This window comes from Lynx rufus, unplaced genomic scaffold (assembly GCF_022079265.1).
Source record: "Lynx rufus isolate CCGP_SWC_20201006 ecotype Redwood Valley unplaced genomic scaffold, mLynRuf1.p SCAF_18, whole genome shotgun sequence".
NCBI lineage: Eukaryota > Metazoa > Chordata > Mammalia > Carnivora > Felidae > Lynx > Lynx rufus.
Genome location: NW_025814832.1, coordinates 30,515,981 through 30,578,704, shown reverse-complemented (window position 1 = coordinate 30,578,704; position 62,724 = coordinate 30,515,981). Strand labels below are relative to the sequence as shown.

Here is a 62,724-nt window from a genome sequence, read left to right as displayed (position 1 = left end):
GGCAATGTCTGGGCACATTTTGGATTGACGTGAGTGGTTGGGGGTGCTCCTGGCATCCAGAGGGTAGACGCCAGGCATGCTTCCCAACATCCTACAGTGCACAGGACAGGCCTCACGGCAAAGAGCGGTCCGGCCCAAATGTCAATAGTGCCGGGTTTGAGAAAAAAAAAAAACCTATACAAATGAAATGCCCCAGGAGGAAGTCACAGCTCCCTGTTGCATCAATCCCCGGGCACACTGACGGACCTCTTGATGAGTGACTGGGACCATCAGCTCCAAGGGAGAACATTCTTTTGCTCTAGTAGGATTTGGGCCTTTGACGTGGGCTTGCAAAGGTCTGCTGGGACCTGCTGTGGGTACAGAGAGCGCCCCCAGGCAGGGATGGGGAGTGGGCGTGGCAGAGGGGAGGAGGGCTCCCGACATCGCTGTGGGCAAAGGGCAGTGAGAGTCCCGTGGATGTGATGCCCAGCACTGCCCGGCCTTACAGCCATGACCTTCACCTCCTCATAAACCAGCCTCCTCTGTTGTTCAGTCTCTAACAAGTGGAGCAAAACAAAACCACGAAGCATCACTGGAAAACCAGAAGCTGCTGCAAAAACCGACCCCGCCGTGGGCGCAGAATGTGAAATGTAGATAGCGGGGCCTGGGTACAGGAATACATCTGAGCAGGGTCCAAAAGTGGCAGAAGCAGCGGCTGGACCCCAGGGACCACAGGACAGGTCCCCCCTGTCAGCGCACACCTGTAGGAGAATGTCGTTCCCCCGGTTCTGTTCTGTCCAGCTGACTTGACTGATGGCTTCATCGGCCACTTGCTGATGAAACTTCAGCCTGTGGCTACAACAGCCCAGGGGGGTCACTGTCCCACATTCTCTTCTGGCTACTGTGGGGTACTGTCGGCCCCCCGGCTCTTTGTTAGAGGCCCCAGGGCCAGACCACCACCCCTTTAGCTCTGGGAGCCAGAGACCCAGGAGCCAGCACCTCTGAGTGCTAAGGGCCTGCGGGATGGAAACGGAACGATGGACAGAGGCCGTGTTTTATGGCGCTTCCGGGAAGGCGGGGCGGGCTGGGCTCTGAAGTGTGCACTCAGCTCAGGCACTTGCCCTGAGCTCAGCCCCGTGCCAGCCACTGACCACAGAGCAGTGTGCAAGCCGGACACGGACTCTGCTGTCCTGGAGCTTGCACGCTAATGGGAGAGACAAGAGCTGACAAATGCACACAGAATGACGGTTGCACAAAGTGACATCTTATGGGAAGTACAGGGGGCTCCGAGAGGGGTCCTAGCGGGAAGGGCTTCTGAAGAGGAAAATCCTCTGTGGATGTCCATGTCCTGTTTCCTAGTGGCTCATTCATTTCCACACACTGCCCCCCCCCCAAGCTGTAAGTAGCCACATCCCCTCACAAGCAGGGGCAGACTTCGGTCCCGAGGGCCCTAGAGTGTCACAGGGCTTCAGAAAGCACTCGGGGCCCATGGAAACCAGTGGATTCCACCTGCAGACGGGTTTGGAGAGAGGTGGAGAATGTCACCTATCTCTGATAGAAATTAGCATGGAAATCATGGAAACAATGGTCACTGATGACATCACTCAGGAGAGCAGCGGCGGCCTGTTTATTCTATTTATTTTTTAAATTTTTTAGTGTTTATTTTTGAGAGAGAGAGGGAGACACAGAATCCGAGGCAGGCTCCAGGCTCTGAGCTGTCAGCACAGAGCCCGACGCGGGGCTCGAACCCACGAACCGCGAGGTCATGACCTGAGCCGAAGTCGGACGCTTAACCGACTGAGCCAGCCAGGCGCCCCGGCAGCGGGGCTTTTTAAAAGGGAGCTTTTGCACACTGGAAGCTCCGAGTATGTGAATGAAGATCTCAAGAGCTCAGAAAAGCCAGAAAAGGGGGAAAGGACACGTAAGATGAGTTTTGAAGAAGCCATCTATCTGTGTGTGCTAGCCAGACAAGCGGAGGATAGACCTCCAGGACAGGCAGGCCGGAACGAAGCCAGGGACAACCGAAGGGGGCGGCCCATCCGGAACGCTGCCCGTGGTGGAGCACGGCCAGAGCAGGGGTGAGATGAGGGGACGGACCAAAGATGAGGCAGGGAAGGCTGGGACTCCGGGCTCAGGGGTGCGCTCTGTGTGGAAGACAGTGGGGATCCACGGCAGGATCTCAAGTGGGGTAACGATGCTGACCTGGCTTTTCACGGCGGAGGTGGATTGGAAGGCAGAGAGGCCAGACAGGCTGCTGTGGCCATCCAGATGGGACACGGTGAGGTCCCAGCCTGTGGGCAGTGGGGGGGGGGGTGGGAGAGTGTGATCAATTTCTGGGGTGGTACTAACGTGTGCAGGGTGTGAATTGAGCGCTCACCAGATGCCTGGTCCCTACCCTCCTGGAGCTTACTCTGAGGGGTCTTTAAGGGCACACGTCAGGGTTTTATAGAGGAGGGAAATTTGGCCGAAGCTGGAAAGGGTGCAGCGGGCAGAGGGACCTGAGTGTGCCAAGGCCTGAGAGTAGGACCCAGCACCAGCGTGCCTTTGGGAGCAAACAAGCAGCCAGCGTGGGTAGGCACCTCAGTCCGTGTCGGGGACCTGGGAGATGAAGCCGGGCAGGAGGCGGGAGGAGGTGTGGAGAGAGAGGAACCTGCATTTACTTATGCGTTAGAGCTGCGCCCCCTGAAAGCGGGGGGTGGGGGGGAACCGTGGGCAGCGGGCACAGCGAGAGGCCATGTGTCGCCCAGGTGAGAAGACGTAAAAGCTGGAGCCAGGCCTGCGGGCGAAGAGGAGAGACACTTGCAGGGTCAAAGCCCCAGGGTTTGAACAGAGAGGATGAGGGGGAAGGGGGAGTGGATGATGGCTTAGCGGTGTCCTTGACAGGAACACGGAAGGTGAGCAGAGGCCTCAGTTTGAGAACAGGGACGACTTTGGGATGAGTTTCTAAGTAAGATGAGCTGTGGCCTCCTGCTCAGAAGCTTCTCTTATCTTGAGCCCCATGGGCCATCCTGGGTGGGATTTATGCACGTGGAGGAACAGAAAAGAAAAAGAAAACCAGCTATAAGACAAATGACGGGGGGGGGGGTCCCCTGTGGCTGATCCCAATAGATCAAATTCAGGGTCTGATATGCAAGCTCGGAGGGTGTTTTCTATGGGAAACTTAACGTACCTTCAAACTTAACCTGATTCTCATTTGCAAACCAGCCAGCCTTGGTGTGCAAAAGCCTCGGGGAGGCAGCCTGGACGGGAGAACAGAACTAAACCTGGGGGCCCTCCCCCCTGCCCCCCCGCAGGAGTGTTTGGTTTCCACGAGGCTTCACTCCGTTTGTCTCTGTAGCGAATCCAAGGCCACGGGTGGCTTCCTGCCGCTGTTTATTAATAACTACACCTGGCACAAGCCCCTCGGGGGCAGCCGGGGAAGCCAGTCCCAGGGCACAGGCTGGCATCATGCTCTGCCCCTGGATGTGCGCCAGGCTGTCTGGGACAGCCCCGGGGGGATGAGCGGCTCTTCCTCACCCAGCTCCTTCCATGGGAAGAGATCCCCAGTGTGCTTCCCTCACCCCTGTCCTTGCAGGGGGTGGGCCGCCGGCCTCTGCTTCACTAGGGGGAGGAGACAGGGAAGGAGACAGGGAAGATGGACCACCAGGACCCGGAGGCGGGCGCTCCACCATCACCATCAGGAGAGTAAGGCCCAGAGCCCGGAGGGGAAACACTGGCTCCAGGTGGTTCAGCAAGTGGGATGCAGACCTGGGACCGGAGCCCTGTTTGCTTAGGGCCTCCCGAGGCCAGGAGTCTATCGGCGGTGCTCCTCCCGGCGTGTAAATTGTTCACCAACAGTGGAGACAGCAGCGTCCCCCTTACGCTTTCTTGGCCAGGATTGCGGCTCTTTCCGCGGGCCGGGAGTCAGAGGGGCACACAGACGCGACTGTCTTGACCTGGATTCTGGTTTGCCCCCAAGGCCTTGGTTGCTAGTGGGGTACACGGAGGCGGGCTCTAATGTGAAACATCCCGAGTCGTATACGGGTGCTCCCCTGCACCACTCGGGCGGGCAGCCCGGGCGGAGAGACAGCTCTGCACCCCCTCTGCCTTTGGACAGCGGGTGAGGACACGGCGCCAGAGACCCCAGCCGCAGCCACGATGCACGCTGTGCCCTTGGAAACACCAGGCAGCCAGCCGCCGCCCCGAGACGCCCAGACAGACAGACACCGGCGGCAGAGGCCGCCACGGATGTGCGCGGCTGCCAGCGGGAGCCCGCCGGGCGCCCCCTGGAGGCAGCGGGAGAGGGGCCCTGGGCGCGAGCCGGGGGCCGCAGGAGGAGCCGAGGGGCTACCAAACGGACGCGGCGGCGCCGGGAGGACGCAGGGCCGCCCTGCAGGGGCTGGAGGGACGCACGGGCGGGCGGTCGCCCGCGGAAAGCGGCGCAGGCTCGGGCGCCTCCCCGGCGGAGGCGGCCAGCTCTCGCCAGCAGCGCGGAAGGGGCGGGGGCGCAGAGGCCCTCCCCTTGCCCCGCCTCCCGGTCAGCGCCCTTGGCCGCGGGCGCGTTGTTGGTTTCGGGTTGTCAGGCAGCGGCAGCGGCAGCGGCGCAGGGAGCCTGCGAGGGACCCGGCGGCGGTGGGGGTGCGGCTCGGCCATGCCCGCTGTCGCGGCCTGAGCCCCTCCACCCGCCGCAAGCATGAAGGACAGCAGGGACTCCAAGGACCAGCAACTCATGGTGAGACCCCGACACCCTCCTCCTCCTCGCCCCCGACACCCAGACCCTGACTCGGCGTCACCACCTGTACCCTCACCACCACTAAGAGGACACTGAGGACAAGGGATGGGACTGTCCAGGGCAACTTTCCCCAAGTCCTGGACGGCAGAAGGAAGGCACCGTGGCCATCCCGCCGGGGCCTGAAAAGTCAGCCTAGCTTCAACCCCACCCTCCCTTTACACCGTCCCGCCAGGGGACCCACCCCATCCCCAAAGCTTGTGCATATGTCTCTGGGGCAACACTGCTCTCTGATCTAGAAAAGTCAACTCTTGAATCCACCTGCCCAGAGAAGGGAAAGTGGGGGTTTCCTCGGGAACCAGAGCTGTCCCCTGACCTCGTGGGGTTGGGAGTTTAAAGGGATTGGGAGTCACAGGTAGACAAAGAGCCCCCACATACGTGAGGAGCTGGCATGGGGTTGAGAGTGGCTGGTCACTGGCTTGCCACACAGATACCGTCCAGTATTTCCTAAAAGTGCTGGAAGCAGCCAGCCCTCTTCCCTGAGCCCTGGGGTCTGGGGCAGATGAAGAGCAGGCATCCCGGAGGCAGGTAGAGACCGAAGACAGACCCCTGGTTATCAACGATGCCGTGTTGACACGATGAGGGGGAGGCTCAGTGACCCCAAGGCCACCACCCCTCCCACCTCTCTCCCCATCCCCTAACTTCTGAGGCCTGGGAAGGGAGGCTTTCGTCGCCAGCAGGTGGGTGGTTATGGAACCGGAGGATAATGTCACCCCCAGACACCCCGCCTCTGCAGAGTGAGCTTGTGGCTCCAAAGAGGAGCTGGACCCCAGCCCCAAGAAAGCCCCAGGCTCTGGAATATTCTCTCTGGCGGTTCAGAATGTGTCTCTTTGAAAATGGCTGCCTTGGCCCACATGGGTGACGTGCCCCCAGGGCAGCGATGGAGAGCCTCCTGCTTCCCCCCTCCCCACAGAGGCTGAGGGGGCCGGTAGAGATGATCTGACAGACAGCAGAGGTCCCTCGGAGGGTCTTATTAGCAATATGTACGCATTCAGCAAGAGATTTCCCCTTGGTCAGAAGAAATGCACCCCCTTGTACTTTGGGGGAGACCCATGCACAGGATGAAGACCCATCGTCTCTCCCTGGCTGTGCTCTCTCGGTGCCCTGTGCTCTCTCACTCTCACGGCGCTGTGCTCAGTGGGAATGTGGCCGCGGTTGTCGGGATGTCACGGTGAAGTTCCCTGGGCCCAGCCCCAACCTGCCCACCAGCCAGCCCCGCGAGGCTCCAAGTTCAAAGCCTTGGGGAGCTGCAGGTGCCTAATTTGGGCGTGGGACTGATGCAGGCTGGAGAAGCAGACTGCTGTCTCCCCTGGGGCTCTCCCTGAGGCCCGGGCTCCCCGGGGAAATTCGCAGACTCAGATGCAACCTGCATGCTGTGGTCCTTCTCCCCTCCATGCAGGTGGTGGCCTTGAACCCCTGAGTTTTCCTTAAGACCAAGGAGGCCTGGGATGCCTGCAGAGAGGAGAACCCAGGGGGCTCGCCCAGGGGAGCCCTGGGGTCCTTTCATCTTCCTGTCTGTCCAGCCAGCTCCCTCCATCTAATCTCAGGCGTCTGGCCTTCCCTCCTAGGTGGCGCTCCGGGTCCGGCCCATCAGCGTGGCAGAGCTGGAGGAAGGAGCCACCCTCATCGCCCATAAAGTGGATGAGCAGGTACCCGGGGCTGTGGCCAGGAGCTGCAGGGCAGGGCAGGGCAGGGGTCTGCTGATACCTGGTGGGACAGGTACCTGCTCACCGGAGGGGAGGCGGGGGAGGAAGGGTCCGCGTGGCTTGAGGCATCATCCTTCCCCCATCCACTGAACTCTCAGTGGTTCATGGGTGACATCGTCAAGCAAACCAGGGTTCTTCTTCCAAGAAGCCTTTTCAGATTGATCCAAACGCAGCTGAAAGCTTCCCTAGCCTGGATGGGCCCTGAACTCCTCAGTCCGGCCATAAAATTTTCACACACTTTTCCATGTGCCCATGACGTGACTTCCCCACCTCGACATGCCTGCTACCCACAGAGCACATATTTACGTGATCTAGGGCTAAAGCCTACCTCTGGTTCATGTTTTGCAAAGTCCTTGGATGCCTGCTTGTTCTCCTGGTCCTCATGTTATTGTGATGAGGTGAGCGGGGCAGGCCCCACGTCGTCTGCACAGGAGGCAGTAAATATTTATCATGTACCCACGACACATGGGGGGCAGTGCTCGGAGCTGGAAACCCTGCCCTCACTCCGTTACTTTACAGTCCGGTACAGGGAGACAAAATCAAAGAATCAACCCCAACAGGGGCTTCAAGGAAACGCATAGTGCTGTGAGGGGGACTTGACCCAGCACAGGGGTCGGGGAGGGCTCCCGTAGGAGACGGTGCTTGAGGTGGAAAAGGGAACTTAGGTTGTGCATGAAGGGAGACATTTCAATCAGAGGGCCTTGCCTGTGCAAAGGCCCTGTGGTGGGAGGGATTGTGATGCCCTTGGGTAGCAGGAGAAGCCCGTGTGGCTCAAGCAGGAGAGAGAGGGCGAGAGGTGTGAGGTGAGGCAGAGGATGTGGCAGGGGCCAGACCACACTCTCTTAGACCATGGCCCAGGATGTCTGTTTGGGGAGGCAGGGGAGGGCTCGGGAAGCCCGAGGGCCATGAGAAGTGAGCTGGAGGCAGACCGTAGGGCCTCTGGCTCCCCTGGGGACAGGCACCCACTCCAGCCTCTTCCTTCAGCTCTGATGGGCACAGCAGGGGGTGACTGGAAGGACCCCATCCGTCTGGGGAGGCCCGGTGGGAGTAGGATGAATACACCCAACAGTCATGCTGAGTAGGCTCTGCCGTTTGCTGACTGTGTGGCCTCGGGCGGGTTGCTTCTAGAAGCCTCAGTTGTCTCATCTGTAAGTGGGGGGCAGCAACCATGATGTCCTCTCTAGAGGGTCGTTGTGGGTTCAAGTATGCTCAGTGCTTCCCGGGTGCCTGGTAGGGGCACACAGTAGGGGCTTAATAGCTGTAAGCTAACATCATCGATCAGTGACTGACAATTCCCCAGAGCTGTCGGACCGGCCGAGTGAGAGGGGCCATCCTGATGAGCCAGAAGCCTCCTTCCAGGCAGGGGCCACTCCCTGTTTGTCCAACTTGTCCCCAAGAATATCAGGTCCTCGGGGCTGGGACAATGATGGCTCTCTTTCTCTGCGGCTCCTGGCTCCTGGCCGGAGTGGAGGCTGACAGATATTAACTGTTGCTGATGGAAAGGCTCTGGTCTAGGGAACAGCCCATTGTGTGCCCACACACGGCAAACACTGGCTCCTTTCTGTCCCTGCAAGTGGAGAGGGAGGGTCCGGCCCGATCTGGCCAAACCGTGTCTCTGAGAAGGTTCTGGGCCTGGGCCATCCTAACAGGGCTGCCCCTTTGTCAGCTTACAGATGCAGGGAGGGTCGTCTGAGTGGCGTGGGCTCGGGGCTGTCCACATAGACACTGGGTCCTGCAGGGAGAGCGCTGGGCCTCTGGCCTCGAGTTCCTTCTATCCGCACTGGGTTCAAAGGTGGCTCGCCTGGCCTGCGGTTTGGGTATAGCCACAGCAATCGGCAGGCCGGGGACATCCTAAAACCCAGCCATCCCTCCGCTGACAGCGAAGGCCCTCGCAAGTAGGAGGTGAAGCCACGGGGTCCAAGAGACAAAACGGACAGCCCTCTTCCCTTGCCTCCTACTCTGACCTGTCTCCCATCTCCAGACCTTTGTCCCTGTCCAGTGACCCCCACGATCTGTCTGCCAGGCCCCGAGGGAGGTTCGGGGACGCAGCTCCAGCGGCTTCACTGATGGGCCAGCGGGTGGGTTTAACGCTGTCCATTTCTCCTGAGTTCTGAAGCCTGGCGGGCCAGTGGGGTGACTTTGGGAGCGCCCCCAGGCCACCATGGTGGGGAGCAAAGATGCACGCGGGTCCAGGCGGCCTCCCAGTGTCCTGCCTCCTCGAAAGCAGATGTGTAGTTGGGATGCAGAGTCTCCCTGTACCCACTGCTTTCCGTCGCTCCCCTGCTTGTGGCCGTCATGACCTGGGTGGCCTGACCCCACAGAAGGGCTCCCCAGCTCAGCTTCCTCTGGCCTGGGGTTCCGGGCTCTGCCTTTTCTCTGTGTCGGGTGGGCGGCTTTTCCCCTGCTGGTGCGGTCACAGGCTTGGGGGTGGGGAGCCCAGAGGTCACTGTTGAGGGCCCAGCCTCCTGAGCCTCAGCAAGGAGGCCGTGCGGCAGGGAGGTCCTGAGTTGGGAGAGGTGGTCTGAGAACTCCGTCACCCATGGGCTTGGGCCACTGTGAGGGGTCCGAGGACAGCCTCCCTTAGAGCTAGGCATTGTCCTCCTGGAGACGCGGGAAGTTATAGCAACAAGAATCTGCAAGGGGGACCCTCCCACAGGCAAAGTGTCCTTGGGGATCAGAGGCCCGTGTGCCCGGATTCTGGGGAAGCTAGGCTGAGGGTGTAGATTTGTAAAGGGGACGGTCTGGGTACCCTGGCAGGTTTGTGGTCTTAAGGCCCCCTTTTTAGTCCAGGACCCAAATCGTAACACCTTCTTTGAAGGATTTTGTGGGCTGATGGACGCACGGCGCTTCCCCAGCGCCTGGCACACAGTAGGGGTTTAACACGTGTTAGTCTGTGTAAGGGCTGAAATGCAGGATGGTTTCCAGCCTAGAGGTGACTCCTGGCCCACTTCCTGCGTCCCTGCCTCCGGTGCCAGACAGAGTCTCAGCCCAGGGGTCTCCAGATGGTCACCTCCCCACATATGTGTTCCTGGAAGGCTTTTTGGAGGAGCTTGGTCTCCTAGTAGCACGGGGGTGGGACCGGACCCTGACACCAGACCCCTTGGGGATGCTATGGATGAACACAGACGGAGAGCAGGTGCAGGCTGAGAGGCTGCGGGTGTGTGTGTGGGGGGGGGAAGGGCAGAAGCTCCACCTCCTCCCTCCCACTCCCCACCCCCAACCAAGCCCACAGCCTGCTGACCCTCCTCCAAGCCTTCCAGGCTGTTTACCTACAGGATTTAAGTCACCTGACGATATGTGTAATCCCATAATTAGCCTTTATCCGCTCCAAGCCGCGTGTCACCCCTGCCCTCCCAGGGTCCTGTCTGAGGGGCCACGCCCGGGGCCCTCAGGTCCTGGTGGGGGGCCTCTGTCCTCATCAGAAGACAGGGAATTAAGAACCTGCCCCACCCCGCCTCAGAGCTGTTGAGATGCTTGTAGGAGATGGAGTAAGGGAGAGCCCCAGCCACACACACAGCTGCTGTGCCGGAGAAAGTCCAGGGTGACAGGTGCCAAGGGCCACTGAGTGCTGTGGGGGCAGCTGGCCTTCCACCCACTTCCCTACACACACACCTTCCAGATGCTTCTCGGCCCCGTTGCCCCAAAGAGCTGAGCCTGGTGGGGGGTGACTGGGAGGGGGTCTGAGGGCTCCCCAACCCCCCCCACCCCGCCCTGTGCCAAGCTATCTCCCCGCCCATCTTTCCACGCCCTCCCTGCCCCAGCCACCTACCAATCTACTTTCCATCTCTATGGATCCACCTGTTCTGGACATTTCATATACATGGAATCTTGTACTCTGTGGTCCTTCGCGTCTGGCTTCTGTCGCTGAGCACTGTGTTTTCAAGGGTGGTCCCCACGGCAGCAGGCGTCGGCACCTCCTTCGTTTCTGTGGCCGAGTCCTCGTCCGTGGGATAGATGCGGCACATTTTGTTGGCCCCACATCAGTTGATGGGCGTTTGGGTCGTTTCCCACCTCTTGGCGAATGGGGACAAGGCTGCCCTCACGTAAGGGTGCCCACACTTAGCGGCTGTGTGGGTGCCGGGCAGGTGTGCTAGTTCAAAAGGCACAGACGTTGGGGCGCCTGGGTGGCGCAGTCGGTTAAGCGTCCGACTTCAGCCAGGTCACGATCTCGCGGTCCGTGAGTTCGAGCCCCGCGTCAGGCTCTGGGCTGATGGCTCAGAGCCTGGAGCCTGTTTCCGATTCTGTGTCTCCCTCTCTCTCTGCCCCTCCCCTGTTCATGCTCTGTCTCTCTCTGTCCCAAAAATAAAAATAAACGTTGAAAAAAAAAAATTTAAAAAAAAAAAAAAAAAAACAAAAGGCACAGACGTGGGCCCCATCTCCCCAGAGATGCTGCTTCAGCGAACCGGGGGCGTGCCTGGGAATCCACCTCCCGCACGGCCCCTGAGGGACTCTGCGGAGGGTGTTTGCAGACCCGTGAGAGGTGCAGCCCTATCTGCGCCCTGTGGGTCATGGTTCCCTTCATCCTTGCCCTCAGGGCCCCCAGAGGCCCGTAGGCAGGTGGCGGCCTGGCCTAAGCAGCCAGCTGAGCCTTGGTGGATTTCTGAGCTCCTCAGGCTCCTTTCTGGTCTTTTCTGTCTAGCCTGAACGGGACACCCTTCTTGGGAGCAAAGTCTCCCTTCTTGGGCCCTCACAGGATGGTACATTTACCACTAGAAATATGACCAGCAACAAATCCTCCTTCTTAAAGGAAAAGCAAACACAAATCCAGAAACAGCCTGACAGGGGTGATACCCACCTGGCATCAGGCTTCTGTTTTGCTCTGCCTTGTTTGTGCCCCGAGAATAAAGGGGCTGCACGCCGGGATCTGGGGGCCTTCCCAGATTCTGCTTCTCTGCGGGGCCTTCCCGAAGAGGCTGGCAGTTATTGGTATGGTTTCCTCTTTCAAGGCGATGGCCCTGTTGGCCCTCCCCGACTTCCAACTAGGAGGAACTTGAGGCCCAGAGAGGTGATGCAGCTTCCTCAACGTCACACAGCAGGGTCACCCCTAAACCCGATTTGTGGCACCCCTTCCCTTGGAGGTCTTCATTGCCAGCCTTGGAGGCTTGAGAAGGAATGGTCTGGGTCAGAGGTTTTCAACTGGGGGCGATTTTGCCCTCCAGGGGACAAACCGGCAATGTCACAACCGGGAGAAGGTCATGTTACTGGCATCTAATGGCCAGTGATACTGCTAAGCAGCCTGCAGGGCACAGGACAGGTCCTGTCATCGCAATCCAGCCGAGAGTGTCAATAGTGCCGAGACTGAGGAGCTCTGGTCTGGGGTGCGCCATTTAAAGGCCAGAAAGGAGCCAGTTAAAACTGCAAAGCTGGGCACCTGGGGGGGCTCAGTCGGTTAAGCAGCTGACTTCGGCTCAGGACGTGATTTCAGGGTTCGTGAGTTCGAGTCCCGCATTAAGTAAACTTGAGCCCCACTTCGGGTAAGCCCCACTTCTCTGTCTCTCTCAAAAAAAATAATAATAGTAATAAAATAAAAAATAAAACTGCAAAGCGGATCCGAGCAGCTTAGTGGTTTGTAGCAGCAGGAATTTCTGTTATGCTTTGTTCGAGGTATTTCTCACCTAGGAGATGCTGGGGAGGAGCCTGGTTCTTCATGGGACATAGTTTACAGATTAGACAACCCTCCGCCCAGCCTGAGGCCCCCTACGTCCCCATGGGTCTTGGGTTTCTGGGCTCACGGTCTGGGACAATGGAAAGGTCAAAATCTGCACTGAATTAAGAGTACGTCTGGGAGGGAGGCAGTGGGGGCCTCTGATGAGTTAGTGGGGGAACTTCCCCCAGGCCACTTCCCCCACTCCTGGCCTGGCCTCCTGCCTCCCCCCAGCGTTGGGAGGCCCCCATGTGCACTGTATGATCAATGTCGCCGTTGATGCCTCCCAGAGGCAGGTGCCCAGCGTGCCGTAGGTGTGAACATTTATGACCCGGGGATTATGAAGGGGAGTGCCCGTGCCGAGCCCGCCACTTTGGGGCTGCGGGAGGGGTTGGCTGAGGTCCCAAGTGGGTTCTAGAAACCCGCACCACCACCACCACCACCACCACCACCACCCCCCCACCACCACCACCCCCCCCCCACCACCACCACCCCCCCCACCACCACCACCACCACCCCACCCCCACCCCCGCCTGCACCAGGTGAGGCCGGTTGGCTGGTCTATGGTTCGCAAGGCTGCTGTAATGAAGTTCCACAGACCGGGAGAATTTAACCACAGAAATGGATCTTTCCACAGCCCTGGAGGCCAGAAGTCCAAAGGGTTGGCTCCTACTGAGGCCCCGAGGGAGGGATCCGTCCAGGCCTCTCTCCCCGGCTTGCAGATGGCCGTCTTGTCCCTGTGTCTCTTCACGTCGTCTGTTTCCATGTGTGTCTGTGTCCAAACCTCCCCTTTTCAGGACACCAGTCCCCCTGGATGTAGGGCCCACCCTACTCCAGAGGCACCTCGTCTGAACCAATGACATCTGCAATGAGCCTATTTCCAAATAAAGCCACAATCGGAGTCTCGGGGGAGTTAGGACTTCAGCATTTGAATTTGGGGAGGACACAGTTCAACCCGTACGAGGCGGGCATTCGCTCAGCCAGGCTGCTTCTGGCCGGCCCATTCCCCGGGAGGCAGCGCTAGGCGGCCTGGTGGTTGGGACCCTGGATTCTGACACCCAGCAGCCCTCCGTCAAACCAGCTCTGTCCTTGTCAGGTGCAGCTTTGGCACCTTACCTATCTGATTCCTCATTACGACGAAAGGATCACGGGCACCTGATCCTTGCACACGGGCAATGTGTGCAAGGCACTCGGCACTGAGCCTGGAACACACGGGGGTCCTCGGAAAGGCAGCTTTATTCAGCAAACGTTCCTTGGGCGGATGCTGGGTGCCGGCCAGGATGACATTTAGGGGGCACGTTGGAGGCCGCACAGGGGCCTCTCACAGCCGGGGACAGACAGCGTGTGCTCACGGAGGGGGCCCAGATGGCTCGCCTTGTGGCCATCTCGGGCCTGTGCTCTGGAGATTCCAGGAGGTGAAGACAGGAGGGAAAATTCTTGAGCTCTCTTCCCAACCCTGCCATTCTCACAAGAACCCCCCACCCCCAGGGCTTCTGAGCTGAGAACCACTACCCACAGCTCGCCTCTCACCCCACATAGCCTTGTTCACGCTTTTCTCTAGAATGTTCGCCTCACCTCCCATCTCTCTGCCAACTCCTACTCGTCCCTTCTCTCTTTTTTTTTTAAGTTTGTTGGTCTATTTTGAGAGAGACAGAGAGAGTGAACGGGGGAGGGGCAGAGAGAGAGAATCCCAAGCAGCCTCCGCCCTGTCAGCGCAGAGCCCAACGTGGGGCTGGAACTCACGAACCAGGAAATCGTGACCTGAGCTGAAACCGAGAGCCCGACGCTTAACAGACTGAGCCACTCAGGCGCCCCGCCTGCTCGTCCTTTAAAACTCGATTCCGGCACCACCTCTTCCAGGAAGCCTTCCGGTAGTGGCAAGGCTGGATCAGTGCCCCTCCTTGTGCTCCGACTGCCTCCTGTAAAGTCAGACATGGGGAAACCACATGTCACTTTCTCTCTCCCCAGTTTACTGCCTGGTACATAGAAGCTTCCCTTGACCTGCACTCCCCGTGCTGCTCTCTGGGGCGGCAGCCACGAGGGCCCGTCCCCAGCCCTCCCCGTGGCTCAGCTCACCTGGCCGAGGGGCACAAGGGCTCCATTGTGTGCCAGAGCGGAGAGGGATAGGGGGCGATGCTCGGGAGCGTGGGGCGTGGGCCGGGGCCCGGGCAGATGGAGACCCAGACAAAGGCCTCTTTAAGAGGGGTCACGGCAGCTGTGCTGACAATGTACTGATTCAGGAGCCTGGATATCAAAGGAACCAAATGTCCAGGGTGCCGTGAACTTGTGGTGCCCGGAGATTGTTTGAAGGTGATCGGTGGGCGATGAGCCTCGGTGCGTGCGGCCCGCTGCGGGGGGGGGGGGGGGGGGGCGCCCCTCAGGCAGCCGGCCCTGCCCGCATCAGCAGGAGGGCTGGCGCCCGAGGGGGGAGACCTCCTTCAGGTTCCTGTCGCATCCCCCTGGGACCCGTGCCAGGGGACTCAGAGGCAGCTTTATCTTCATTTGGATCTGCAACTTGATCAGGGCTCATGCCGCTGGCTTTAGGGCCTCACACAGGAACTGGATCCTGGAGGAGGCTGATAGCCCCGAGGGGGTGGCTGGGGACAGGTGGGCACCCCAGTAACAGCGCAGGCCCAGGCACCCCGCACTCAGCTTGCTGTGCCCACCTCGGCTTTGGCAAGCTATGAGGGGGCCGAGTCAGCGACCCCATTCCTACCCCGCACTAAGCCCCCCGCCCAGCCTGTCTGGAGCTGTTCCAGCCTCCGTCCCCGCCCCCCACCCCCCACTGGCTTACCTGAAATTACCTGGTTGGATGAGACTCCCGGGTGAGACTCCTGCAGCCTGGCCTCCTCCCGGGGACCTGCGCTATCTTCCCTGTTCTCTCTCTTCCGTGAGACTCCCAGGAGAGGGCCCTGCTGGGACCCCAAGGGTCTTAGACCAGTCTGCACGCAGTGAGCACGGGTGTGGACCTACCGCAGGGGTCCAGGCGATGAAGCATCATACACCTAAGTGATGACAGGAGTGTGGCAGGAGTCCCAGGCTGTGGCCTTCCCAGGACTGGGCCTCCTAAATCCTGGTGTTCAAAGGGGGTGCACCCAGAGGGACCCACTGTGGATCTCCCAAATCCACGGAGCTGGGCTGGGCTCCGGGGTGTGCCCCTGCTGCCTTGCCCTCAGCTCCCTCTGTCCCTCAGAGTGACCGCCCTCCCCCCTTCCCGGCCCCCCCCTCCCCCCCCCCACCGCCGCCTTGTCTGTTCTCCAGCCCTTTTCAGGGCTGGCGGTGGCCCTGGCTCTCCCGCTGACCCAGGAAGGGAACGCAGTCACTGTACAACCTGGGATGGTCCTAGGACAGCCCGTCCTCCTCAGTGCCTTGTCCTGTGTTAGGCCTCAGTTTACCTCCTCGGTGAGCATCTCATCTCCAGAGTCTGGTTAGGTAGGGCTGGTGTGCGCAGTGGGGGTGCTGGGGCCTCACTGGTGGGGAGAGGCCCTCCCACTGCCACACCCCACCCGGCACGGCCCCCGAACGAGCAGGTAGCGTGTGTCAGAGCAGGTTCACAAAGGTGCCCAGGAGCACAGACCACCAGGGCCCCACCGTTCCTTAGCTACACGACTTTGGGCCTCGATGTCCCCATCTGGGAGCAATAATTATGAATTCATGGGAAAGGGCTCAGTGGAGATGAGCCGATGTTACTACATACCGGGAGGAGGGGCTGGGTGTAAAGGCGCCCACGCCGTCCCTCATTACCACCTGCCCTCCCCCTGTAAGTAAAAGTTGCCGTGGGACTGTCATGCTGGCTCTAACCACAGTCCGGCCCTGGAGCGCAGCTGAGACTCGTTTTCCCCTGGATGTCCCTCCCAAGCCGAGGCGCTCCCCAACACAGAGTCGCCTCGCAGGGGGCACCTCGATGGAGCGGCCGGGGCGGGGGACAGGGACCTGACCTGGAGGCTCCGCTCCTGGGGGGACTCAGGCAGGCGCAGAGTCGGTGGCACCCTGGTGGCCCCCTCCATGGTGAGGGTGGGGTGGCCCATTACCTGCGTCACCCACGCTGTCCCTTGAGCACTTAGTCTGTGTCTGGTGCGGTGCCCGTACCCGCCACACACATTATCGCCTGGGCTCTTCACAGTCCTGCAGGCGGGTGATATACCTGTCCCATCTGGTGGAGGAGGTGACCGAGGCCCAGGCGGGTTAAAGTGTTCACACAAGGCCATGCTGCTAACAAGACGTAGGATGGGCATCCAGACCTTGCCCTGCCTCGTCCTAAATCCACCCCCGACTCCAGCCCTCCCACACAGCTTTGAATGTCTTCTGGTATTTCCGTGAGTCTGGGAACCGTCTCTTCCCGCTCCTACCCTAGGCCAAGAGCCTCTGGCCAAGACCCAGTTTTCTTCCTCTGCACCTGTCCTCAGAGTCCGGGACCAGGCTTAGCACACCCAGGACACTTGGGCCGAGGGAGGGGCAGAGTGGTGCTGGGTGTGGAGTGGGCTTGGAGATTGTTCTGGAAAATGGGCCCCTTGATCACCCTTGGAGCAGAGGAAGAACCTGGTGAGGTCCTTGTGTATCCCCCAGCCACCCCACCTTCCCCCACACACAGAGCACAGATGCCCCTACCCTGCAGGGAGGGAGCCCAGAATGGCCAACCTGTACCCTCATCCTCGCCTCCAACCCTGGGTCCCTCCATCCACCCCCAGCTCAGGGTCAAGGCTGCAGGCACCACTGATAAGTCACCCCAAACCCCCCCTCTCTGACACACGTGGGCAGTCCCCAAGCCTAGCCCACTTCCCTCACCTCTGTCACCCAGCAGCCAGCGGCCCTGTGCTCCACCCCTGGGTGTCCCCACTGCCTGGGGGCAGGGCGCAGAGGGGTGAGGCAGGCAGGGTCTCAGGTACCACGCAGAGGCAGTGAGGGGGCTGCAGGCTTTGAACCCAGATCCCAGGTTTTGAGTCCAGGGATCCCCCTCCTGCTTCTGGTAGCTGAGCTTGGACAAGTTACTCCTCTGGGCCTCGGTTTCCTCGTCTGTAGAGTGGAAATAATTATGGGCCTTACCGCCCGGCCTTGGAGTGGGGGTTAAGCAAGTCCCTGCACCTAAAGGGCATAAAGTAGGTCCTGACCCAGAATAAATGTACAGCAAATGTACCAGTTGTTACTGGTCCTACTTCTCTGGTAGAGGGGCCTGGGGCACCCAAGTCTGGGGCCTGGCTGGCTTGGGGCACCATGACGCCATCAGCTCCTTTGACACATTGTCAGTTGTTAGGGAGGCTTCCCCTTTGGGCATCCAGAGCCCAGCGCCCAGATCGGACGCCCGAGGGGCTGAGCCTGGGGTTCAGGAGCCTGGGGCTGCGCAGCTCCAGGACCTCCAGCAGGACCCCTCCCACTGCTCAGCCCGTGTGCTGGGCCAGGAGAGCTGAGGTCAGTGTTGCCATTGGTGTGGGCCTGGGGCTCCCGGGTGACTGCCAGAGCCCCCTCGGGGACCTTTGCAGATGGTGGTTCTCATGGACCCAATGGAGGACCCCGATGATATCCTTCGAGCACACCGTTCCCGGGAGAAGTCCTACCTGTTTGACGTGGCCTTTGACTTCACCGCCACCCAGGTGAGGGAGGGCCCGGGCCTAGGGACATGCAGGAGCCCCTCTCCAACCTTTGCCCCACCCGGGAGGGAGCCCTCAGGCGACCCGGCCGTGGACCCTCAGCCCTCCCTCCACCACTTCCTCCCTGGCCTCCATGGTACCCGCGTCCCCGTGCGTGCAAATGTGTGTGCGCCTTCGTGGCTTGTGCCCAGCCTCAACGCATAGACAGACCTGAGTCAGTGCACGGACGCCACCCTCCGCAGGCACCCACACGGCACACCCCCAGGCTGGCCCCGCCCCCAGGAGCTGGCGGAAGGTGCTTGGAGCCCATCTGGCGCCGGGAGGAGAGTCTCGGGGAAGCCGACACCCTCCCAGATACCCCTCTTCTTGTCCATCTGGGGGATGCTCCCAGGAGCAGATGTAATGCGTCCTCGGGGCGGGGGGCCAGGAGCCAGCAGTGGGGGCAGGTGTCTCAGGTGTCCCGAGCTCTGTTTCAGGCTGGTGAAAGCAGAGACACCCACCCCCCACTCCCCGCCCTTACTTCTCGGGCTGAGAGCCCCAGAAACAGAACCTGCTCCTGCCCCCGGGGCCAGGACATGCCTGTGGCTGTGTGAGCTCTGTCCTGCCTGTACACCAGGCCCCTGACAATCTCCTCTTCCCTGCAGGAGATGGTGTATCAGGCCACCACCAAGAGCCTCATCGAAGGCGTCATCTCGGGCTACAACGCCACTGTCTTTGCTTACGGCCCCACAGGTGAGGCGAGACCCTGGGACAGGACCGTATGCCCCTTCTGACCCCCTGGCCTCAGCTGAAGCAGGAGTCAAGGATGTGGCTTGATCCAAATGCCCGCAGGGCCCTCTGGCCGCAGAGGCCCCATCCCCAGCCGAGAATGCCATCCTCCTCGCCCCCCCCCCCACCTCCCTGGCCATTTGCGGGGTCCGGCCTTGGGGACAGACTCAGGTGTGGCAGGGAGAGCCCTGGTCCGGCTGAGCCGTGCTTCCGGCCCCCAACCAGCTTAACCACCACCTTGTTCTGCCCCAGGCTGTGGGAAAACCTACACTATGCTAGGCACGGACCGTGAGCCTGGCATCTACGTTCGGACCCTCAACGACCTCTTCCGTGCCATTGAGGAGACCAGCAATGACATGGAATATGAGGTGTCCATGTCCTACCTGGAGGTGAGCCCTCCCCTGGCCCCAGCTTCAGCGAGAGGCCCGTAGGGCAGCCACACACATTCCGTTGGCCCCATTTTGCCAAAACCCCGAGGTTCAGAGAGGTTACACAACCAGGCCAACACCACACAGTAAGTGAGGGAGCAGGGAGTCAAACTCAGGATCCTAGAGCTTTAAAACCAAGCCCTGCCCCTTTTGCCACAATCCAAAGTAGCCTTGTCCCTGAGCAAAGACCTCAGCCACCCTCCCAGACGATGCCACACCTCAGCACCTCGCCATCATCAAGGGCCCCTGCCTTAAAGCGGTATCTGCCCTGCCAGGCCACCTCCAGGAACCCTGTGTGCGTGGGTACAGGTAAGACCCGAGTACCTGGACAGGCTTGAGCCCACTGGCCTGGGTTCCCCGGCCACAGCCCCTCCCGTGCCCACCCCGCGGGAGTGCGACTGCCAGGCACCGATGGGACAGCAGTGGTGGGAGCGTGCAGAGGCCAGAAAAGCCAGCGGGCCGCACTCCACCCGGCTCCGGGCCACCCTGGCTCCCTCCAGGAGCTGCTAATCTCCTGGGTGACAGCTCAGGAAGGGCAGTGATTGCTCCCAGCCACTGCTCCAGGGGCATGGTGTTGACTCAGCCAGCAAGATGCACTCGGGGGGGAGGGGAGGTTGCAGGGAGAAGTAGCATAAGGGTCGCCTAGCAACAGGCAGGGCTGGCCATCGGTCAGGTCCCTATCTTCTGCCCGGTGCCCAGCCCACCTGCACAGGGGATCCCACTTGTTTCTGAGGGTTTCTCTATCCGAGGTTCTGGCAGCCGGATGTTTCCCTGTGGACGCTGAAGTTGCCTTATCCCCACCCCATAGAAAGGAAGGGGTCTTTCTCCTTTTTAAAAAAAAAAATATTTATTTTGAGAGAGAGAGAGTGAGCATAAGCAAGGGAGGGGCAGAGAGGGAGAGAGAGAGAGAGAGAGAGAGAGAGAGAATCCCAAGCAAGCTCCCCACTCAGCACAGAGCCTGACGCGGGGCTCCAACTCAGAGCCAGGAGATCATGATCTGAGCCGAAATCAGGAGTCAGATGCTCAACTGACTGAGCCACCCAGGCGCCCTAGGGGTCTTTCTCCTTAACCAGTTTCCCTGAAAGGAGCCTGGGGCTCCCAGGCTGGGGCTAAGAATGTGCGAGCTCCTCTCCCTTTCTTGCTCAGGAGGGATGGGGAACCTGGTCCTTGCCTGGACCACCTGCGGTTAGTCTCCATTAACACCCCCCCCCACATCAGATCTACAATGAGATGATCCGGGACCTGCTGAACCCCGCCCTGGGGTACCTAGAGCTGAGGGAGGACTCCAAAGGGGTGATCCAGGTGGCTGGAATCACTGAGGTCTCCACCATCAATGCCAAAGAGGCGAGTCTCGTGCAACCCTTGGGGCAGTGGAGAGGGACATTCACCCGTGTGGGCAGGAGGGCACGGGGGACTGCAGCCAGGGAGCCACTGGGGGCTCAGCTGGGGCCGGGGCCAGGACAGACGCAGAGAATCCTGTATGACTGCCAAGCAGGGGGCGCTTGCCCCTGACTTCATGCCCTTCCTGGCTGCGCTGCCCCTGGGGACTAACCAGATAAGCAACCTCCCAGCCCGCCCACCCGCCCTGGGCCCCTTCGCATCCCCACCCTGGGCCGCTTTGCAACCTCTAAGAGGAAGGACGTCCTTCCCAGATCCCCAGGAGTGGCGTCCTTCCCACCTCTCCACGCAGATCATGCAGCTGCTGATGAAGGGGAACCGGCAGAGGACCCAGGAGCCCACGGCGGCCAACCAGACGTCCTCCCGCTCCCACGCCGTGCTCCAGGTGGCCGTGCGCCAGCGCAGCCGGGTCAAAAACGTCCTGCAGGAAGTGCGGCAGGGCCGCCTGTTCATGGTTGACCTGGCTGGCTCTGAGCGTGCCTCCCAGGTGAGGTCAGCTCCCCCAGGACTGGGGAGAATGTTTGGGGGGACCTGGGGGGAGGGCAGGGATGCTGAGCTCCTGGCTTCCCAGGAGATCAGGTTGGGGAAGCCATCTAGGGAGGGTAGGCGTGAGGGCTCCCCCTCGGTAAGGGACTGAGGAATGTCACAGAGGTGCATGAGGGGAAGGGGTGGGGTGGGGTGGGGTATCCTGGCTATTTGTGGGAAAGATCCTGGGATGAGGAGGGTTTCCCCAGGCAAGGAGACCAGCTGCCCAGGAGGAGGGGCGCTGGGAATGAGCGAGTCCACATAAGGAGCTGGGGCAGGGGAGATACACATCCCCGGACTCAGGGGGCCCTGCCGACCACGCTGGGGAGAGAGGAGGGTCCATTACCCTTTCTCAGAACACCTATCCTCACCCTGCCAGCCTGGCACTGCGGCCTCGGCCCAACAGCACCCAGTACCCAGTAGGTAGGCCAGGCCCCCGTCCTTCAGGCAAACCGGGAGGTTTCACGGTCACCCAAGTGATGAGGCCAGGTGATGTCACTGCCAGCAGATGCAAGGGACAGGATATCGGGCCGGGGAGAATTCAGAGGGTTTCATGTTTGAACTTGTGGAATTGGGTTGAGACAGGGGGGGCGGTTCAAGAAACACACTCCTCTCTGCCAGGAAGGCCTGAGGGCTTCCTGGAGGGACCCAGGGGAGGGGAGCAGCCTGGGAGAGGAGGTGCGCCAGCTTTGGGGGGCCGGGCAGCTTTGAGCAGGGCTTCTTCAGCATTGACAGTGTCCCTGCAGGCCCAGGGACAGGAGGGGGACCCCCCACCACACACACACACCTCCTCCTACCCCCACCCCCACCCCACCCCCGAAGCCCGGGGCGCCCTCTAGAGCCACGTGCCTGTGGTCTTGCCAGCTCTCAGCCTCCCTCCACGTCTTCCTTGGTGACATGGGGCCAGTCTTTGGGGGGGGACAAAGAGCCAGGCTCTCGGCCCTCCCCTGAAGCCTCCAGTCTGTCACTCTCCCCTGAGGCCTTCCTGTTCTCTCACCTTCTTGAACCCTGAAGAGACCAGGCCCTGGGGCACCTCCACATTCCAGGCCCCTGGTGGGGGTAGGGGGGAGGGGCTTGTGGCCCACCCAAGACCACCCAGGGCGCAGGTGAAGCCCCTCCCCTTGCCCCACAAGGGCCCTGGTTCTGCCCACTTGCTCACCGCCCCCAGACACAGAACCGTGGGCAGCGCATGAAGGAGGGGGCCCACATCAACCGCTCCCTGCTGGCCCTGGGCAACTGCATCAACGCGCTGAGCGACAAGAGCAGCAACAAGTACATCAATTACCGCGACAGCAAGCTCACGCGGCTCCTGAAGGTACCAGCTGTGGCCCCGCCTGGGCACCGGGCCCCCAGAGCAGGGCTGCCCGATTCAGCAACTAAAAATACAAGACGCCCGGCGACATTGGAATTTCAGACAAACGACGAAATTTGTGTGAGTAGAAGTACATCCCGTGCAGCGTTTGGGATATACTTGTACTAAAAAAAAAAAAAAAAAATCGTTCATCGTTTATCTGAAATTCAGATTTAACCAGGTGTCGTGTATTTTCCCTGGTGACCCTAACCAAAGAGTGGGCAACGGGGAGGGAAAGGCCATGCACTGGACACCCCCCTTCCCCCGCACCGGGCTGCAGGCCTGAGGGAGCCAAGAGCTGTCTGGGTTGGGGGGTTCAGGTGTCTGCTATTTGGGGCCCGCCCCTGGCTGGGCCGTGTTCGGTGCTTCATTCCACTGGCTTCTTTCTTCCTGAAGCAACCTCATCATTGGGGAAATACTATTTCCATTTGCAGATGAGGAAACTGAGGCACAGAGGGGTTAAGTAACCTTCCGAAAGGCCCAGGATAATACAGGCTGGAAGGAGGAACCAGACAGAGTCTGTGGCCTAATATCGCAACTGCGGCGTTAGCTAAGCCCCGTGTCAGCCCGCCCCCATTACTGTGCCCACAGGCCACCGGGAGGTGGGGATGGTGACACAATCGAGCCTCAGCTTTCTCCCCACTCCCCCCGCCCGTCCCCAGGGCTGTTCACACGGAGCAAGGGAGGGGGTGGCCACAGGCCACATTCAGCCTTCATACAGGGGTCCCCATCCCCCGTCTCGCACTCCAGCTGAAACAACAGTGCCATCAGCAGTCAGAAATGGGGGGCCGGGGGGCCCCTTGAAAGGCCAGAGGTGATGGGAAGGGGGGGGCACTTCTCGCTGCCTTTCCTCATGGGGGGAGGGAAAGGGAAAGCCGGGAGGCCCTGACCTGGATCAGATACTTGAAATCTGCAAATGGGAATGTGGAGAAGAATCTGGAAGTGGGGAGGAGAGACAGCAGGGGGACGGGAAACATCTGGACCCAGGGGAGACCATGTGAGGCCCAACACCAGCACTTGTGGGTGAGTGCGAGCATCTGTGAGTGTGCGTGTGACAGAGCGAAGGAGAGCACACCTCGTGGAGGGCATCGTGGACAGCCCGGCAGGAGCAGGGTCCCAGGGAGGTGCTCCCCGGCTGACAGCAGCCCGCCCTCCCTGCCATCCAGGATTCCCTGGGCGGGAACAGCCGCACCGTGATGATCGCCCACATCAGTCCCGCGAGCAGCGCCTTTGAGGAGTCCCGGAACACCCTGACCTACGCTGGCCGGGCCAAGAACATCAAGACCAGGGTGAGGGCCCTGCCAGGAGGGATTCCTGCCACCCCACCCCATTCTCTGGCACCAGCCACCGTGGCACTGGCCTCCTTCCCTAAGTCCAATGTCACCCCACGCCCTTCCCCACACGCTCAACACCTGCGTGCCTGCCGGGAAGCGCACCGCTCCCGAGGGCCCCCTTCTCCTTGTTCAAGGTCATGTGCCCCCTGCCCCTATCCCCTTCCATGTCCATTTTCGTCTTCAGATACCCGTTCAGACGTTTACATTTTCAAAGCCCGTAACCTCACAGGCCAGCAGAGGCGGCCGATCTGAGCGCTTTCACACGTCACCTCATTTGTTGCTCAAGTGAGGCCAGATTTACTATGCTCCCATCTCGTGGTTTAGAGAAATGAGGCTGAAGGAAGTTAAATGACTCCCCAGCTGGGCACTGAGACTAGAAGTGGCCCTGCCTGGTTTCGGAGTCACCCTCAGGCAAATGCATTAGAATCCCCACCACCTGCTATAGGAAGTGTCTTTTTTTTAACATGTATAAAGTTTGCTTATTTTTGAGAGAGCGCGAGTGGGGGGAGGGGCAGAGAGCGAGGGAAAGAGAACTCGAGACTCTGAGCTGTCAGCGCAGAGCCTGATTCAGGGCTCGAACTCAAGAACCACGAGATCATGACCTGAGCCGAAGTCAAGAGTCGGACGCTCAACCGACTGAGCCCCCCGCCAGGCATCCTGGAAGTCTCTCTCCACCCGCGTGGGTGGAAGGGTGGGAATGTGCGCCGCCTGAGAGCTAGAACTTAGCGAACACTCCCCCGACCCCGCACTTTGTCAGCTACTGTCCAGGGGCTTTCAGTTTTATTCCAGTCCTCAAGGAACTTAATGGGAGGAGGAGGCATGTCCTTGAAAAAGCTCACTGATAATTCAGAATGTTACTAAGACAACAGTACCTGCTGAGGCCACTAGGGAACAGGGAGGTGGGGGTGAGCTGGCAGAACTCGGTGGGGCACTTTGGGGACTGAGAGTGGGACTCTGAAGGAAGAGGAGGACAGTCCAGAAGGGCCAGCAGCAGTAAGAGGAGAGGTGTCAAGGGCAGGAAGGAAACGGTGTCTGTGGTAGTGGTGGGGACAGTAGGACAGTTCCTCAACCAGAGCAGAACATTCATGGAACAGTGCTTTAAAAAAAAAAAAAAAAATCGAGATAGCGGAGGGCCCCAGTGAAGGAACCAGAGCATTTCTCCGGAGCAGTAGGGAGCCAGTGAAAGTTGATGAGCAGAAGCAGCATTTTAGGAGCACGGGTCTGGCAGAGGCAGGGGGTGGGATAGGTTGGGGGGCTGGAAGCAAGGGTGGGGCCATTATCATCATTCAGGAAGCCTAGGGAAAGAAGAGAAGGGAAGGCCCTGCAGGCAGGCCCCAGTGTCTGGGGTGACTGTACCCGCTCTGCCCTGTTCCGTGCTCTCTGCAGGTGAAACAGAATCTGCTCAACGTCTCCTACCACATCGCCCAGTACACCAGCATCATCGCGGACCTGCGGGGCGAGATCCAGAGGCTCAAGTGCAAGATCGATGAGCAGGGTGGGCGGGGCCGGGCCCGGGGCCGGCCGGAGCGGGGTGACATCCGCCACATCCAAGGTGTGTGCTGGGAGCCCAGCTCAGGCAGCCCTCGGGGAGGGGAAGGGGGGGGGGGATCAGGCGGTGCTGGGTCTCAAATTCCTCGGGGAGGGGAAGGGGGAGGGTCAGGCGGTGCTGGGTTCAAATCCAGACTCGGGCATTTTCTGGCTGGGTGCCTTGGGCTACTCACTCAACTGCTCTGAGCCTCCCGTCCTGCAACTGTCAGGTGGAATCCTCATCTCCGTTTCAGAGACTTGACAGTAATTAAGACTGGGTGAGATCACACAAAGTGACAGATGTGTGAGCATTTAGCTGCGGGGGGCACCACTCTGGGGCTACAGCGTAGGGCTGTGAGGCCGCGCCCAGCATCACTGGACCGAGTACCATCCTCTGGTAGATTTGTGGGTTGGCTCTGATGGCTGTCCAACAGATGGCAGTAAAGTGTCTAGGGGGCACCTCTTTATAGTTGACATGAAGCTTCTGGAAGGACGAGCGGAAGCCCGGTTCACACAGAGGAGCTGAGAATCACCTTTGGGTCACAGCCTGAAGCCTCGATGTGGGGGTGGGATGAGGGAGGAGGCAGCAATCTAGGAGGTCTTTTGGGAGGAGGTGGTGGGACAGGAAATGGTTTGGGAAGAAAGGGATGAAGGGGGGGGGGCGACCCAGGCCCAGACTTCCCCACCTGACCGTCCCTCCTGCACTCACTTCCTCTGCCCCCCCCCATCCCATCCTCTGGGCAGCCGAGGTCCAGCTTCACAGTGAGCAGGGCGAGCAGGCCGAGATGGGACAGCTGCGGGAGCAGCTCATCAGCGCCTTCCAGGAGCAGATGGACGTTCGGAGGCAGCTGCTGGAGCTGGAGAACCGCGCCATGGAGGTCCAGATCGACACCTCCCGCCACCTGCTCACCATTGCCGGGTGAGCACCGCCTGCCCGGGCGCCGTCCAGGTCCCAGCCGGGGCCTGGGACAGAGGGGGCTGCGGCTGCGGGCTGTCCCCCCACCCCCTCCCGTGGTCTGACTCCCCCGTTGCCGGGGGTGGCGGCTGCGGCAGCTGGGAGCACGAGAAGTCACGCAGGGCGCTCAAATGGCGGGAGGAGCAGCGGAAGGAATCCTACACCAAGGACGACAGCGAGAAGGACTCAGACACGGGCGATGACCAGCCAGACACCCTGGAGCCCCCGGAAGTGGCCTCGGCCCGGGAGAGCATTGCTGCCCTGGTGGGCGAGCAGAAGAAGCTGCGGAAGCAGAAGGTGTCTGGGGCTGGGGGCGGGGCAGGGAGAGTCCAGAAGGGGCTGGGGGGTGGGGGAAGGGGGGGGAAGGAGGGGGGCAGCTCAGGCCTTTGCCCCTCTGTGACCTCGCTGAATTTCTTCTTTGTGCCTCACTTACTCCTCTGTAAAAGGGGAGTAGTCACGCTGCAGTCTTAGTGGGGTTGTTGGAAAGACGAAATCAATGCCTTTCGCATACCCACGAAGTGGTCGTCCCGTTTTAATTAGGGTTTTCCAGATAACAGATCTTTTCCTTCTGTTCTGGCGCACACCCTAACCAGGGGCTTCACGGTGCCATGAGCCCCGAGGGCATCGGACGGGCCGGGGTTGGGGCAGATATCCACGGGGCTGGCCCCAGGCGCAGGCCGCGGTCAGGGTGGCAAGGCGGTGGGCGCGGAGGGGCCATTTAGGACCAGCCCCTGGTCGCCAGGCCCAAGACGCGGCTTCGAGGGTTGGCCTCAGATTGGAGCTTCGGCCCAGGGGGGAGCCCGGGGGTTTGGAGGGGCGCCGACGGGCTCAGCGTGGGGGCAGCGGCGGCTCGCGGGCCCGGCCGCCTGGCGCCGACCCCCCCCCCCCCACCGGCCGCCCCTAGCTGGCGCTGGAGCAGCGCTGCCGCGAGCTGCGGGCGCGGGGCCGGCGCCTGGAGGAGACGCTGCCGCGGCGCATCGGCTCCGAGGAGCAGCGCGAGGTGCTCAGCCTGCTGTGCCGCGTGCACGAGCTGGAGGTGGAGAACACGGAGATGCAGTCGCACGCGCTGCTCCGGGACGGCGCGCTCCGCCACCGCCGCGAGGCCGTGCGCCGCCTGGAGCAGCACCGCAGCCTCTGCGACGAGATCATCCAAGGCCAGCGGCAGATCATCGACGGTAGGCCCCGCGCGCCCGAGCCACCCAGGTCCCACGCCCCGGACGCGCGGCGGGCCCGAGGGCGCGCGCTGAGCCCCGCTCCTCCCCCCGGCAGACTACAACCTGGCCGTCCCGCAACGCCTGGAGGACCTGTATGAAGTGTACCTGCGGGAGCTGGAGGAGGGCAGCCTGGAGCGGGCCACCATCATGGACCGGGTGGCCTCTAGGGCCCTCCAGGTGGGCGCGTGGGCAGGCCTGCGCATGCGCGCGAGCACAGGTGCTGGCGGAGGGGCTCGTGCCCAAGGCAGTGCCCGCAGGTAGCTGGGGTGCCAATGGGACCAGGCTGGCGGGGGCCCCAGGGAGTTCACTCCCCTTCCTTCTTACCCCAACCCCAGCCTTGCCCAGCCTGAGTCAGGTCCCCGTCCCGGGGCATTCTTCTCTAGCGCTTGTCCCTACCCAGGGTGTGAGGGTCAGGGCTGGCTATCTGAGGTATCACAAGTGGCCCCAGACGCCCTCCCAAGAGACCAGGACATCAGGCAGTGCCCCCGGAAGTGACCAGAAGACCACCGTTTATCCCTTGTGAGCCAGAACACGAGCCCACTGCTCTCCCCAAACTCCTGGGCACCTTGTGTGCCCTTGTCACCCTGTGCTGTCACCTGGTCCAGGACCAAGTCTTCCGACTGCCCTCCTCCGCCTCCACCTTCCCTCCCCAGGACAGTTCCTTGCCCAGAATTGCCCCAGCAGGAACCGCGCTGACTCCGGAGTCTGACCCGGAGAGCGTGAAGACTCTGAGCTCTGAGGTCCAGCGCCTGCAGAACAGCATCCTCCCGCCCCTCAGCACGGAGAGGTGAGGCCAGAGACCACGTCCAGACCGTCCTGCCGGCCTGAGCCACCACCTGCTGAGCCGTAGCCCAGGGATGCCAACCCAGACTAGAGCTAATTGGGGGAGAAGGAGCAGGAACGAAAGGGAGGGGGAGGCACACGTCTGGAGCCCGAACTCCTGGGTTCTCTCTCCCCTCGGGGTGGGGGTGGGACCTCAATGGGACCAGCCTGGCCAAGAGCCACTCGTCCGCCTCTGCCAACCTCAGTGAAGCCAACCGCGTGTTCAAAGCCAGTCCCCGGGCCTGGCACGTGAAGAGCTCTTCTGTGCCCACCCCACCCCCCATCCAGATCGGCGGCCTGGTGACCCAGGAGGTGAGCACTGAGCACCACTGGCCCCGGGATCCTCTGCTGGGGGGAGGGAGCACAGGGTAGACCGCCCGTGGTTGGGATGGAGCCTTTCCAAAATGGCCATCACTGCCCCCCCCGCCCCCCACCGAGGCCGCACTGTCTCTGCTGAGTGGGGCGTCTTAATGCCTTTCTCTTCTCAATCACTTCACCTGCAGGTGCCCCCTGAGGATGGCCCGGTCAGCCTCAGCAGCCGGATCAACTCTTCCCCCGACAGCAGTGAGAACCTATCAGAGATCCCCTTGTCCTACAAAGGTGTGCCCCCTGCCAGCCTGAGCCTGGCACCATTGAAACTTTGGTGCTACCCATTCTGTAAAGAGAGGCACCAATGCCCAGAGAGGATTATCCACCGGCTCAAGGACACACAGAGAGCTGACAGCACAATCAGAAGTTAGAACGGGGAGTACATGGCACCTAGGATCATGCCCCCCCGCCCCCTCCCCCGATAATAACTATAATAGCAAATATAGATGGAATCCCTACCCTCTGACTGCAGGCTAAGCCCATCTTCTCAGTTAATCCTCACACTGACCCTCTGGGGTTAATGTCACCATCCCCACTTTACAGATGAAAGTAAGGCTTGGAAACTTGCCCCCCGGTTTCTTAAGCAGCAAGCAAGTGGGAGAGCTGGCCTTCCGGCTCTACTCATTTCCTGTCTCGGCAGAGGAGGGGCGTTGGAGGTGAGGGAGGGGGAGGAATATGTGATCCTGACCCCAGGTTGGGTGCTCCTTTCCCCGCTGCAGAGAAGAAGGAGATCCTGACGGCCACCAAGTGCATCTCAGTGAAGGCGGCCAGGCGGCGCTCGCGGGCTTTGGGCGCCGAGGGGCGCCACCTGCTGGCACCTGCGATGGAGTGCAGCAGCCTGTCTCTGCCCTCGCTGAGTGAGGCCGATTCGCAGCCCCCCGGCCCTCTGGCCTGCAAGCGGCCACCCAGCCCCACGCTGCAGCACGCTGCCAGTGAGGACAACCTGTCTAGCAGCACAGGCGAGGCCCCATCCCAGGCAGTCGGGCCTGTCGGCGACGGCCCCGGGCCCTGGATGCGTGGCCAGAAGAAAAGCCCGGGCAAGAGACGGGAGGAGTCCCTGGAGGCCAAGAAGAGGAAACGGAGGTCCCGGTCCTTTGAGGTCACGGGGCAAGGGGTGAGGCAAAAGACAGGGCATGGGGTGTCTGCGCCCCTTCATTGTGGATGAGAGCCTGGACTCCTCCAGAGGCCCCAGGGCACCTCCAGCCCTGCGCCACCCTCCATGCCTCTGTCCCCCGGGCTGGCATGGGGGCATACACCATACGGCTCCGACTCACCCCACTGTTCTCCAACCACCGCAGCTCTCCCGCCCCAAGACACACCTCCTGGGGCCCCGTCCCACAGAGAGCATCTCGGACCACAGGGTGCCCGTGTGTGGACACCCAGCACCTGGTATCCGGCATCTGGGAAAGGTCACGCTGCCTTTGGCCAAGGTCAAACTCCCTCCAAGCCAGAGCACGGGTCAGTACCAGCGAGGGGCGGAATGGGGAAGGGGAGCCCTTGGCCAGCCCAGGAAGGAGGCGTGTTGATTTCCCTGTACCTATGGCTGTCCACGGTTGGAAACCGGGCTCTCACAGAACGTCTATGGGACTGGCCTCTTGGGCTTGTGCCCCTGAGGAGTTCAAGGCCACTGGATGACCAGAGAGGGAGTGGGAGGAATTCCTAACCCCCTGCTCCCGGCCCTTTCTCTGTTGCAGGCCCTGGGGACTCCTCACCCCTCGCTGTTCCCTCCAACCCAGCTGGTATTTCCCGACGGGCTGCCCGTGGGCCCCGCCTGCCTCATGGCGCAAGCACCCATGGCAAAGACGGACGCTTCCGGCATACCTGAGGGGACTGGAACCTGCCCTCCTGCCCCCAAGGCTGGATGGGGTGTAGCAGAAGATAGGAGGTGGAGGCTGGGCGGATGGGGGTGACCTGCGAACAGGCGCTCAGGATCTCAGAAGGCTGGGGCTCCTGAGGCCCAGGAATCATGAGGGTGCCCGCCCAACACCTCCATGCTTTCGGTGCCACTGGGGAAGGGAGGTGAGCCCAGGAAGCATGGCCAGGATGACAGGACTTCCTGGCCTCCCTGCCCTGAATAGAACCCCGTTGCCAAAACCCTGTAGAGACGTGCGGCCAGACTCGGCCTTGGACGTGGAAGGGTGGTGAGGTGAAGGGAGCTGTTAGTGGGGACAGGGCCCCTGGGCTCGAGTCTGGGGCAAGGCCATCCTGGATGGTTGGGGAGGTCACTTCAGTCACCTCACATACTATGGTTGGGGCAGAGAAGGATATCTGGTTTTGTTACTTGGCAGTATAATAATAAAATCCCATTTGGGTCTTGATGGTTATTTTGGAATCTAGACCTTGTCTGGAATGTGGGGTGCTCGTGACTGATACAGAGGCAATCCGACTCCCTTCCTCCCTCCCTCCCCAACACCCCATCTCCACCTGGCCGGTTCCACTGCATCAACCTACAAATACCTGGGAGAAAGGAGTTTTTCTCTAGACCCTCCCCGGGAAGGGTGGGGCTAGCAAGGTCCATTCATGCCCCCTCCCACCAGCCTTCACACCTGCTCAGGGTGGGCCCCATGAAAGATCAGAGTCTTTTGGTGGACAGGACCATACAAAGCCTAATTAGCCAAATTGAGGGGAGGGGGGCACCCTCTGGAAGTCAGGGTTCAGAAATTGCCCAGCTAAAAAGTCCAGCAAGGGGTCCTGGAGGCCCCCAGATTCCCCAGGCTGGCCCATTTGGTTGCCCTTACCTGCCCTGTTCCATGTGGGGGTGGGGACCTTCGAGAAAACCTAATGAAAGGTGGGGGAACCCCGCACCTCTGGGACCATCCTTGGGCTGTTTTTACCCGGGGGGCTGGGTAGTTCAATCATCCCCTCGGCTCGCTGAGCATCGGTTTATTCAACCAAGAGCACTGCCTTCGAGGCAGCTGTGAAATCAGCTCCTGAAACCAAGCATCTGGTCTACCACCCCTCCCCTGGACGCCACCCCAGCTCCAAGGCCACCGCACCTGGCCGCCCAGGGGACCAACGGAGGCACCTCCATTCGTGGCACGCCTCCCACATGCCGAAGGCCATCAATGCCAGGTCTCTATTTCCCACTCCAGAGGCGCCCCCACCCCCGGCCCACTTGGCTACTTGGGGGTCCGGATGAGGGTGTGGTAGACCGGCTTGACGATGAGGTGCAGGTGCAGAGCGTTCTCCACCAGGTACTCGGAGTTGCGCCGCTGCAGGTCTGCGTGCGCCAAGAAGTCACCGGCCTCCTCGCTGCTCTGGTGGAAACTGTAGGCGTGGCGCACCAGCAGGCGGCCGTGCTGGCGCGCCCCCACCAGCACGGTCTTCTGGAAGCTCACACCCGCCGCGTCACCGCCGCTGCTGGCCGGCGTGACCACCAGGCGCGGCCGGCCGTCCTCTGGACGCGCGGCCGGCAGCGCGGTGCCCGCGGCGTCCGCGTAGACCGGCCGCAGGCTGACGGGCAGCCAGCGCGGCGAGAAGAGCACGTTCCACGTGACCCGGCGGCCGGCGTCGTGGCCGCTCGGGCCCAGCTGCGTCTGGAAGCTGGTGCTGCGGTCGTCGCGGGCCGGGTTGTTGATGACCCACGGGGCGCCCCAGGCGGGCGCGAGGTAGTTGCGGGGCAGGAAGGCGCTGCCGTTGACGTCGAAGAACTTGGCGAAGTGCAGCGGCGAGGCGGCGTGGAACTGGTAGGCCTGCAGCAGGAGGTCGGCCACCGCGTCGCCGTGGCGCGCCAGGGCGGCCGAGCGCGCCTGCAGCTGGAACAGTTGCGCGGGCGGGATCATGGGGTAGCGGATGGCCCGCAGTGCGCGCTCGGCCACGGCGGGGGGCGGCCGGGCGCGGCCCAGCCACGTCTCCAGCGCGTGGAACAGCTCCAGCTCGTCCTGCAGCACCAGGTCCGAGCGCGGCAGGAGCTGCCCCAGCAGCTCGGGGCTCACGGCGCCCCACTCTGCGCTCCCCGCCACGGCCGACAGGTTCCAGGCCAGGAACTGCAGGCAGCTCTGGCGCAGGGCCTCGTCCCCGGTGCTCACAGCGTAGTGGTACCAGCCCACCGCCGGGCCCGCGCCGCCCGCCAGGTGCGCGCGCATGTAGTCGGCCACGCCGCGCTGCAGGGACGCCACGCCGTACTTGGTGGCCAGCCTGTGCAGGGGGATGGCCTGGGCCAGCAGCACGGTCAGCTCGCCGCAGTAGAGGTACCTGCGGGAGAGGCGTAGAGATGCGGCACGGGCAGGGCAGGGCCGGCTCTGCCCCACGCGTGCAGGGGACCCGGCCTTGGGTGTGGGCAAGGTGCAAGCCGAGCAGTGGACCCTGAGGCTTCCTGTCTTCCTCTCAAGGACCCTCCTCGCCCATCCTGCTTCACCCCTCTTCTTTACGCTTCTCTGGGGGACATGGAAACAGCATGTCGTTACTGAGCATCTATCAGGTGCCCTGCTCTAGGCCACAAGACAGTCGAGGCTCCTGCCATTGTGGGGTTTACAAGCCGGGTGCGGATCCATATCCTACGAGCAAGTGGGCAAATCATTCAACTTCCCTGAACCTTATGCTGATCAGCTGGGAAAGCGGGTAACAGGGCCGCTGTGACAGCTGTGGGGAGAAGGAACGAGGCGCGGGGGGCAGGGGGGCGCTGGTTGCAGGGAAGGCCATCGACAAGGGTTAATTCCCTCTACCCTCCCCCTTTGCTTGCAAGCTCCTCTTTCTCACTGCATCTTTCCTGTCTTCCGGCTGGCTCACTCACTCCCTGTCGCTGTCTGCTCCCATCCCCCTGGCCACCCTTCCTGCCAGGTCCCCACTGGCACGCGCTCTGCCCGGCTGTGGTGACAACTGCCCACAGCTGTCTCTTCTTTCCGCTGCATTTTAGTCTCACATGTTTGCCTCTGGGAATAAAAGATGGTTTCTCAGCCTCCCTTCCAGCGGGCGTGGCCATGTGACTGAATTCTAGCCAATCAGAGGTCCGCAGAGGCGCTGTATGGGATTGGGGGCGGGGTTTGCCCTTCTGTGTTACCCCTCTTCCTATTGCCTGGAATTCTGCCGCCGTCTTGTCTAAAACTATTAAAAAAGGGGTTACTTTCTCTGACTCTAGTGTGAATGGCGCCCTTGTGCAGCGCACCGGAAGGGAGCAGGAGATAGGAGAGAGAGCTGGCTTACTCTCCCTGGCCCTGAACTTCAAACCCTGACCAGACACAAAAACCACATGGAGGCTCTAAAACAAACAAACAAAAATGATAGCTGGGCCCAACCCCAGACCTGAAGCCGGTGATCCAGAGCCGGGTCCGGGAATCTGCAGTTTCTAAAAGCTCCCAAGGCCAGGTTTGGAAACAGCTCTGCCAGCATTGGTAATTGACATGAAAACGCACAGAGCTTGCAGGCAAGGGCAGGGGGGTCACGCTGCATTTTGCAAGAGGGCAGAGGGAGAAGGGATGCATGGGGTGGCTGCACTGTCATCCCCATGACCTCCGGGGGACGGGTGGACATCGTGTCCGCTAAGGGGCCGAGACGCCAGGGCCTTGGAAAGGGGTGAAGTCTCCCCCCTAACCCTTCCGCACCTGATGAACTTGTCAAAGACCGCAGCACAGTCCCGGGGCTCCTGAAGCACCGCCTCACTCTGGTTACTCAGCAGCTCCCGGAACAGCTCACTGTGCAAGCCCAGCAGCAAGCGGTGGGCGTGGAAGACCCGGACCTCGTCGGTGCCCGCAGCCTGCACCCGCAGGACCACATCGCTGGCATTGCCCTGCCGCAGAAGCTCTTGCAGGCGTTGGAGCAGCAGCTGGGAGTGGTTGATGGAGGTGCCCGTGGATTCCCCGCCAACATCGGCTCTCTGAGCTGCAGCGGGAAGGAACACGGCGCGGCTGAGAAGGCACCTGGGCCCCGGGGTGCGATCTAGGGGTGCAGAGGGACCAGCTGGAGACGCGTGTGCTTGGGTGTGGGCAGAGGGCAGGCAGGCCTGGGGAGGCCGTGCGCCTACCCGTTTGTGCCCATGGAGCTTGTGGACGCGTGTATGCACACACAGGCACATCCTACGTGAGGAAGATTGTGAACCTGACCCTGAGCAGACCCTGAGATGATGCTCTTGCAACGGGGGTTGTTGATTCCCGGCGAGGAGAGATCATGGACCAGTGGGGGACAAAAATGCCCAGAACTGATCTCCAGGATGCCAGACCCCCAGGCAAGGGTTGAGGAACCACTGGGTCCCCACCCCTCTCACCTCCTGATAAAAGCACAAACCAGCTGATTAGACAGGCATTCCGTACACAAATAAGCACTGTAGTCTGGGACTCTTGATACATGAGGGAAGTGACAGGAGTCAGGGTAAGGCTACTTGAGGTGCAGAAATCAGGGATGGCTCCCTGAGGAAGTGACAAGAAGGAGCCAGCCTTGCAAAGGCCCTTGAGAAGGATGGGCTCGGGGTGCTGGGAACAGAGGGAGGGTTGGGTGTGTGGGGGGGTGTGGGCAGAGCACTGAGCGGGAGGGGCAGCATGAGAGGAGGGCTGTGGGCAGGAGGAGAAGCTCTTTCCAGGCCCAGCTGCCCTCTTGGGTGCTGACCTCTGAGACTGAAGTCCACTTGCAGGAGGTGGCTTGTGGGGGACCAGAGAAAATACAGAGGTCGGGCTGCAGCTGGAAAGGGACTCTCACGGTCCCATCCGGCCCTTCTGCCATGTTTCTGGGGATGCCGTGAGGGTCAGATGGGGACATGCACTCAGTTACAGAAAACCCGGTGATAGAAAATGCATCCAGCGGCTTCCCCAAGCAGAGAACAGTGTGAGGAGACTCAGAGGGAGACAAGGTGGGTGCCTGAGAGCAGCAGATGAGCACCTGCCCCAACACACACATACACACACACACACACACACACACACAGGTCCATGGCCCATGTGGACTATGGCAGAGAAGGCTCACACGACAGCAGAGCATCTGTGTGTCAGAGAAAGGGGAACAGAGGGAGAAGGGGAGGGTGAGAGGTGGGTGGGCTGTTAATTTCCCAACCCCACCTCCCCAAGCTGTCACTATGAAGGCCCCGAATGCTGATGGCATTACACTCGGCCTCGGCCGCTGCCTGGGCCCGCTTGTCTGGGGGAAAAGGTCTTCTTGCCGTTAAGACCCCTGCCTGCCCGCCCTGCCCTTTTTCCCTCTGAGGCCGGCCTCCTCCACGGAGTCTGCGGTGATCAAATCGCCCTGGCCTGCTGGACACCGCCCCCTCCCGGCCTCGTGGCGCTAGGGCCCAGCAAGTCCTGCCTCTCTTCCCTGCCCTCCACCCTCACCCCACCCACTGCCCACTCACCTGCTCGAGTGGCCAGACCCACCAAGGTCAGGATGGCCCAGAAGCTGGCCCAGGACCCGGGCTTGGCATAGCCCAGCCGAAGCATCTTTGTGCCCCGCCCCTGAGCTCGCTGGAGGGACCTCGAAGCCCAGACCACTGTGCTCACATCCCTCCTCCTTATATAGGATTCAGCACAAGGGGATGGCACCCCCCTTCCGGGCCAGCTTCCCTCCCCCCACCCAGCCTCTGCTTCGGATTGGTGGAAACTGGCCCCAGCTGTTGCCCAGGCAACCACTTAAGCCAGAGAGCTGCGGCCTGGGGCTATTGTGCTGCCCGCGGGCCCCCGAGGGGGACAGATCCGGCACCCTCCCCCACATCTTCTACCACCCAGCGGCGCTGGTCCTTTCTCTCCTGGGAGGTTTTAGGCTCTCCAGAGGGCAGGCAAGGGGCTCCAGGACCTCTGGCAGCTGCTGGCCCAGAGGGTCCCAGTCCCCTCCCCCAATCCCCAGGCACAGTCTCCGTCCTGGCCCAGAATGCGCTTGGCAGCATCTTGGCTAAAGTGCCATGGTGAGCGGGCTGCAAAGAAGGCCCCGGAAGAGAAGAGGGAAGAGCTGCTTGGGCCCCCGTCCCTCCCCCTCTTCCATTTTGGGGTGGGCTAGGTCTTCAGAGAGGAGAGCAAGGGTCTCGAATAGGGGCCCGTGGGGTAACTCGTATCACTTTCGTGTTCCTTGTCGAAGCCTGTTCCCTGCATGCTCTGGGAATGGTGATGGGCCTTTCGAGAGGCCCCCTGGGGACTGGGACCATCATCCTCCAGGATCAAGGTGAGCTAAGGTGGCAGGGCTGGGCACAGCAGAAGCACCCTGGGCTGCGCACCACTGTACGGGAGGCCCTCTGTCCAGAGCAGGGCCGGCCCTCGGCAGACAGCCCACCCCCGGCCCAACTGGCACAAAGCTGAGCATAGGGACTGGAGATGCTGAGGTGGCCACCTGTCTGCCCTGTCACTTCCTTTAATTCACCTTCCCCGAGCGCCTCGGTCTCTAGGCTCATCTCTTGGAAGGCTTCTTTTACCAGCTTCTAACTTCCAAATGTAATTTTTCCCTTCCCAGAGTTCCAAGGAGACACACGGCAGACCCGTGCGTAGGAGAAACTGAGGCAGAGAGCTGGGTGGGTTGGTGCACAGGAGCGCTCTTCTAAATCCAAAGGAACAGGGAGCGGAGGGTGGGGCCTAGAACTCAAGGGCAGTGGGTGTGTCCGTGTGTCCTGTGGAGGCCTCACCTTTCCGGGAACCGGGTGGGGCCCGGCCCAGCTCTTCCGGGGAGGGACTCCTTCAGGGTTGATGAACTGAAGTGGGGGGGCTCCAGATAGATCCAGCTCAGTTTCCCCCAAGGCTGAGTCCTTGACTGGGGGTGGAGCCTGCCCTCGCTCGCGGTCTGGATCCCAGGCACCAGCTCTGTGCATGGATTTCTGCTCCCGGCTGGCACAGCACAGAGACTCCTACAGCCCCACCCCCTCTCCAGCGCCGCAGAGAGAGCAAGAATTGGGTCTGGCACCTGCCTCGTCCGGGTTGGCAGAGATGGAACCATCCAGCCCAGCGGAAACCCCTCCCGGCTGCCCTGACCTTCACGCCTGGCTCCCCTCATCTAGATCCACCAACCCTTGGCTGCCTGCCTGCCCTTCCCATGGACTGTACCACCTCCCCGGCCCGGCCCGGCAAGACAGATCCTCAGTGCGACGGGGTTCTGGGCCTCTGAGACCATCCCTGCTTCCACGGGCAATGCTTTTCGGCAGGAATGTTATTGGTGATAAGGAGATGAGGGTAAGAGAACCCACTACTCAGAAAACCAGCTTTCCATAAACACGTTTCTTAACTGCAGACTCACCGAGGCTGCATCTGTCTTTCTGGAAGCATAGCCCACGTTCGTGGGAATCTCCCATGCTCTACTTAGAAGCCAGGACACCTGTATTTTCTAACCATGCTGGGTAATTGTCACGCACACCCCTAAGCTAAGATTTATCTCCCAGAGTTAGACGGATGCCATTTTAAGGGTACAGGGATCGCGAGGCCCCAGATTACCAAGAACACTCAGAAAAGTCACCTCCGACCCACCCCCGACCTCTGAGAGGCCCCACCTCCTACAATTACTGACTTCATTGCCCCTAAACCTCCTTGAATGATTTAGAAACTGGCTTTCCAGGGGCACCTGGGTGGCTCAGTCAATTAAGGGTCTGAGTTCAGCTCAGGTCATGATCGCACAGTTCATGGGTTCAAGCCCCAACGTCAGGTTCTGTGCTGACAGCTCGGAGCCTGGAGCCTGCTTGGGATTCTGTGTCTCCCTCTCTCTATGCCCCTCCCCCCCTCCCCCCCCCCCCCCCGGTCACACTCTGTCTCTGTCTCTCTCAGAAAATAAATAAACATTTAAAAATTTTTAAAGGAAGGAAGGAAGATGAAAGAAAGAAAGAGAGAGAGAGAGAAAGAAAGAAAGAAAGGAACTGACTTTCCAGAAACAGCCATTCTCTGTCCTCAGTTTCTTAGTCTGACACTTGCTGGGCCGTGTGCATGCGTGTGTATGTGTGGTGTGTGTGCATACACATGCACGCATGTGCGTAGCGTGTGAGATCTGGGAGCAGGAGAGAGAAAGGAGGGCATTTGCCCTGCACAGCTATCGAGATAGAGGATCTGAGACACTCCACTTTCTTTCCATGGGGTTTCTGTGAATCTGGAAACTCCTTAATGTCTTGAGAGCAAGTGTGATGAGCTCACGGGCTACAACAATTCCCAGACAAGTGCTACTTCCTGCCCGAGACAAAAAGTGTTTATAACCTAAGTGACTTGTCTGAGATCTCACGGTCAGCCAGGATGCCAATGCCACTCTTCTGCTTGATTTTTCCTCCCATGACCCTATGATGTCTTTTCTGGGAAGCTGTTTCAGACAGAAATGATACCTGTTGGGTAAGGAATCTCTAGGGCTGTAAAAGCAACCGAAAATTCTTGCAAGCTTGGGGCAGGATGATTTTTCTGAATCTGCAGAGTGGGTGATCAGACACTGACTGGATGCGGGTAATACCCAACCCCGGAGCGATGAGCCCCCAGACCCAACTCTACCTACAGTGCAGACTCCTTTCCATCTATGACATCTCCCTTCCGGAGCCAGGATGCCTTTAAACACTTAGACTGGGGAGCAGGGGATCATGAGTATAGGTTCCAGAACCCCCCCCCCCAGTGTACTCAGAGGGGCACACTAATAATAAACAAGAAGGAATCTTTCCCTAAAGCTACTGAAAGCTTCCCGGAAGCCAGGCGCTCCCGTCATGGTGGCAGATTGTTTTCCTGCCCCCAGCACGTGCTACCTCGCCGTTCCCCTGAACTGCAATGCCCTTCCCTGTCTGAGTGCTCTGTCTGAACCACATCCCCCTCTCCGCAAAGTCTGAGCTCACAGTGGCCTCTTGTGCCCCAGCGCCATTTCTTCTCGGTGAGGGGAGTGACAGGTGAACAGCTCTGGGGGAGGAACAAACCTGAGTTCGAATTCCACCGGCCACCTTGTGGCTCTGTGGTCCTAGCCTAGTTGCCTAATGTCTCTGAGCCTCGGGCCCCTCTTGTGTCAAACGGAGGTCACCAGAGTTAGCCTGTGGGGCTGCCATGAGGGTGAAAAGTGTAGGAACAAGAGTAAGGGCTCAGGGGCGCCCGGGGGGGCTCAGCCAGTTGAGCGGCTGACTTCAGCTCAGGTCATGGGCTCGCGGTTCGTGAGTTCGAGCCCCGCTTCAGGCTCCGTGCTGACAGCTCAGAGCCTGGAGCCTGCTTCCGATTCTGTATCTCCCTCTCTCTCTCTCTCTGCCCCTCCCCTACTTGCGCTCTGTCTCTTTCTCAAAAATAAGCAAACATTAAAAAAAATAAATGAAAGGCCCTCACACATGTTGGTCTTTGGTCTTTTCAACTTGACTGTAAGCAGCTCCTTGTTCACCCATAGCCTCGTGGGGCAGGGAGGTGGTGGCTTGGGGAACTATCTGTGCTTCTGGCATTCTCTGGAGCTAGGGGCTGGGACACGGCCTCGGGACCTGAGTGGGCAGCACATGCTCTGGTCCTGCTTTGCCCCCCAGAGATCCCGGCGGAAGCCAGTGGACTCTCTGGAGGCCTGCAGGGTCAGGACACGGCCACCAGGGGGCAGCAAGTCCCCTGTGATAGCCCAGGGTGGATGTGAAGGTAGAAGTGGGGACAAGGGTCCAGGTGGCGTCTCAGCTCCAGATGTGGGGAGCCCAGAAGCCAGCACCGCTGCATTCCCGGAGGCGGGCAGGGGAGGTGATCCCAGGCTGGGCCTCAGCTCCCCTCTCTGTCGATGCACACGTTTGTCCCTGGTGCCCACCCGGGGCTGCACTGGTCACTACCCGAAGGGGGTGGCGGGGGGGGGGGAGCCCGTGGGCACAGATTCCAGCCTCTCCAGAGCGCTCGCCGCACCTGCTGGTGTTTGTTTGCCAGTGACTGATATTCCTGGGGCGGGGGTGGGGCGGGATGATCTGTTTCACCGAGGCTGGAAAAACAACAGCTTGTGGGGGCCACTGGGTCTGGGTTTCCCTGAGTGGCCACTGTCATCACTGCACACGGCTTCCTGCCATCCTTCCAGGCCAGCGGCCCCCAGACAGCCTCTTCCTCGTCCCACTGCCTGCTGTCGCTGCTGGACTGACCCCTTCAAACGGGGCCCATAAGGCCCCTCTCCAGATCTGGGCCCTGCCCATGTGGCCTCACCCCTTCCTGCCCTGTAGCAGTCCCCCCAACCCTGAAGATGGAATCCTTCCTTCTGCCCTGAAATCCTTACCGCCCCCCTCCCCCGGCCCCAGAGTGCCATGGACCATGAGTCACCCTATCTAGAGCCCCAATCCGGCCCCCTCCTCAAGGCCTCCCTCCCAGCCTGACCCCTTCCCTGCCTGCACCCTGGGGGTTCCCAGTTTGCTCTCAGAGGCATCCACTGTATAGACTCATTCCCTCCCCCGCCCCCAGAGCCTCAGCCCCACCCTTTCCTTCCTCCTCCTCCCTCCTCCCACCACCGACCTCTCTGTATTGACCAGCTAGGTCTCAGTGCCGCAGGAAGAATCGTGGGACAAACCACCCCTTGGAGAGCTGGCGATGCCGGAAGCTGCGGGGATCCCCCCGCCAAAATCCACGAGGTGACATAGGACTCAGGACCCAGGAGCATGACGCTTGAGGGGCGAGAGGCAGGTAAAGTATCCAGAACAGGCCGGGAAGGGAGAGGACAGTGGCCGGCAGGTGAAGAACAGGTGAGGAATCTAGAAGCTTGAAGCTGATCCCGAACGAGCTGAGTGCGGTAGGCGGGGAAACTAGGTTTAGCTGCAGGGGAGGGGTAATGGGAGGAGAGGCAGGGGTTGTGGGGGGGGGGGATCCACTGGAGGGGTGCCTCCATAGGAAATCAAAAGCTGGACCGTGAAACCTAAAGACCTACAGTGTGGGCTGAGGGGAGCAAGGACCAGACTATGTGGTCACCTTACTCCCTCTGGACTCAGTTTCCCCATCTGGAAACTAGGGCCGCCCCAGCTCCAATAGTGCCAGCCTATGATGGGGGCTGCTCCTTCCAGTAATGTCACTCCTTGGTGGTGGGAGGGGTGTGGCTGCTGAGTCACCATCAATGAGAATCACCCAGGGTGCTCACTAGAATTACAGCTGCCTGAGCCCCACTCCCGATCCCCTGGCTCAGACCCCCAGCATCAAGGCCCTGGAACATGTATTTTCAAAAGGTGCCCCACCCCCACCCTTCTGTGCCGCACAGCCTGTTCCTGGGCCCTGCCTTCCAGGCAGAAAATGCACCTTGAGACATGCAATCGAGAAACAGCATCCATGGGAGCAAGAAACGCCATGGAGGACTTCTTCCCTCTAATGGGGGAGCCAGGCCACCAAGGGGTGGGGTGGGATGGGCCTGGCAACTGGGATTGCCATTTGGCTGGGCCTAGCTGGGGGCGTCTGCACAGAGTAGGGGTGAATAAAGATCTCAGGGTCAGGGTCAGGCTGCAGAGAGAAATCTAAGGCTCTAACTTCATCCTTCCACCCTCCCTAGCTGGCCAGCCTCAAGCCACCCTGGGGCCCCCGGCCAATGGCAGTGGGCCAAGCCAGGAGTTGGAAGGCCATTGGCCAGAAATCCCGGAGAGGTCCCCATGTGTGGCTGGTGTCATCCCTGTCATCTACTACAGCATCCTGCTGGGCCTGGGGCTGCCTGGTGAGTGGGAAGCTGGGGCCTGGAAGTTGGGGGTGGGCAGAAATGGGGGTCCTCCTTCGATGAGTACCCATCCTCTGTGCTGACCCCTGAGACCCAGGATCATAGACTCTCAGGATACCCTTTGACTTTATACGGTGATCTGGCTCATTGGGGAGCAAAGCACAGTGGGGACTAAAAAATGAAGGGCCAGGATTTGGGGTGCTTAATGGCTAAAGCCAAGGTTTCACCAGAAGGGACAGTCTTTTCTCTACCCAGGAGTGGGCACTGCTGTAGGATGACTAAGTTCATGTAGGACTGCCCTCAACTCAGTCAAAAGCTTCCCGTGCCTTCCACCGCTTCTGAGAGCAGCAAAGCGGGGGGGGGGGGGGGGGGGCAGGTAGGGAAGTGGATGTAAGAAAGAACAGGAGGTCTCCACCTTGGGGAATTACCCACCCCTGCCCGTGTGGAAGGCAGAGGCCTTGCCCTGGGGTGAAGTCAATGGCCCGTGGTATATGGATGGATAGGGCAGGACTGATCTGGTTAGCCTCTCTGATAAAGTGAGGTTTTACTTTGTTTTGTTTTTAGTTTATGTATTTTGAGAGAGACCTAGAGCACAAGCACAGGAGGGACAGAAAGAGAGAGGGAGAGAGAGAATCCCAGGCAGACTCTGCTATCAGCACACAGCCCGATGTGGGGCTCGAACTCATGAACGATGAGATCATGACCCGAGCCAAGATCAAGGGTCGGACACTTAACCGACTGAGCCACCCAGGTGCCCTAAAGTGAGTTTTAAGAAGGACTGGAAAGAGGAAAAAGGAAGTCTGGACAAGCAGGCAGGTGGAGAGGGAGATAATAACACCTTGGAAACATGGTCTGAGTAGCCCTTCTAACACCTCTGTCCTCTGCCCCCTGTGACCTCTGTCGCCATCAGTCAACCTCCTGACCACAGTGGCCTTGGCCCGGCTGGCCGCCAGGACCAGGAAGCCCTCCTACTACTACCTTCTGGCGCTCACAGTCTCGGATATCGTCACCCAGGTGGTCATCGTGTTCGTGGGTTTCCTCCTGCAGGGCGCCGTGCTGGCCCGGGAGGTTCCCCGGGCTGTGGTGCGCACGGCCAACATCCTGGAGTTTGCTGCCAACCATGCCTCTGTCTGGATTGCTGTCCTGCTCACCGTCGACCGGTACAGCGCCCTGTGCCATCCCCTGCACCACCGGGCCGCCTCATCCCCAGGCCGGACCCGCCGAGCCATCGTCGCTGTCCTCGGTGCTGCCCTCCTGACCGGAATCCCCTTCTACTGGTGGCTGGATGTGTGGAGGGACGCGGACCCCCCCAGCATGATGGATGAGGCCCTCAAGTGGGCTCACTGTCTCATCGTCTACTTCATCCCATGTGGCGTTTTCCTGGTCACCAACTCGGCCATCGTCTGCCGGCTGCGGAGGAGGAGCCAGAGTGGGCTGCGGCCCCGGGTGGGCAAGGGTACAGCTATCCTCCTGGGTGTCACCACGCTCTTCACCCTCCTTTGGGCACCCCGGATCTTTGTCATGCTCTACCACCTGTATGTGGCCCCTGTCCACCGGGACTGGAGGGTCCACCTGGCCTTGGACGTGGCCAACATGGCGGCCATGCTCAACACAGCAGTCAACTTCAGCCTCTACTGCTTTGTCAGCAAGACTTTCCGGGCCACCATCCGAGAGGTCATCCATGATGCCCACCTGCCCTGCATCCTGGGGTCACAGCCAGAGGGCATGGTGGTGGAACCTGTGCTAAAGCCCCTGGGAATTCCCAAAGGGGCAGAATTGTAGAGGAGGGGCCCAGCCAGGGTGCTCGGGTGTGGCTCAGGGCCAGATATACTGCTGCCTTTGTGGTGTGACCACAAAACTGTGACACCCTACTTTGCAACTAGGGGTCGGGGAAAGGCTCCTTCCTGTGAGGGCGGCTCCCCGGGTGCAGGGGGGTACAATTTTTCCAGCTCTCCCATTAGCTTCACCAGCAACTCCCACTTCTTGGGACAAGGAGAGGGCTCTGCCAGGCACAGGCTGATAGTGTCAGCTGCCTTGGCATTCCTTTGTAAGGGACATTTCACCTGGCACGTTATGAAGGCTAGATTGACATTGATTGGATGAGTGAATGAAAGGCAAGATGGATGGATGGATGGATGGATGGACGGATGGACAGACAGGTATGAATGGTTTCCAGCCACCACCACCCCCACCCCTCTCCCCCAGAGCCTATATCTCCCTCCCCGAGTCAATCACTTCTCTGGCTTCCAGTGGCCAGGGTGGAAGGAAGTTATCTGCAGGATTCCAGCATATTCTGGCTGGGGGAACCAAACGTTTTGCTTGGGAAAGGGGATGATCTTAAAGCAGATTAGATGTCCCAGCCCTGGGGCGACAGAACCCCTTGAGTCTCAAGCATCCTGGTTGGATTCCACTTAACTCCCTGCCCTGGAGCCAGAATAGGTTCAGGGGCCCAGAATAGCCTAGGGTTTTCATTGTTGCTGATGAGAAAGGAAGTGCCCTCTCAGCCCAGGGGCAGGGGGATGGGAAGGGAGGACCTAACCCATTCCACTTGGAGGAAGGCCTCTTTCTCCATTATGGGGAGGGAGGAGATGGCCCAGCGGATTGGGTCCCTGGGGCTCTGCCCGCCCCTCCCAGCCTCTCCTGGGCTCTGGGAAAGGCAGCTGGGAGAGATTAGCAGATGCACCTCCCACCTGCTCCAGGCTTTGGGTAAACACATTAGCGGCTGCTTTCTGCTTTCTCGTCAGTCTGGCTGAGCTGACCTTTCCCCTGAATGGGAGGTCCAGCCTGGGGCCCGCCAGCACTCAACCCCTTAGTGGCGTGGCCGAGGCGAAAGAGCCAGAAATGCATGCCATCAGTGCAGAATAAATGCTCAACTTTCCCTCTTTCCTCTTCTCCCCAGAACCAGTGTCCAGGAGGGGACTCTCAGCCACACCCAAAGGGGAAAAAGGCAGGCTCTTCAGCTCTTATCCCTAATTCTAAACTTTATCCGTAATTCTATTTTTTTAAGTTTATTTATCTACTTTTGAGAGAGAGAGAGAGAGAGAGCACACACGGGGCAGGGGCAGAGAGAGAGGGAGACACAGAATCCGAAGCAGGCTCCAGGCTCTGAGCTGTCAACACAGAGCCGGACGTGGGGCTCGAACTCACGAACCGCGAGATCATGACCTGAGCCGAAGTTGGACGCTCCACCAGCCGAGCCCCCCAGGCGCCCCAGACACATTTGGTGGCAAAACCTGACCTGACCTGACGCAGGGTGATGGCGTGTTGATGCCGGGGTTCCCTGCAGACTCTCTGGGGGTGTGGTTACACCCAACACAGAGGACAGGCCATGCGTGATCTTTCTCTGTTCTGAAAAGTTCTGAATTCTGGTCCCTCTGAATTCTGACACCTCTGGTCCCACGAGAGATGAGTGGTCCTTCAGAGAGATGAGTGGGGACCCACAAGCTCCACCACTGCTGGCACAGCACGGTCCGGGCTGCTCCTGGGTGCCCACGGGGCACCGAGGGCTCCCCCGCAAGCGCACAGACTGGGGCCTCCTGTCTTGCTTAAGGAGGGGGGTGCAAGTGCAGGTACCTCAGGGAAGAGCCGGTTCTGAAGGACGAGACAATGCCTCCCCAGCCCACTGGAGAGGTCACGTCTGCCCTACAGAACGAGGCACTGGGGGGAAAGGTGGCTTTTTGATGCATGGGGAGGCTCTGTGCAGGCAGGTGGAGCTTTGCACAGGTGGGGACTTGGAGCCACCAGAACCGGGGTGTTAATATATTGTTTTTAATGTTCATTTATTTTTTTTTTTGAGAGAGAGAGAGAGAGAACATGAGCAAGGGAGGGGCCAAGAGAGAGAGACACAGAATTCGAAGCAGGCTCCAGGCTCCGAGCTGTCAGCACAGAGCCCGATGCGGGGCTTGAACCCACGGGCTGTGAGATTATGACCTGAGCCGAAGTCGGACGCTGAACCGACTGAGCCACCCAGGCGCCCCACCAGGGTGTTAATACTCACACGACCCCAGGTGGACCCACAGGGAGGGGGGCAACATCAGTTTTTCCGAATGGCCCCTGAGTGGTAACCATCTTATAGACTGAGGAAGCGGGAGCCCAGGGAGGTTAAAGGATGCGGCTCAGGGCCCTCGGCTGGTGACGAGAGCGGCTGCGGGTTCCTGGTCCTGTTCCTGCTCCTCCCGGGTGCAGCAGATTAGGAGAAGGGCAGCGTCGGGGATGCTTTGCATCACATAACTTCTTGGTCCCGGACTTACCAGATTTGGGACCCGCTGTCATATTTTCCGAATAAGATGTATTAGACAACAGTCCCTTTTAACCACGTTTGTAACCTTTAACAAAACCCAGAGCCCTTCGCCGAAATGTAAATGGAAGTATTATTACGCAGCTTCCTTTGTGCATCTTTATTATCAACTCTCACCGGCTCCTGGCAGGAGAACAAGACGGCAGTGGTGCGGTGCCCGCCCTTCTCTTCTTCGCCAACCCGGCCGCGGAAATACCTTCGTCTCCCGGAGTCAGGAGAGCACATGTGCTGTGGCCCAGGTTTCCTGGGTCCCCTTTGTCGCTTCTGTGGCCAACGAAGCTTCCCGTCCTGTCTCCAAGGGCTCAGATGCTTGCACAGCCTTCCAGCGTAGCCCACCATTCCCTGCTACCTGCACTCGCTCGCCGGGTTCTCCCACCTGGGTGTCAGCACCCGGGACTCCCCGGCACGCTCGCTCCCCCAGCCCCTGCGCTGCCTCTGCGGATTCATTTCCCGCACCCTGGAGCTTTCCCCTTGAGGGGTTCGACTGCCCTTTCCCCTTTTTCCTTTCATCCAAAAAAGGAGACCCGCTGGTTGGGTAGATGGGGCGCACGGCTGTCCCCGTCCTCCCGGGGTGGGGATTGGGAGCAAGGAGAGAGGCTTCTTGGAGGACCTGCTGTTTTCGGCAACCAGGCTGGGGAGGGGCCCCCCCAGAGAGCAAGACTTACTGAATTAAGCCTTGAGCCCTTTGGTCGGCCAGGTTGTAGACGTGCCGGCAGGAACAAGGGATGGTCTGGGACACGGGAGTCTTGGGGGCGGGGGCTTTCCCCAGGCCTGCCTCCGTTGTCAATGGTGAAGCTAGAGTTCCGGGGAGGAACATTTGCCTGTCGTTACGGACTTAGACAGCAGGGGGCGCTGCAGGACCGGCTGGATGGAAACCCTCAGGCAGGGCTTGAAGTCAGATTTATAGGAAGAGCCAAGATACTGCAAGCAAAGCGCGCCTGCCTTGGGGCCCAGAGCCAGCAAGGAGTGGCGGGGTGGGAGGGACCAGCTGTTCCCCTTGTCACTCTCCTCCACCCTGAAGCCACGCCAGCTGCCACGCTGGGGTTGGTTAGCCCAGGCAGCCCACGGGTCACTGTAGTTTTCTCAGATCATTCTGGAGGCTGGGATGGCTTCCTGTGCGTGGCACCGTGTGAAGGGCCCTTTCATTGGCCTCCTCCCTCCACCCTCCATGGCAGGGTCCAGCCAGCCCCTCCCGCTGGCCTCAGATTCAGCAGAACTGCCTTCTCCGCTGGGGGGAAGGGGGTGGGGCAGGGAGAGCTTGTCTGAGTTCAGAGCCCCAGGGCCTTGATCAGTGCCTCTGGGGTCCCACCCACCCCACCCTAGTCCAGTTCCACCTGGACCCACCCCCTGGCCAGTGGGTCCTGGCTGGTGGCAGCCCCTTGGGCATCCAAGGGAGTTTGAGCCTTGGCAGTGGCCCCACATGACAAGGATGGAGGGAAAGGGGCCGGGGAGGTGAGGAGGGAAGGAGACTGCCAAACCCCCGCCATGAGTCATGAGCAGAGGTGGGACCCGGGGTGGTTCCATCCATGGCTGGAACCTTCCCTAGAGCTGCTCCAGAGCTCCTCCTCTGGCCACAAAGCAGGAGGGAGAGTCTATGGCCGGCCCACCTTAGTCCCCACCCCACTGAGCTCCCCAGCCTGCAGTCCCCCATTCCTACCTAGGACGGCCTGGTGAGGCTCAGGGGCAGGTGGAAAGGCAGACCTAGGCTGAGGGTGCCATGCTGGGGTGTTTGCCCACCATTTAGGGAAGAAGGGAAGGTAGAGGCTGATCCAGGGTCAGCCTTCCACGGGACTCCCACTGCCTCCTGTCTGGAGCCACTCCCAGGCCTTCACACCTCTCTGTTCAAGTAGCCTGGAAGGGGGACCCCTAGCCCCCGTGCTGGGGGAAGGTGGGCTTCCTGCCATGCACTCCCTCATCTTCTCTGTAAAAGGAGAGCTGAGTGGGTTAGGGCCTGACTTAGCCCCAAGCCACCATGAGATTTAAGCAAAGGAGCCCCCCATCCCCGCCCTCCTTTGGGCAGGAGCGTGAGGGGGCAGTGAAGGCACGGGTGGTCTCCTTCCTATAGGTCCCCCTGGAGCCTGGCTCTAAGATTCCATCCCTCTGGCTGCTGTGAGGGGACGTTCTCCTGCCCTCCAGCTAAGCCTGGGCAGAGGCTCCTTGGGCACCACCCCATCTCTGCCCTCTCGTGGCTGCTGGAGGTGAAAGAGTTAACTGGTCTGTGGTGTTTCCTTCCGGGACTTGCCTAGATGTATATTTAGCAGGCAGGGCTAGGAATGCCAAGATGCCCCAGGGGAACTGCAGCCCCTGATTCCCTCAGCACCTCACGAAGGCTGCTGTGCGGGTGGGTGCTGTGGGGATGGGATGGTGGAAGGGGAGAGGGTCCTCTAGTTGAAGGGGGCAGGGATGTGTGAGTTGGTTTGGAATGGGAGGCTGTGGTCTCATGGAGGGCGTTCGAGGCCCCGGTGGGGAGGGCGTTGCTCTTTTTCTGTGGGAGGACAGAGTGACCCAGTCTCCCAGGGACGTGGGAGGATTGTTGGGGAACAAGGCTGGGATCGATGGGCAGGGCTGCTGGGAGAGCTCCTTCGACCACCTGCTGAAGTGGCCCTGGGGCCTGGGGATGCAGGAACCGTGTATCTGTGCCAAGGTGTCCCTGCTGGTCCGAGCGCCCACCCGGCTGACTGCGGGTGGCAAGATGGCCATGAGCATCGTGCTGGTGCTGCATTCGGCAGACCCGCAGACCTCATGAGGCCGGGGCTGGGGCACAAGAGCGCCTCCAAGGGCTCCCCACCCAGAGGGAGAGTGAAGTCAGGGAGGGAATATGGCGGGGGGGAGGGGACGCGGGGGTAGGGATGCTGATTCCCGAGTATCCAGACTCCACGTGTGCACCAGGGGGATCCGGTCTTCCAAATCTCTGGACCTCTGGGATGATTGGTCATGGGGACCATGTTTTGTTGGTTCATTTGTTAGTTTCTCAGTGGGGTGTCTGCACCATCCTGGGACCCATGGGGAATTTGGCAGATCTCAGGGTCCCAGCCCCAGGATCATCATGTCACGGAACAGGACAGAGGGTAACCCTGTCATCTTCCCCCATGAATGGAGCCACTCAGCCAGATCCCAGAGGGCCCCCAACTTGTCCTAGAACTGACCACTGACGCTCGCCTGGGGCACCTGCACCTGCCGCTGGCCCTTCCCCACCCGGCAGAGGGATAGGCTCTCGGTTCACCAGAGGGAGCGACAGGCCCTTCCAGAAAGATCCAGGGATTGCCTGCCACCAAGACATGCCAGTCGTTACTGGCATGTCTGTCTTGGTTCTCCTGACCAGGGGGCACCACCTTTCTAGAATTTTCGGTGCCACAAACTCACATGGAGGCAACTAACCCAAATTCCTTCCCCAGAGTACCCTCTCTACAAACAATGAAGACAGCTGGCCCTTCTCTGACACCAGTGCCCTGCATGACCTTGGGAAAGTCATTTCCAACCTCAGGGTATTACTTGCAGCACCTTGTACAACATGTAGCATTTTCTGAGCATTTCCCACATTCCAGGCTCCAGGCTTAGTGTTTCGCAGGCACCGTCTTATAGAATCCTCATGGTAACACTACGAGGCAGGAATTATGATGTCCATTTTATAGATGGGCACACTGAGGGTCAAAGAGGTCAAGCAGTTTGCCCAAAGAACACACAACTAGTCAGTGGGGGAGGCAGAGCTCGGATCGGGCCTGTTTATCACTGGGTTCTGTACCTCGAACCACTGGGCAAGGCTTCGGGAGATGCTGGAGGGGGCCCCGAGCCCAGATCCAGAAGGCAGGTGTGAGGGGCAGTCTACACATCCAAGCACACATGAGGCACATGCTCCTTCGTCTAGCTCCCGGAGTCAGGTGAAAACAGTGAGTAGTTGGGTGTAAAGTTGGAAAGGCCTCTCTGTATGGCCGGCTGAGCTTCTGAAGGGGCTTGTTAGGACTGTGCTGTAGGAAGATCCGTCTGGTGGGGGGGGGGGGGCTACGGAGAGTGGATTGACTCAGGAAGCTGGAGACCCTTTAGGCCAGCGACATAGTCTAGACGAGAGAGGGTGAGAGGCCGGGATGGAGGGGAAGAGAGAGATGCTCCTGCGGGGCCTGCTGAGTTTGGAGGAGACCTGGGGACAGAGGGAGGGAACGCTCACCCGCTCTGTGGCCCCTGGAGCACTGCTGGGGAGAGAGAAGGTTGTGGAAGGAGCTGTACAAGAGAGAGAAAAGGACCCGTTCCTCCTGTGTTATGACGTAATCCCCTGTCATAATCCCTGACGTAATCCCTCCATCACAGGCGCGTGTCCACTACCGCATGAACTGGGGTCTTCAGCTCTCCCTGCCCTACTGATCATGCTGTGCCTGTGGGGGCTTAGCCTGGGTGCAGGCACTCAGACGCTGAAACGTCCCCAGAGGTACCCTGAAGGGAAGGGATAGCTGGGGGATGGGCGCAGAAAGCCACGTACCCTGGTGGCCCTTGGTAGCCGGGCCTCACCCCTCTTATTTCTTGCTTCCTCTTTTTGCACTGGGGACCGTCCTTATGGTGCTTACGTGGCTGCACGTGAGGAGAACAGGCCTAGAGGAGGCTGCCCCAGATACTGCCCACCTCAGAGCTCAGATCAATGGCCTGGAGCAGGTTCAGATGGCTGAGGTCAAGAGGCTCGCGCCATTACCCTTCTCCGAATACCTCCTCTGGTCCTAGCCGGAAACCTTTCTACCTGGAATCTTTCCACCTTGCATTTCTAGAGTTCTGGGCAATTAACCAACTCCCATATCCCCTAACTACTTCTTCTTCTTCTTCTTCTTCTTCTTCTTCTTCTTCTTCCTCCTCTTCTTCTTCTTCTTCTTCTTCTTCTTCTTTTTAAGTGTTTATTTTAAGAGGAGAGGTGGGGGGAGAGAGAGAGGGAGAGAGAGAAAATCCCATGCAGGTACAGAGCCCAACACAGGGTTCGAACTCAGGAACCGTGAGATCATGCCCTGTCGGATGGATGCTTAACCGACTGAGCCACCCAGGCGCCCCTCCCCTAACTTCTTTGACCCCAGTATGGGAGTAAATGAAAGCCACCCCACAGGAGAACAAGCAAAGGCTAGCGCTTCAGAGCTTGCTACAAGAAGTCAGCCACCATCGCCCAAGTTTGACAGGGACTCAAGGGGGACAGGAGGTAGGAAAGCTCATAGTGGAATAAATAGTAGACCCCAGATGTGCCTTGATGGGCGGTCAGCGTCCAGGGAACCTGCAGGGGCTTCACTAGGTAGAGGGCATCCTGTGTGGTTGAGGGATTAGATGCAGATTTGGTTTTCTCCAGTTGGTCCTACGCAGGGACAAGAATTCGGGAAGCTGTCACCCATCCATCACACCCAGGCCATTTGGGGGCGATTGATACGGGGTTATTGTTTGGCTTCTGGGAGCAGTCCCTGGAGATAGTGGTCTGATTTCCTGCACGCCTGACTCACGGCTAACAGGCTGGCTTCCTGGGCCGGTTCTTGCAAGTCACGATTGGATTCTGGAGCTGCTTGCTGCAGATTGTGGGTCACACAGTTCTATTTTTATGGATGGTCTGGCCATTGTCCATCTGTATAGTCAGTCTGTCACCAACAACCTGTGAGTGCCATCCCAGTTTTTCAGGCAAGCAAACCAGAAATCGGAAAGGTTAGGTGACGGCTTAGTCACAGATACAGTAGGTTTCAGAAGTTGGACAAGAACCCGCAGATTTTGTGCACAACCTCTTCCTTCCGGTCTTCTTGTTTTTATTAAAAAAAAATTTTTTTTAACGTTTATTCATTTTTGAGAGACAGAGAGAGACAGCATGAACAGGGAAGGGGCAGAGAGAAGGAGACACGGATGCTCTCTATCTCTCAAAAATAAAATAAACATTGAAAAAAAGAAAGAAATGCAAAAAGACAGTGGCATGTCCTGGCTGGGAGGCACCTACACTAAGAACGGGCTGGTTCCGGGCTGTCTCCCCTCTGGCGTCCTGCAGGCCTCTGCGAACTCCTGGGGTGAGAGCTGAAACCACAGCCTGAAACTCCTGGATTCGCGCCAGTTGCCCCTGGGAGGCGAGAGTGGGCTGCCTGCGGCTCTGTCCACCACCCCCCTCCCCGCCCCCGCTCTGCCACCGTTCTAATCAATGTACTGGGGATTCTGGAACATCTCATGGATTGACAGGGGCGGCCGATGGTGGAGGAGGGCTACTTCCTCCCAGGAGCTGGCCTGGCGGTGAGGCCAGGTGGGGGCGGATGGGAGCCTCAGGCCCTGCGGTTGGCAGCATTCTAAGGTGACCCCTTGGTCCCCGTCCCTATCCTCAAGAGTGACTCCTTGACTATTGCAGAGGCCACTTTTAGGCTCGAGCATTGGAAACTTAAGCGAGGTAAAAGGGTTCACATCCACCACGGAGCTGATGTTAACAGGCTAGTTAAGTCATTGGCCCTAACCGACCGATGGGCTGACAGCCAGTCGCAGTTCCTAAGGTTACCAAAAAAGGGAAGATTCCACGTGTCCCCATCCTCCCTCCCTCCGCCCCATAACAGTAGCCCCTCACTACTGCCTTGTGGCAGACATTCTCTCCTCTGTCCTGCCCGCCGCTCCCTTGCAGCGTATTCGATAAACTTCTATGTCTTTTGTTCTGCCTTGGGGGGGATTCTTTCAGGGCCCATGCCCCGCCCCCAATTGGGACGCCCCACAATTATTTTATGTTACACACTAGAAGGGATTTTCCATGTAGGGAGAACCTCACTGCAGGGGAAGGGCTGCAGCCTGAGAGGTCAGGTGACCTGGAGAGTGGGGGTCGGACATCCTGGGAGGCCAGGCGACCTAAGGGTCAGGGGACCTGGCTGCCAGTGTGTATCCTGTTCTGGCCCCAGAGCCCTGGGGCCTCTGCAAACCCCAGTTTCTACATCTGCGAAGTGAGTTGCCTGCCCAAGTAATCTAACCCTACCTATTGTGATCTCGAGATTCTTTTGAGCCCGAGAGAGGCCAGGATTAAGGCCGACTCCCCTGGGCTGTGCTGGTCAGGTGGGTCTAGGTGGCTCCTTGGTTCTGTGGAAAGAGGCAGAAGAAATCACTCCTGAACGTGGACTTCCTGCCGGTCGTGGCCCCACCCCCTCCGGCCTCAGGTCCTCTCTGACCTCAAGGTGGGATGGGCCACGCCTATGAAGGAGAGATTCTGGGTGAACAACAGGTGTGGCTGTTGATTTTTCCAAGGGTTTGGTTCTGCTTCCTGATGTCTGCGCGCGCGCGCACACACACACACACACACACACACACACACACACGGGAGGGGTATGCTCACAACTTGACAGTGACTTCTGAGTCCCAGAGCCTGGGGACCATGGAGTCAGTCCACCTGTTCATGTCACACAAGATTTGCGTGGGGAGGCCAAGCCCGGGGGAAAGGGGAGGGGACTGGCCCCTTGCTGCCACCAGCCACGGTCCTTCTGACTCTGGAGGGGCTCACTGCAGGAGAGGGCAGTGGGCAGGGACGCTCCATGCGGCCGGTGGACATTCCAGGGGCTCTGCGCCTAGATTTTGCCGCCTCTCTCCTTTCTTCCAGAAGGCCGTCTGGTGCAGGGTTTGGTCCCTGAAAAGCTGAGGGAAGAGGCAGACGTCAGGTGGGCTGGGCAGAAAGAGGAGAGGCAGGAAACAAGCAGGGTTTTGAGGATGCAGAGGGGATGGTGTCCTGGAGAAAAGGGAGCAGCATCTGGTGCAGAAGCCACAGGGGACCCGAGGCGACCAGAGGAGAAAAATGCGGAGACGGGGCTTGAAGACAAAAGTCTCCTTTGGCAGAGCTGCTTGGTGCCAGATCAGATTTGACATCGTTTTCCTGGCGGACTCAGTCGTAGATTGTTGGTGCTTCTGGAGAGGAAGCACTTGGCCCAAGGCGGGTCCCCTGACCTGCGTCCTTGTCCCCTCCTTCCCCATAGGCGGACCCCTCCCTCTCTATGCAGTCCTGACCCTGTCCCTGTGCAAAGCTCTCCGGTGGCTTCCCAGTGCCCCACGATGACGTCCTGACCCCTCAACCAGCCAGCCCTCCGGGTCTTGACTTTTAGCCTCGCACCCATCTTCTCCCCGCCCCGCCCCCCGCCCCAGCCAAGCGGTTGGTCCGGTCAGGTTGACTGCGGGACTCCCAGCAGCTCCTCGGCAACGTGGACGGACAGTACTCTCCATGCTTCCGTGAATGCACACCGGCTGCAGGAATGATAACCATGTGGCCGAGCGGATACTTTCCCTACAGCTTTGAAGTTCCAAGCAGGGCAGACATCACATCCCCGCACACCACTCGGCACCCTTGCGGAGCGGATCTGTCCAGCGGGCTGCACAGTCTGCTCAGCCCCGTGGAATCGAGAGGGCTCCCAGGGCCCTTTACCCCCCACACCCCTTGTTGCCTGCAGAGAACCCTGCCAGGCCTCCTGCTGCCTTACATGGGGTTCCAGGGAAAGGGAAAGGCTGCAAGTCCCGGCAGATGGTTTTCCATGGAACTTTGGGCTAAGGTGACCAAAAGGGACGCCTTCTTCAAGTCCTCCAGGCCCCAGAACTTGCCAACAAGAAGGGAGACCAGGGTCTGGTCGGGTGGGGTGGAGACTCCAGGTCCTGGCGGGAAGCAGGGGGCCACACAAAGGGCTCTTCTGCTCCACGGCCACAGGAGACGGGCCTTCAGCTAAGAAAACATTTTCAGTGGTTTCTGCTGCAGGTGCCTCCATTCCTGAATAGCTGGAAGGCAGCAGGCCCCAGGTTGGGGTGGGGAGAGGAGGCTCCCCACCTGTCTTTGCTCCCAGGAAAAGGCATCGGAAGGATGTAGACACGTGTTACAGAAAGTGCTGGGAGCGTGTTAAGGGCAGACCCTTGCGGAAGCTGGGAGCCATCAGAGGGGCCAGAGGCGGGGCTGGGAAGTGAGGGGGTGGGGCTGGGTTGAGAGGCAGCAGCAAGAGGCCCAGGGGGCGGGACCTCCCCACTCCTCTCACCCCTGCCCTCCCTCATGGCAGACCATCTGTGGGGAACAAACCGGGGAGCTGCCTCTCCAGGCTGGGCACCATCTGGGTGGCCAGGAAGTGGGCCAGGAAATGCCAGGGGAGCTGCCAAGTCCTGAAGTCACTGTGCCCAGGCCTGCCCTTCTCTGAGAGGGGGTGTGAGGAAGGCTGGAGAACTGTGGGGCTCTCTTCAGGGCGTGAGACCTGAGTGCGGGGGCGGAGGGGCAGGGGTGTTGGGGAGGCAAGTCAGGGCCATTAGCAAGCACCCTGATGGCGGCCCCAGCTTCCTTTCTCTCGGGTGCAGAGTGCTCTCTGTAGTGTTGAGCTGCTCCTTAGGGGCGGCCCAGTCTCTGTAAAGCTTTGAGAAAAAGGAACTTGCAGGGGCGGCAGAGGGGGGCATTCCTCTCTGTTCTTAGACCTGCACCTGTAAGTCAACCTGCCACCTGCCGAGGCTGGGTGGACCAAGCGGGGCAGCTTTTTGACCAGAAAACAAAAGTCTCTTTAGCTCCAAAGGACCCTGCTCTAAGTCTCAGATGCAAAGCCTCAGGTCCCATGGAGGTCAGAATTCTAAGATGTCCCCACGACCTCCTTCCCTGGGTTTCACTCCTGTGGTTATATTACATTATGTGGCAAAAGGGATTCGCAGCGGAATGAAGGTGACTCACCAGCTGACCCTCAAACAGGACAGGTATGTGGGTGGGCCTGACTTCATCACATGAGACCTTTAAAAGCAGATTTTCTCTGGTGGCAAAAGGAAAGTCAGACTTCCGAGCATGGGAAGGATTTGATGCGCCATCACCGGCTTTGAAGATGGGGGCTGTGCATGGAAAAGACTGCAGAGCAGCCTCTAGGAACTGAGAAAGACCCCCAGCCAACAGCCAGCAAGAAAGTGAGGATCTTGGTGCTGCAACCCCAGGGAACTGGTTCCGCCCACAAACTAAAGGACCCCGGGAGCAGATTATTCCCCAGTCACAGCTCAGCCTGGCCAACACCTGATTTTGGCTTTGAGACCCTAAGCGGAGACCCAGTCAAGCCCACCCCAGACTCCCGACCTACAACATTATGAGCTAATAAGTGGATGTTGCCCCGCCTGTAAGTTTTGTGGTCATTTGTTACTGTGCGATGGAGAGCAGGTGTCTGCACAGGTTGTATATGTTGAGCCCAGGTGAGAAGGAAAAGGCAGCACTCAGATTTTTTCCCAAAACCCCATCCTGCACTCTGGCTGTGCACCTCCTCCACACCGAGGCACCCAAATCTTTGTCCGCATAGCCTCTGCTAGAGGCCCCAGCTCCACTCTGCGGGCCGGAAAGTTTGGACACAAACCGTTTATAGATAGACCCACTGCAGGTGAAAAGCACACACCCCGTCTTAGGCCTAATTATCCAGGTCTCTTAGAAGTTCGCTTCTCTGCTAACTCTCTCCTATATTTCCGCCCAGTTCTGATGCTGCTGGATCTTGCGGTCCTTGGCAACAGTGAGGTGAAGTCCCTTCTGGCAAATTATCTAAGCCAGACTCCCTAGTTTCAGACCCAGATTATCCTTCCAGATAGTTCCTTCAAACTCAGAATGAACTGCTCTCTCCCCAGTCACATGACCTAACTGCCTTGATTTCATCCTGTGGCAGATAGATGGTCAGTGAGCCATCATCAAAATCCCTGCTCTGCTTTCATAGCTGTTGTCATTAAGGAGCAGAAACTACATTTCCCAGCTGCCCTGGCAACCAGGTATGGTCATGTGACTCACCCCCACCAATAGAATGTGAGCAGAAGAGAAGTCGGCGGCTTCTAAGCCAAGGCCAGAAGAAGCAGGTGTCCCCCCCCCCCATACTCCCCTCCCTCCTCTGCCGGCTGGATGTAGACCCTGGGGAATGGCAGGGGACCCAGATGGAAAGAGCTTGGGTCCCTGAATCACCATGTGGAGGAAAGCCATTGGCCCATCAAGAATACCTGCCTTGGGGTGTTACATGACTAAGAAATATATTTCCAAGGTATTTGAGTCATTATGCCATTATGTATAATTTGAACCATTATATAAAACGTGAATGATTGCTATATAGTTGGGGGGTCCGTTACAGCTTTCCAGCCCACACTTTACAAAGCACATACATCCCTCCGCTTGGCCCTTCCCCCGAATCAAGTTGCACAAGGTGCTGACTAACCTGGGGTGAGAGCCTCCAACTATCTCCCTGTATTTTGCTTTCCTTGGCTGCCTCCCGTTCCTGCCTTGATACTCACTGTCTGCTTACGCCGAAGTCTGGCTGACTCAGCTGGCCTGGGCTGCCATCCGTCTGCTGCCAGTGAGGGCCTGGCTCCCAGAAAAAATGCACATCTATTCCCCAAAACATAGGCTTCTTATTTTTCAGCAAAGGTGGTGCAGCAATATATTTGGAGAAGCGAGCTGCTTGCTATTTGGCGCACGGCTGCTGGTTACTTTGGGACGCGGCCAGGGAGCACACAGCCCTAATTCTCTAAGCAAGAGCCTCTGGTGATGGGGGAAGAGCGGGGACCTGGAGAGGGGAGGAAACCAGAAGGAGGTGACAATTCTCTCAGAAAGCAATTAAGCATTTCTTGGTGCCCTCGGGGACAGCCTCAACTTTTGTACGTTTCCCCCAGGGAGGCTGGGGAGGGGCCGGGGGAGGGGAGGAGAGTATCTGTAACAATAGTTCTTGAAAACTCTGCTTTGTGATGTGGCCACAACTGAGAAGCTCGCTGCAGGAAGACAGCCTCCTCTTGCCCACTGCCCCGTGATGTTCCCTCCGGCACAGAGCAGCATCTTGGTGGGGGAGGGGGTGGTGGCTGGAATGGACCAGCACCGAGGTCCAAGATACAAGGGGGCCCCTCCCTGGGCCCATCGCTGAAGAACTCTACAGCAGAGAAGACAGGCCGGACTGTGGGTGGTGGTGCAGCCTAGGACAGGCCCCGGGCTCTACTCTAGGTCACAGATGCCACGGCCCAGCTCTCCTGTGGGGTCAGATGCCCCGGAGGTCATAAACTTACACAGCAGCCCTGTGCTTCGAAGGGCTCCAGGATGACTCTGCCTCAGCAATCTCCAGTGCAAATTTGCATTTTGTTTGAGTCTGGAAATCCCGGCGGCAGACTCCCCAGGGCCCAGGAATCTAGCCACTCGCTCCTCTTGTCATCTTCTGTCCGGGAGCAAGAGGCTACCAGACGCATAGGGCGGCAGTGAGGTTAAATTACAGTGATGTGACCTGGGCTGCCCCACGGACGCTGAGCCACCTCTCAGAGAGGGCCGGCGAGGGTACCCGGCCTCCCCGCGCCCCTCGCTGGTCGTCTGAACCCTCCACGTGCAACAAGGGGTACCTCTACTTCCAACTCCAGGCCAGGATCAGCACCAGCCCCAAACTGGTGAACAGAGCAGCCCGGGGTGGGTGCATCTCATGCAAGATGCCTTTGGAGGTTTCTGCTGAGAATCTTTCCCCAACTTTCCCAACTCCTCCACCGTGGCTCACCGCACACCCTGCCCAGAGAGCCTTTCCCAACAACGAAATCCTCCCTCCCCTACGCCTGACCGGGCCCCTCTCACTCTGTCACTTGCAGCTTAGGACTTTGCTCATGTGTTCCTTCCAAATGTCCCCTCTCCAGATCTAGCTGAGATCTTTCCATGCCTAGTTTGTAAACTTGTCTGCCCTGACCCCCACCTGTGCAGCCCATCTCTCCCAGGAGGACCAGGGAGCCCGGATTTGACAGGTGCAATGATCCGGTGTGCACGGGTGCCAGATGCCCACAGAGAATGCCAGAGACCAAGGTCTTCCCAGGACTGGCAGCTCGGATGGCTCCCGGAGCAGAAATAACCCGAGACTGCTGCCCTTTCCTTCTTGAGTGACTCAGCAAGGAGCTGGGGGACAGAAACACAAACCCGGTCCTGGATCTTGCAGAGGGGCTAGCGGGCAAGGCCATGGCCTTTGGCTGTGTGCGGAAAGGACCTAGTCCATGGCTGGGCACTAAAAAGATGCTCAACCTCACTTAGAATGCAAGAGTCGAATGAAAGTGACACTCAGGCCCCATTTTCCACCGAGCAGATTGGCAAAGATCAAAGGTTTGACAATGGCCCGAGCTGGCAAAGGTGGAGAAGGATGTTCTCGTGCTTTGCCAGCAATATCATAAACCCACACAACCTCCATGGAGGGCGATTTGGCAATACCTGCCGAATGCACAGATTCTGCGACCCAGCAATTCCATTTCTAGAAAAGTAACGCCCAGTTGTGCACGTGCATTTGTGAAATGACCTAGAGGTGTGGTTTACGGGAATGACAAGGGATCCGGAGTGCTGTCCGCAGGGGACGGACTCCACACTTACGGTATGCCCAGGTGACAGGATGCAGCAGCCAGAACAAAGAATTAGAACCACTGATGTCCGGATCTGAAGACACGTCCCAGTTACCGTGTAAGGTGGGAAAACTAAAGAAAAGAAAGGCAGGAGCAGAAGAGACTACAGATGGCTGGTTTCAATGATCAATTACGAATGAATGAATGAATGAATGAACGAACGAATGACTCGGCATGCTACCATTTGGTAAAAAGCGTAAAAGAAAAACACTGCAGGGGCACCTGGGTGGCTCAGTGGGTTGAGCATCGACTCTTGGTTTTGGCTCAGGTCATGATCTCATGGTTCGTGAGTTCAAGCCCCGCACTGGGCTCTGTGCTGATCTTGCAGAGTCTGCTTGGGATTCTCTCTCCCTCTCTCTCTGCCCCTCCATGCACATCCTCCTATCTCTCTCAGAATAAATAAGCAAACTAAAAAAAAAAAAAAAAAAAGGATAGAAAAACAATGCATATGCTTGTCCGGTTGTGGGTGCTAAAGAACATCTCTGGATGGGTACCTAAGAAATTGCTTTCATCAGTTACATGGGAGTGAACATTTTCATCATCTACCTTTTTGTAAGTTTAAATGTTTGAACTGTGACTATATTACCTATTGGAAAAGAAAATACAGTTGCCACTCTGCGGGCCCCACTCTGGAATGGAATGGAATGGAATGGAATGGAATGCTCCCAGAACTCGGGAGGCCAGCAAGTTCCAGAACAGAGGGAAGAGGTGGACGAGAGCTATCATCCCATCTTATGGTCATGTGGAGGGTTACTTTTTACAGACTGCTTCATTCATGCTGCGCACTCAGTCCTCAGGACAGTCCCTTTCTTTCTGATGAAGAAATGGAGGCCCAGAGAGGTGAAGTGATTTCTCAGAAGTCACACAGCAAGTGGTTGAGCCCGGACTTGCATCCCGGTTTTCTGCCTCCCCCTCATAAGCCTTTTCCTACCTCACCCTGTGACCAGAGAGTACTGGGGACTCAGGTCACTGCTGTGATATTCTTTTAAATGTTTATTTTTGAAAGAGAGGCAGAGAGAGAGGGAGATTGAGGATCCAGGCTCTGTACTGACAGCACAGAGGTGGGGCTCAACTCACGAACCCCGAGACCATGACCTGAGCTGAAGTCGGACGCTTAACCGACTGAGCCACCCAGGCGCCCCTACCTAGAACATCTCCACCTAGAATATGAGCCAGGCCACCACGCTTACTGGTTCAGGCTCCAGCTGTGATGTCAGAGGCCAGCCTCGAATTCTGGGTCCGCCGCATCCCGCCTGGGTGACTTAGAGGAAGTTGCTTATTGGGCCGACACTCGGTCACTTTATCTGTGAAGCAGGAACAAGAATGCCATCCACTTCAGAGGGTTGTCGTGAGGATTAAATGGGCTGAGCGCCAAGAGAACAGTAGCCTGGAAGTAGGAACAGGCCAGGCTTCCCGCGGCCCGGAATTGCCCTCTGAGATGGCCCCGCTGGGAGCCGTCGACTTCTCAAGAATCTTGCACAAATCAAAAGGAAAAGCATTTTGCATTCACTGTAGTGTTGGTCCTGCACTGTGGGCCTGCAGGCCCTCCTTCTGGTGTTCTGTTCTCTCTCCCTCCTTCTATCCCCACCCTGTCCTGCCCTCCTTGCTTCTGCCCAGCTCTCAGCAGCCCCGAGGGATGCATGGAGACCCGGGACAGCCCCCCTAGCAGAGAAAGGAGGCCACACGTGGCTGTCTGCCCCTTCTCCCCTCCGCCCTCCACTCCCACTTAAACATCCCAGACCTGTCTTCTTTGGAAATTATAATCAACCAGAAAAAGGCGAATAGGAAGGAAGAAGGCAACTAGAGGCCAATTTTTCCTCTCCCTTTCTCCACTAAACAGGTTTGACCCACAGCCTTTAGCTAGATAGCACCTCCATACCATGATCTTTAAAAAAATTTTTTTTTAAATATTTATTTATTTTTGAGAGAGAGAGAGAGAGAGAGAGAGAGACAGAGCATGAGTGGGGGAGGGGCAGAGAGAGAAGGAGACACAGGATCCGAAGCAGGCTCCAGGCTCCGAGCTGTCAGCACAGAGCCCGACGCGGGGCTCGAACCCACACACCATAAGATCATGACCTGAACTGAAGTCGGATGCTTGACTAAGCCCCCCGGGCGCCCCACCACCACCATTTTTTTTTTTTTAAACAAAACAAAAGTTTCTCTCTCTCATCTAATGGTCTGGAGGGGGTAGTTTCGTCTGTCAGTGCTTCTCTACTCCACAGAGTCCTTCCGGGAACCAGGCACTTTCCACCTTGCGGCTCGGATGTTCGCTAAGCCACCGGCATCTGGGGGTTGAAACCGACCGACAGCCCCCGGGTCTCTGGGCCTTTCGGCCAAGTTCGCAGTTTCGCAGCCTGAGGTGCCGTTTTTGCGACGTTAAAGGGGGTCCAAGCAAGTGCAAGTACGCATCCCATGGAAGACAGCTCTGCACACAAAAAGGGGTGCCCTCTCCAGACAGACGCAGAGGCAGCAGCCCCGTGGAAGACGGGGTAGGGGAAAATGGATTTTGGGTGAAGGAAAACCTGCCCTTTCTTCTGGGCGGACAGAACCCTGGAGTGAGGACTTCACCGCGATGTCTGGATTCCAGCCGTTCTGGGGGCCGGGGCGTCCATGAGCCAGGCACCCAGCGCGGTGCTGTTGTGGTGAAGCCTTCCCCCTGGCCCACAGCAGGTGCGGGTGCCTTTGGGGGTGTCCTCACGTGGGTAGAAGACTGATACCGTCCTTCAAAGGAAGAAAACATTGACAAGAAGAACCATTTCCCTCTTAATTCAGTCTCCCCTTCCCTGCTCCTACTTTGTTTTTTAAATTAACCTAGAATAGGGGCTCCTGGGTGGCTCAGTCAGTTGAAAGTCCGACTTCAGCTCAGGTCACAATCTCGCGGTTCGTGCCCCGCATCCAGGCTCACTGCTGTCCCTGCAGAACCCGCTACGGAGCCTCTGTCCCCCTCTCTCTCTGCCGCTCCCCTGCTTGTGCTCTCTCAAAAATAAATATTTTTAAAAAGAAATTATTTAACCTAGAATAAAGCCGACTTTTATCTGTTTTTGGTTTTGTGGCATTTAGATTTGTGTAGCTGCCCACCGCCATCAGGGCAGGACAGTCCCCCCGTCCCGACAACCCCCCCCCACACACACACCCTTTCCAGCTTCCCCTTGGGGAGTGGGACCCTCTCCCCACTCCCGGCCCCTGCCTGGCAACCACCGACGTGTTCCTGGAGGTTGTCTTTTTGAATTTTCCGGAGCGACTTCCCCATTCTGCATTCCCACCGACAAT

The 62,724-nt window shown here is 59.3% G+C and overlaps 3 protein-coding genes across 3 annotated transcripts; 2 read left to right on the top strand and 1 right to left on the bottom strand.

Annotated features, from left to right (window-relative positions):
• The first annotated feature begins 4,651 nt into the window (after positions 1–4,651).
• KIF19 (kinesin family member 19) lies at positions 4,652–30,242 on the top strand. Its single transcript, XM_047080974.1, has 20 exons — positions 4,652–4,690; positions 6,316–6,396; positions 17,575–17,685; positions 18,327–18,414; positions 18,703–18,839; positions 20,097–20,222; positions 20,569–20,763; positions 21,970–22,116; positions 23,319–23,441; positions 24,873–25,038; positions 25,758–25,932; positions 26,067–26,265; positions 26,873–27,143; positions 27,238–27,359; positions 27,836–27,969; positions 28,211–28,316; positions 28,508–28,604; positions 29,093–29,487; positions 29,672–29,831; positions 30,068–30,242. The coding sequence occupies exons 1-20, from the start codon at positions 4,652–4,654 to the stop codon at positions 30,196–30,198; spliced, it is 3,003 nt and encodes a 1,000-aa protein (XP_046936930.1). The 3' UTR covers positions 30,199–30,242.
• A 1,250-nt stretch (positions 30,243–31,492) lies between these two features.
• Positions 31,493–35,731, bottom strand: BTBD17 (BTB domain containing 17). The gene is made up of 3 exons (XM_047080975.1): positions 35,647–35,731; positions 33,914–34,190; positions 31,493–32,567 (listed from the first exon to the last, which is right to left on the bottom strand). Exons 1-3 carry the CDS (start codon positions 35,729–35,731, stop codon positions 31,493–31,495), a joined length of 1,437 nt encoding a protein of 478 aa, XP_046936931.1.
• Positions 35,732–37,399: 1,668 nt separating this feature from the next.
• Positions 37,400–43,956, top strand: GPR142 (G protein-coupled receptor 142). Its single transcript, XM_047080434.1, is given in 4 exon segments — positions 37,400–37,441; positions 40,684–40,834; positions 41,685–41,843; positions 42,754–43,956. Coding segments are annotated over 4 exon segments (1,224 nt in total). The 3' UTR covers positions 43,626–43,956.
• The last annotated feature ends 18,768 nt before the right edge of the window (positions 43,957–62,724 follow it).

What these genes read in the sequence shown, in the direction of transcription:
- BTBD17 (XM_047080975.1), bottom strand. Translation starts at nt 35,731, where the DNA reads ATGCTTCGGCTGGGCTATGCCAAGCCCGGGTCCTGGGCCAGCTTCTGG. An exon ending in GGGTCTGGCCACTCGAGCAG is followed by an intron (nt 34,191 to 35,646) that starts GTGAGTGGGCAG and finishes TTCCCGCTGCAG; the next exon opens with CTCAGAGAGCCGATGTTGGC. An exon ending in GTCTTTGACAAGTTCATCAG is followed by an intron (nt 32,568 to 33,913) that starts GTGCGGAAGGGT and finishes CCTCTCCCGCAG; the next exon opens with GTACCTCTACTGCGGCGAGC.
- KIF19 (XM_047080974.1), top strand. Translation starts at nt 4,652, where the DNA reads ATGAAGGACAGCAGGGACTCCAAGGACCAGCAACTCATG. An exon ending in TTGACTTCACCGCCACCCAG is followed by an intron (nt 17,686 to 18,326) that starts GTGAGGGAGGGC and finishes TCTTCCCTGCAG; the next exon opens with GAGATGGTGTATCAGGCCAC. An exon ending in GCGGCCTGGTGACCCAGGAG is followed by an intron (nt 28,317 to 28,507) that starts GTGAGCACTGAG and finishes CTTCACCTGCAG; the next exon opens with GTGCCCCCTGAGGATGGCCC.